Source organism: Amphiprion ocellaris, chromosome 20 (assembly GCF_022539595.1).
Source record: "Amphiprion ocellaris isolate individual 3 ecotype Okinawa chromosome 20, ASM2253959v1, whole genome shotgun sequence".
Taxonomy (NCBI): Eukaryota; Metazoa; Chordata; class Actinopteri; family Pomacentridae; genus Amphiprion; species Amphiprion ocellaris.
In genome coordinates, this window is record NC_072785.1 from 7,265,358 (window position 1) to 7,330,255 (window position 64,898).

General features: G+C 39.5%; 1 protein-coding gene across 2 annotated transcripts; it reads right to left on the reverse strand.

The window, feature by feature from the left end:
• Nucleotides 1–514: 514 nt before the first annotated feature.
• On the reverse strand, nt 515–46,466 carry plekhh1 (pleckstrin homology domain containing, family H (with MyTH4 domain) member 1). 2 transcript variants are annotated; one of them, XM_023272124.3, is made up of 30 exons: nt 46,211–46,465; nt 41,835–42,004; nt 29,183–29,245; nt 26,978–27,127; nt 26,801–26,884; nt 26,376–26,457; nt 25,329–25,508; nt 23,433–24,184; nt 22,127–22,205; nt 20,069–20,160; nt 19,787–19,934; nt 18,807–18,943; nt 18,557–18,667; nt 18,219–18,305; nt 17,718–17,876; nt 15,632–15,712; nt 14,434–14,613; nt 14,243–14,354; nt 11,488–11,600; nt 10,308–10,484; nt 9,194–9,291; nt 8,907–9,084; nt 7,293–7,448; nt 6,437–6,534; nt 6,108–6,249; nt 5,866–6,008; nt 4,824–4,953; nt 4,108–4,191; nt 3,361–3,507; nt 515–1,984 (listed from the first exon to the last, which is right to left on the reverse strand). In XM_023272124.3, the coding sequence occupies exons 2-30, from the start codon at nt 41,976–41,978 to the stop codon at nt 1,832–1,834; spliced, it is 4,260 nt and encodes a 1,419-aa protein (XP_023127892.1). In that variant the 5' UTR covers nt 41,979–42,004; nt 46,211–46,465; the 3' UTR covers nt 515–1,831. The 2 variants fall into 2 exon arrangements, with proteins under 2 accessions (XP_023127892.1, XP_054862183.1); XM_055006208.1 differs by lacking the exons at nt 4,824–4,953; nt 5,866–6,008; nt 6,108–6,249; nt 6,437–6,534 and having other exon boundaries at nt 46,211–46,466.
• Between the last annotated feature and the right edge of the window lie 18,432 nt (nt 46,467–64,898).

The following is a 64,898-nucleotide window of genomic DNA, read 5'->3' on the forward strand; positions in this document are numbered from 1 at the left end:
ATTTCAAATATCACCCGACCCCACTGACGCATTGATATCTATCTTTTAACCATTTGAGGTGAAATCAAGTATTTATAAACTACAGAGTGATTTATGTCCCTCAGTGTAGTAATTAAGTTATATATTGTTGCATCTTAACCACAAATTTCTTTGGTAAATTTACATCATAAATACTACTTTAGGGTCTTAATTTTTAAATCAACATCAGTCAGCTAAATTTGTAATCTTAACTGTCTATTATAATGGGAATTCTGTCCACATTTGTTGTATTAAGTGCAAAACGTATGACACTGACTTGACTTAATTGAACAAATTTGATTATAAAAGCAGGTGTTGTTTGCAAAAATTAAATCTGAAAAGAAACTGTAGCTGTCGGATAATTGTAGTGGAGTAAAAAATACTTTGTTTCACTACTAAATGTGGAATAGTATTTCAAATAAGCACGTTACTTGATAAATGTACGAAACAATATTCATAAAATCAGGGTTAAAAAAACAAAAATGATTAAACGGAGGATTGTACCATTTATTTTATTACCACACGCATAAAAGTGACATAAAGACACCATCTATTAAACATCTGTAACGCATTCTAATACAGCAACCAAACATACTCTGCTTTTAAATTACTCAGCTACACAAAGGAAACTGGAAGTTCTCGCACACAAACGTGACCACTGTGGAAAAAAACAACAACAATGACATTTCTTTTTTTAAGCGAAAAGCCCCAAAAATGTTAAAAAGAGAAAATAAATAACTAATATGAACACAAGCAAAAGACAGTGGTTTATCCAAAACAGTTCAAGTCATTAAAATATTTTGGTAGCTCTTTTTAAAAAAACAAAATCCTTATTTGTTAGTCTGTTGATTATTAAAACACTGAGTGGTGGAATTAGTAATATATAGCGTACTTCTTGTGGTTTTCAGAATAAAGTGTAATTAGAGGATGACAAGAAAATGGACATTTTCACAGAGGGCTTATTCACACAGTATATTTCTCTTTTAGAACCAATTTTTGCACAGTTAAGTATTTTCCTTTGACCTGCTTGCTGCTAAATGAGCTAAACTACGAAAAAAGAAACAACAAAACAAACAAACAGATCCTTAAATTTCCTAATTTTGCAAGAGCAGAAACACATATTTAATAAATCAACAGAAAATTAATCACAGACTATTTTGATGCTCATTTTAAGCAAAAATACCAAAAAGTCACGAATTCCAGCAAATTAAATATGAATGTTTACTCATTCAAATTTCTATATGAAGTTAAATTCGACATATTTGGGCTTTTATGTTGTTCGTGAATAAATTGGAATAATCTGGAAAACTGTGGCAGACATTTGCTAATATTTCCATTTAGGTTAATTTATAATGAAAATAATTGTTAGTTCCAGCCCTAAATTAGATTAATATTGGGATTATGTCGAATTAAGACACTAAAATCTACGAATGTGTCCTCTCACATGTAACATCAGCTCTTTCTACTTAGCCAGTACCTCCTTAATGAATTTAAACTCTGGTTTATTTTCATTTATGTGTGACGAGTAGCGTCCATTTCCCAGATCTTTACAATATTTCGAACGTGAGTCTGACGTCCGATTTCAACAACAAATAGAGTGACCTAAGAAGAGCAGAGTGAAAACACTTCTGTTAAATTAAATATTCTAAGAAGGCTGATCCCGACGTTTCTAAATCTAAATCTTCATCTTAAAAAAGTTGAAAAAATGATCTCAGAGTACTTGTTTGTGTGAGTAAAAACCGGGAAATGCAACCCAGTGCACTCCGGGTGGATGTGAAGTGTCTCCCTGTAGTTAAACAGTCTCTGTTGTGCTTCACAGTAGCGTCGGGCCCTTGGTGGTGTAGTTCATGGAGGGGAAGTGTCTGCTGTCGACGTCCCAGTGGCCCAGGGGCTGCTGGGAGGCCGGAGGGAGGCTGGGGTTCCAGTGGTTAATGTAGCTGGCCATGAGCAGAGTCAGCTCCAGGATCTGAAAACAGGCCAGATTAATGGATTTAACACCATGATCGCGATGTGTTTCATTGGATTCTGGGGAGCCGAGGAGGCAGAGAAAATGCAAAAACCCGAGAAGCCGTGCAATCGAGAACGACGTTAGCCAGATCAGCTTCACCTGCAGCAGTAACACGACACTGTGTAAAAGCTCCGTCGAGATTCTGCAGACGGAACAAGAGAAACGAGCTGCTTTCTTCATTATCTCGTGTAAAAACAGACAAATCAGCGGATCAGTTTCAGTTTATAGAACTTCAACACCTTAAATGCTCAGTCCCACCTGCACTTTCTGTAGGTGATACCACACAAACACCAACAACACCTCACTCAAGCTGGTTTCGTAACATGATATTATTCATGCAGTTGTTCCAGAAAGTGAATTAAATCATAAAACAGCAGAATCCAGCCTTTTTCAATTCATGTTTTTCAGTAACTTAAATGATGATTTCAACTGCTTGAATACAAAAAATGAAAAATGCAATAATTAATATTATTTTGCCTTGTCATTAATGCCACCGTAGATATGGCAGCAAGATTGATAAAATATGTTCACGTTCAAAAAAAAAAATTAAAAAGGTTAAAAGGATAGTTAGTATAGTTTTTTACATAACTGTAAACATCTGTTTAAATTTTGTGACAGTGAGCTTTACATCTGTACCTGTATTGGAAATATTTCAAGCATTTATCAGTAACTTCTAGCTTAATTTACCGTTTATCCATTTTCCTATTTGAACTGTTAATTTATCACTTCTAGCTGTCTTTATTTCATTTCATTTCTGTCCTTACATCTTGCATTTGTAATTTACTTGCAGCACAACAGCCAGACAGATAAACATATAAGAAACTATGACAAGAACATGTAACAATTCAGTTTCAGAGAAGTTTAAAGATGAAATATATACAATGAACACTTATATTAAACAAATATCAAGATCTTAGATGTTGGAAAAATGATTCAAAAGGTTCCTTCTTGACAATTTAAAAATCTGATTACGCGGTAAAAAACAGGTATTTGTAGAGATTACTCCTAATTTTTAGAGGTCTACAGACTGAAATCAGAGCAGTGAATTCTGGGTAAACTGTCTGACAGCACAGTTTGAGCTCAGAGACACAATATTTTTCTGTCAAACTTTTTTTTTTTTACTATTTTCATACACACTCTTAGGTTACAACATTTAGAGCTCTTTCGATAGAGCAACTATAACTATTTCACAATAGTTAAGCTGCTCCACAATCTTTTCATGTGATAAAATAGAGACTGCACAGGCTCCCTCTTTGGTACAAGTTGGTTTAGAATCATCTAACGAAATGGAAACTCAGACTGAATACTTGTGTCGATGTACACAGGATTCGTACCTTTGGTTTCGCCATGGCAAAGACCAGCTTCTCCACGCTCTTCTTCCCGACTCCCGGCTCCCTCTGCTGACTCGTGACCACCATGAAATCGTCACGACAGCCACCGAAGGTAATCACAGACTGGTAGGAGTACGTGACCAGCGTGTGCTGAGAAACCAAAGCGTTGCCAGTGTGAAACGTGCAGCGAAACGGATATGAACAGGGAGCATGCACATGTTTTATTGCCGATCCCAATATAGAGCATGGAATTTGGTTGTTGGTTTCAGCTTTTTTGAGGGTTAAATTGAGTGTGAAGAAGTGTGACATAATTTCCAAAAACTTCGTCTGATTTTCACTTTGTTTTTCCCTCTTACTTTCAGAAAGTGCAGCATGCCAGACCAGGACTGAAACGGATCAACGTGGGGCTGCTGAAAATTACAGAGCTCACTTTAACATAGTTTACATGTTGGAAGTGCAGTCTGTCAGGGTCAAGTATGTCAAATCAGAGGCTGGACATTTTTATTTTCCTTTGGATTTCTGGTATTTGAAACACCACAGAATAAAAATCATTCCAGACCAGTGGGTCAGGAAATCTGTGCAGCTGTGGCCAAACCAGCTGAACCCTGCAGTTGTTAAAAGCAGTCCCAGTTTTTGAGCTTAAAATATCAAAAGAACACATTTTCTGAATCGTGAAATGTTTTAATAAATCAGACTTTATTTTATTTTTTGTGTAATGGAGGTGTTTCCTCTGCACAGACTGAAACTCACCATTGTGTAATCCAGCACACACAATCCGTCCTCATTGACTGCCAGCCACACCTGGCTCTGCTCAACAGGAGAAGGGGGGACCGGCTTAGGACAGGGGCGACAAAGAAAGCTTATTTTATTCATGTAGCCATCACAGGAAACATTACAGGTTCCTCTCTGCGTCTTCAAGCCAAACAAATATACCTGTGAGCCTCAGGGGGCTTTCAGTTTTCAGGTTATTTTTACTTTTAAGCAAACTTTAGAAACAGCTAACCATACATGCTAATGAGGCTATCTAGATTTTCCCTCATTTGATGATACTGGCAGATTTTTAAGAATAGGCTTTACATTCAGGGGGGAAAAAAAAATCTTAATTCTCTTCATGATAGGAAACAATACCCAACTCCAGTCTGGAAATCTACATGGCACAAAATAGCAAGTTAGGATGAAGGTTTCATTGTGCAATGAGGCAGGTTGCTTGGTTCTTTCAGTGAATGGAGGTAAAGATCTACAAACAATGTGTTGAGAGCATTTACTGTCTAACAGGGATGTTCTTGCACCACCGGTTTGCTCACTGGTTTGAAGAAAAGTCTAATTTTTCAAGCATGTCCCACCAAAATAAGGTCCTGACAACATCATTTGCAGGAAAATGGTGATTGATATAGTAGGTAAGTCAATAAGAGAACAGGAAACATCAATGTAAAAGGATCAAGAAGTTTCTTTTTTTTTTTTTTTACCTTTGCACTGAAGAGTTTGGCTCCAAACAGGGGCCACTTCCGAGCCACAGTCAGATATATTCTCACGCACTCGGATGCACTGCACCCACGTAGCATCGACCACTTAGTGGCCAGACGCTCAGAAAGATCTCTGAAAGGAAATCAACAACAGTGGTTCATTGAAATATCATTTCTAGCTGCATTATTTAAAATAAATTCACAATAAAACCCTGTCCAGCATCTGTGTCTAATCTGGTCTTGTGTGATGACAAAGTGTGATGTTAAGTCAGTTCACAGTTATACTGTATATGATCAGCACTATGAATTAAACTAGCAAGTTTATATCTAGGATAGAGATTATGACTCAGACCAATACAATGTAACTTCTGATGTGAATTTACCAAAGTGATTTGCATATTAAGTATTAAAAATCTTTTAGAACTTTTTAAATAAAGAAAAATCCACCTTTACCTGACTAATTTAAATACTAGGCCTAAGACCCTACACTATTAATAATTACAGAGATTAACATGACTCATTTTGAACTAAAGTTGTGATCCTACAAAAATATACATGAAAACTCAACAAATACAAGAATTCTGTGGAACTTTAATGGGCAAATTTTGTTATTAATTTTATTTTACATGCATTATTTTGTGTTTAATTTATGCATGCACTCGTTTAATTTTATATTATTTTAGAATATTCTATTTAGTTATTTTTTTATTCTTTTCTTTTGTAATTTATATTTGCAACAATGAAGTTGAACAACTCCCTAAAGCAGAAACAGCTCAGTGAGAGCAGCTCATATGCTCTGACCTGTTTGGGTGAGGGTACGCAAAAGATAGCAGACAAAAACAAACAACAAACAAGAACATAAATGTGGGAACGACAGATGTGATGACATTTGTCCGTTTTTGCCTGTTGGTCTTTGCTTCTGTCGCAGCATGATACTGCAAAACACGACACAAATCTGTTTGTAGACATCAGCTTCTCAGATTGCGTATGAGAGTAATGTGGAGAGGCATATTTATTTGAACAACAGAGGTGTTTAGTTGTTTACCTGAGCTGCTCTGAGCTGCAGTCCTGTTTGTAGCGTTTGGGGTAGAAGCGTTCTAATGCTTGCAGGAGAATCAGCTGAGATTTAGGCTGAGGAGAGCCGGTGGGAGAAGAAGCTCCTGGTCGCTCCAAGTCACCATGTTCAACCTGGAGGGAAGAAATGAAAAGAAACCGGAGGATTAGAAAGAGAAAGATGGCTTTAAAGCACAATAAATCTTAATAATAATTGGCACAGCAGTTACAGACCTGTGCCATGAGTGCAGCCACCTCCAGAGCCAGCTCTTTGTTCACAGGGAAGTGGCCTTGCTGAACTTCATCATTCACCTGATATGCCAGCAGGAGGCGCTCACGCTCTGTTTCTCCTTTTACCTGAGATCTGAAACACAGCCTGCACGTGCACATGAGGAGAAAACAATGCCTTAGAATAAATTTTTCTGGACTTATCCATAATGGACTTCATTTCTCACAAATTTTAGAGGCCTCTTCTAGGGACAAATGTGAATGACAGCATGTAAAAGATGCCGCTGACCCTGCTGGAGTCTTGCAAAGCTCAGATATGAACACAGAAATCGTACCTGCTCTTGTATGTCAGTCGGACAATCCGTGTGCCTTCATTTTTCCCAGGATGTAGCTCCTTTAGCGCCTGCTCCCACTTGGAAATGACATCACAGATCTGGCAAAAGGGATGAAAGTCAGTTTCAAAGGTTTTAAAGCTTTCAGTTTTTATGCACCACATATCTGGAACAAACTCCCAGAAAGCTGCACATTATTTTAAAATCGAGGCTGAAAACTTTTAAAGCAAGTGGATTAAACCAAATCCGAGGTTTCTGAAAATGATAAACTGCAAAGTAACTTCTACTTCAACCATTTTAATTGTATTCAAATGTCATATTTATATTGCTTTATGTTTCTTTACACTTAGCCTAATGCTTTTTATGTTTTATGTAAAGCACTATGAACTACCTTGTTATTGAGATCCGCTATACAAATAAACTTTCTTTGCTTTGCCTCTAGTTAGGCTTATTCCTTATTTTTGTTTTGGCCAGCAGGTGGCAGTATCTACATTCAGAGACACTGATCTGTTCAAAAACTGCTACAAGGAGTAACAGACGTTTCTTTTGTGGGGTAAACATGACGGAACAATTTCAGTGGCCATAATGAAACTGAAGTGGAAACTTTAAACATGATTGAATGGAATTAAATTACAGAGGAAAGCTATGATGTGCTTCACTATGACTTCATCCGTAAATCAAATGTCCCAAAGTGTTTGAAGGGTCTAAATTTGTCAAAAATAGTTCCAAACTACTCACAGCTGATCTTCTAAATTATTAGGTAACATGAGTTTAATGATTCAGCTGATGCACCACAGTAAGTCGGCAGCTCCAGCGGTGTGCAGTGGAGTTTATTTTGCTCAGTGACCCTCAGTCCCACCTTGGCAGTCGACTGCAGGCAGTGCTCCAGGTCTTTGCCAGACGGATCATCAGTGAAAAGGGCAAAGCCAGTCAGCTGTGGCTTCCTCATGGCAATCCTCTGGTTCAGCGTGTTGAGGAACTCTTCAACTGTGGTGGAGCCATCGAAACCAACCACCTACAGGAGAAAACAAAAGACACATCCCATTCTTATTCGTAACAAACAAACCAGGAGAAACTCAGCCACTATGATTGGGTGGTGGAGCTGTATTATCAAATCCCATCAGCAGCTAAAAAAACAGCAGCAGCAGCTTCGAACTATAGATCTACCGTAAACTGCCACTATATGAGGAAGCTGAGACTGAAAATAACAATGAATTATCAACAGATGCTGCTTTCTTTCGTTATATCAAGTGCACATTGGAATGTGTGGAACTGGGCTGAAATACACGCAACTTAAAAGGTATTTCTGATATATTTTAATCTTGTGTACTTCCCAATAATTGTGGCATTTAAGAGTCATACTAACTTTGCTCCTCCGTTGTAGACATTCAGGGAAATGAGAAGTCATACAAAAGAAGGAAAACAGATATTTTTACATGAATTATTTTAACTTTTATTCGATTGTGATTGAAAGTAAACACAGATATCAGCCACCTGAATGGACCTTTTGCTAACTACACTGGAGATGACTGTCGTCTGACCGAATCACATGCTGGTTTGTTTACATGTGTGAGTTTCACTGACGAAATGGAAGCAGAAAGGCAAAAACATATCAAAAAACTGTTGCTGCGCTCGCGCTTCTGCTGTCAAATGAGGAGGAAAACTTTCCCTGCAAAGATCGGGAAAGACTCGGAAAATCTCCATGTGTCCATGGATGAGAGAAATCCCAGCTGTGGAACTACAACTAATGAATGTGCAGCCTGGAGGTTTGCTGTTCCAAAATCAGCTGAAAGGAAAGGCTGGCAGGATCGACCACTCAGCTCAGTAAGTAAACACTAATATGGTTAGAAAAGGGTCTGTTTCGGGAAGCTAATTTCAGTGTTTAATTTTAGTCAGACTTGAAAACAAACATTGAAATTGATTTGCATAAAAACCACAAACAATGGCTACCCATCCATCCATCCATTATCTATACACCGCTTAATCCTCATTAGGGTCATGGGGGGGGCTGGAGCCTATCCCAGCTGACTCGGGCGAAGGCAGGGGACACCCTAGACAGGTCACCAGTCTGTCGCAGGGCTACATATATAGACAAACAATCACTCTCACATTCACACCTACGGGCAATTTAGAATGATCAATTAACCTCAGCATATTTTTGGACTGTGGGAGGAAGCCGGAGTACCTGGAGAAAACCCACGCATGCACAGGGAGAACATGCAAACTCCATGCAGAAAGATCCCAGGAAAGCCGGGACGCGAACCAGGGATCTTCTCGCTGCAAGGTGAAAGTGCTAACCACTACACCACTGTGCAGCCCAACAATGGCTCCATTAATGGAAAATATGCCAGGTTGAATATATACCAGAAAGGGTATCTGTGCCTATAGGACACTAATAAGATGAAATTATCAGGTAGATGTAGCTTTTGTTTGCATTTTATGTCAAAACTGGACTTTAGTAACTCTGTGCTACCTGGTAGGTGTTGTTCATGAAGTGAACTGGGATGCTGAAAGGCAGTGAGTGGTGGTACGGGTTCCTCAGCAGGATGGAAACTATCTCCATACGTGAAGGTTTAGCCTCCCGCTCTCCGTTCTGCAGAGCTCGCTCCAGAGATCTCTGACAGTAAACCGCATACTTCCCAACCTCGCTCCTGTGTAGGGAGAAAAATAGATGTAGATATGCACTAGAAAGCCCCCTCAAAACTGGAATTTTGGAGTTTTTCTGCTATATCCTAAAGAATCAGGCTTAAGTTAGCTCACCTTGGGTCCGCATTGTGTTGCAGGTACTGTCTCAGGTACCAGAGGAAATGTTGTTGAGGAAGGAACAGAGCCACACACAGAGACAACAGCTGCCAACACTACGAAAAGAGATTTAAAAAAGGCAGAAAACATTCCATTTTAATAAAGGCAAGTTTTCTTTATAATAATAATACATTTTATTTAACAGCGCCTTTCAAAACACCCAAGGTCACTTTACAGAGGATAAAACACAATAAAATAAATAAAACAAAACAGCAGATAAAAGTAACAACAGTTAAAAGAAACAATGAAATTACAACGAATATGCGGATTTAAACAGATGAGTTTTGAGTCTTGACTTAAACTGGGTTAAAGAAACAATGTTACGGATGTCTGGTGGGAGAGAATTCCAGAGTTGGGGAGCAGAGCGGCTGAAAGCTTTATATTTAAATATTGCCAAAATTACACCATTTATCAGAGCCAGAAAGTGTAAAAACAGAAAGAATCATCAGATTTTCAAATTTGCAGCAGCCCTTGAACTACTTGTATGTGATATAAAGCGGATGTCAGAAAACTAAAACAATTCAAAGCTTAAAATCACGCTATTTCATTAAAATCGTATTATTGTACATGCCTGTTTTAAAAATTTGCCAAAAATAAACAGTTTGTAAGAACCAGACCTTACAAAAACAAAATATTCTGTGCTCCTCAGTGCATGAGTGAAGCCATGAGTCACTAAGCTGAAACAGTCCTGACAATTCAGATAGGAGACAAGAATGGAAACAAATTAAAAATGTAAGCAGTAAAATTCACATTTTTTAAATTTATAACATGTCCAGAAACTGTTTGGGGTTCAGGGAGTTAACCAACAGCAACAACAAAATTCTCCTTTTCATAGTCATGCATTTTGTTTCTGTTTAAAAGTGCAAATAAAACTGCAATATTGGATATTTTTTGCTGCCCCAGCTCTTTAAACACTTCTGTCAGGCCTTTATTGTGACAGTCCAGCTATTTTTCTTTAATTTATTCATTTTATTTTACCTACATACCTCTGTCTTGATGCACTTTACTGTTTTGCACTACAGTTTCATTGCACATGCACAATGACAAATGAAGATGTTCTGTTCTATTGTACCTGTGTGAGAGAGTAGTTGTGTGGCATCCGCCGATTGGTCTGTTTGATGAGCTGACAGTACATTTCATTCTGCAGCTCTGGGTGGGTCAGGCACACTTGCAAAGCATTCTGGGCCAGCGAGGTGTGGTAATCGACAGACGGAGACTCGACCAGGACATTGATGAAGAGCTGACAGGACTGCAGAGAAGCAAAGACATTGAAGACGTTTAGCTGCCAGCAGGTGGAGGCAAACACACACAGCAGGACTCTAAATACACTCTGGAAGCAGCAGATTCAATACAATCTAAAACTGCTAGAGAAACACAGAACCGGCTGGTGATAGTATTCATGAAAACAACAAAAATATCCAAATGGCATCAAGTCAGTAAGAGCTCCATTGTGAGGAAAGAAATACGAACTTCGTTATGTTTTGCTCTCATTCACCGCTGAAGACAAAGAGCCCATCTAACAGTTTATCAGTCTTGGCAGATTCATTAATACTTCAAAACCATGAGGCAGAGCATGGACTTGAAAGGCACGTCACCTCCATTCACTCTGTTTCATTGTGCGTGTTCAGGACAGTTTTTAAGGCTGGCTGGTCAAAGAAAGAGCCGATCCATTCAGCCTTCAGTCCTGCAGCCCTACTGTAGCTGGTGGGGCCTGTGAAGCATGAACCGGGGCAGGGAGGGGGCTTCTGGGTGGGCACACTGAGGGCTCCAGGGTTGAAAAGAGAGGAAAAGGATCTGCCATCTTCCTGCATCTGCTCTGATCCCATTTCTTACCCGCCTATTCTGCAGCTTCCATATCCATTGCTGCCACTTTGTGAAGCCCCCGACCTCCCATGTCTGCTCCTAAAAGAGGGGCTGCTTTCACACTGGCTGTAAACCACAGGAACGGTTAGCCTCAATCAGAGCAGATAATCAAGGCCATTATCTCTCTTCTACACTTTTGATGAGCCGGGCCCCTCGGCCTTGAGCCTTTGATCTGGTGTAGAGGCAGGAGGGGAAAGAAAAAAAGAGAGGGAGCGCATCCAGGAGTAAGAGGAGGAGGGTAAAAGAGGGGCTAAACTGGAGCTGGAGGATGGATGATGCCTTGAACAGACCCTCACAGTGAGAGAGGGAAACAGATAAAAGGAGAAGGAGAATCAAAAGCAAGTGGGTTGGAACTAAAGAAACGGACGGTGAGAGGTGGAGAGGCCGACCTTGAAAAGCTTGAGAGCCTCCGTCTGCAGGGCTTCAGAGGGCAGAGTGGTGAGAGGCGAGCGCAGACCCTCCTTACAGAAGCTCAAGGCCTCGCTCTTCCACAACACAGAGTCTGGGAACAGAAAAAGAGAAGGACACGCACACAGTATATATTAACCCACGCAAACACACACACACATACACACACAGACGAGCAAAGATTGAGTTTCAAAGCTGTAATGACCTAACAGCTGACAAAAATTCACACACTGTGCTCCAGTCGTAAACAGTGTCTGCAGAGTGGATTAAGGCTGTCAGACGATGAGGATCAAAATAACACGTAGCTGCTACTGTGGAAATTTATATTCCCTTATAGAGAGACGCAGCAAATTTTGCCCTTCAGTCGATGTTTGTCCAAGTGTAACACGTTTTTTCAACGTTCTCGATAAAGAATACAAAGCACTAACTCTCGGATCTGTCATTTTTTTCTACTTCTGCATATAGAAATAAGTTTGGATTACTTCTTCAAAATGAATTGCATGTGATGAGAGAACCAACACCACTTGCAGGAAACATTTTGCTACTTGAGAAAACACACTGCAACTATGCTTGGTGTTACGTGACATTTTAAAATTACACTAATGTGTTTTGCATTGATTTAACCTCAAATGTAGTAGTTATTTAATGAACTGACTGTAATATAACTAGTTACTTCCAGTTTTCTTAAATGTGCTGCATTCAAAACCACTGGATGTCAGAGACAGAGCTGCAGCATCTCAAACCAAAACAAATGGGGCACGGTGACCACATCCCCCTTCACTTTACAACCAGAAAGATTATATACACAAAGGCCAACAGATAATATCCCAGCCACAACCATTAATCCACACCAGCAATGTGAAAAAACATTTATTTTAATAGCCTCAAAAATGTTATCTTCACTTCACTTATCTGTCCATGTGTGTCTGTCTCACTGTCCATGACACCAAATTAGGTAAATAGCATAAATAAACTAGAAAAGCACTCAGAGAGCGCAGTACTCCGCCAAGGCTGTTCATTCCCCTATATGGCATTGTCAGAAACGCAGCATATTTTTGTTGAAATGCAGCATTTTTTTTATTAGTTACTGATGATTAGAAATCACAGCAACATAGAACGTGTTCATTTAATATAGATGTACCCACAAACAAAATGACGTTACGCTGAGCACAGGTGTATGTTATGCATGTGTATGTTATGTACGGATACCAAATTGCGTGATCTAAATATGTAGCGGGCTGCGGGAATTGGTGGGACTCGAGACACCACCACAATCTAATCAGTTGTTCCTTGTATCCTTGTATCATTTCCGATGGATAAGTCCCGATAAGTCTGCAGTGGTCGATTTGTTGTAGGATAACAATTCGTGATCGTCAGCAGGCAGCTGACGTAGTGTTCACTTGTTGTCATAGTTACAGTGACGCCGTGCCGCTGTCTCGTAATGAAACAGAAGTCTTTAACAAGTCTGTGGATCCAGACCATAAGCCGCATCATTGCCAAAATCTAATTACTTGGTCCTTGTGTCATTTCTGATCTTCCCTGAAAATTTCATTCAAATCTGTTATTCTGTCTTTGAGTAATGTTGTGCAAAGACAGGAGGATTCAAATACGCCGATCGTCACATAACTCTGCCGCGTTCCTTGGCAAAGTAAAAATGTAATAACTTATTTTTAAAGTCTTTGCTTCACATAACAACTACCTAAATTCTGGACTGCACTCTCACTTTTATAATGCAGTGAGGAAAGTTGGTCTTTATAAAAGCATGGTGGGCAAACTGTTTCAAAGGGAGGGACTCACATGCACGTACAGCCTGACCGGTTTTCAAAACACAGAACAGAGAAACTGGGATTACATGAGCCACGTTTCCATTTATATTCCATTAAAATTTAAAGCGAACTTTTTAAATGTTGCACAAATTTGAAAAAAAAAAGGTCGAATAATTTAAGCTTGTTTCCATTTCATTGACAAAGCTGCATGGTGTAGTCAGAAGGTGGAGGTGTACGCTCAGTTACGCATGACTTCCATGAACAGAGCAAAAGAAGCTGGACACAACACAAGTTGTTTGCCACCAACTAAAAAAACAAATAAAGAAGAAACAAATCTTTTGCCATATACGAGAGAAAAATGGAGAGAAGTCTTTTGGAACTGTTCTCAATTGACAGAGCTGTAGTCATTTTTTCATGTCAGCTGGTATCACCCATATTTCACGCTGTCCAGATACGAAGACAATGAAAGAGGTGGAAACTGCTCATCAGCTATGTGAGGTCCATGTTAAGGTGTTTCTAACTCACATTAAACACATTAACTCTTTTTCAAAAAACACTAAAACTACTTCAAGTGAGTGGAAAACCTTGTTTTTGTGAAATTGAGGACATTTATTCAAATTTCGCAGTGAAAGTTTTTCTTCAAACGGCCAATAAAAATGCATCACGGAAACACAGCTACAGAGGGAATGACACTTTATTTTCTCCACTATATCTTTACATAGCAGTTGCTTTGTCTTCACATTAACAGTTATTAACAGTTAAATTGTATAAAACCTATATTTATTTTCAGCATCTTGCATATTGCACCTTTTGGAGTAATCGGCTTTCTCCATTTTAGACAGTTTGAGGAAACTGCAAACTAAATTCAAAGTCAAATGCATCTCTACTGTCTTCTAATAAACAATTATTAAGAAACCTAATACACTGGCGTACTGCTTTAAGAAAGCTGCAACAAGTACAAGTTTCTTACCAGGGTCTCCCTCTGCATCAAGGAGTTTACCGATGAGCTGCTCGTACTCTGTGCCGACTTTAAAGATCGCACTGCTACCGGCTGCCACAGTCAGGTGATACAACCATGTATCCTATGTGAAATAAAGCATGATGTAACTTTAAGTCCAGTTGCTTTGGATGAATTAAACATTTATTAAGACATTTCACCACCTTCTCCTGCTTGGTGCCAATGAGCAAGTATGTGGGGCTCTGGTCTCTGGGTTGGACCACTAAGGTGCAGTGGGAGGAGAGGAAACCTCGACTTCCTGCCTCATAGTCTTCATCTGAATCACAGGAACGATCCACCTCCTGGACTGAAGCTTCCCTCATCTGCAGCTGACCCAGAGGCAGCTGGAACAGAAAGAAACTCGGTAAATACAGGACCAAGACACTTATCAATATACAGACTAAGTATCAAGTATATTTGGTTAAAGAAAGCTTATTAAATAGACGCAACTGCATCTTCTTTTTCTTGTGTGACCGATTGTTGCAAACACCATATTTCTAGATAGCTAGTTTACCTTTCTTTTCAGTTGTTCAGATATTTATCTTTTAAAAGCGTCTTAACTGTACAGATTAAGACAGTTGCTAAGGAGCATGTTTTTTCAAAATCTTGCTCAGATGAGTCTTAATTCTTTGAACCCCAAGTAATTTCTTGCATTTTTTTTTTTTTTTTTTTTGCTTCTGTCAGATTTTTACCCACTGCGGGCTCATTTTTCACCGGAATACAAAGTCCTGCACTTCTATGGAAACAGCTCAACCATGACTAGAAGTAAAGAGAACTCAGAAATATCTTCTACGCAGTATGACACACTTATAATGTGATATATTGCAAAAAAGAAAAAAAAAAAGTGCTACCAGTACTGGAAACACTGATAACTTTACATACTAGCAATACTTAGTTTTAATTTGTTTTAATACATGTGTCTTTTCAGCTCTGCAAAAGCACAGCCTGTAGTTCAGCTGAAATTGCCTGTAATTTTTGTCATGTCTGCTGGCTGTAGCTGAAGGAGTCATGGATTATAAGCTGCCATAACTGGTAAATGAAAACTGTTTAAAAAAAAAAATTAAACATGCAGAATAAAGTGAGCTTTAAAGAACTACCATGACTTTAAGCTTAGATTTAGTTAAGTTTTTCAAAGGAACAGCATGTCACACTTGATTAGTTCACGAACTCTTGGAAAGCAGAAAATCCAGTGATTTTCTTTCTGTTTTCACTGTTTCTAGCTCAGATAAATGGTGTAATTTTGGCTTTCAACCTGTCAGTGGGTTCGGAGGGTTACTAATGTCTAACAAAAGTCTAAATTCAGTGCAGGTAAGGGAAAAGTCAGGGCTCAGGTTGGAGTAGAGAGAGAGTTCTTTAATGAACCTTGTCCTCCTGGTTGCGATAGTAGTAGAAGACTTTTCCAACCAATGAACACCACACCAGCTTAGAGTGTCCATGTTTGACCTGAAACAGACAGACGACACCACAAACCACATGAGAAAGCCTCTCTGGCAGCAGATAAATGACATTCTATTTTTTTTTTTTTTTTTTGCATTTTCTAATATCGGATTAAGAGTTTTTTTTTTAAATAGCTTGACAAATTATGAAGAAATTTCTAGCAGACATCACACCAGTATGCAGGTTGGCATGCAAACCACTTGAGATCAAGTTTTTGTGTTGAAAACAAAGCGACATCTAATTCCTGCCAAATGTAAACAGTCCATCCACACTCTGGATCTCCTGCTGCATTCAGCTTCATTTTAACCAGAGCTGCAGCTAGAGGTGATAATTACACTTTCTGACTTCTTTCAGAGAGTTTCAGAAATCTGGATGATGTCACTGCAGGATGCATTCCAGACAAAGACAGCTGTGCATCTCTCAGCAGGGGTCACAGAGGTTAACTGCACTCTGAGAGGCCGAGCTCCCCCCTGCCTCCAGTCTGTCTGAACCACGGTCATGTTGAAACGAGAACATCAAAGCCGACTCGCAGGAAGGGATTCGGGGGGATGCTGGTGAAAGAAGGTGAGCTCCATCATCTCAGCTTGAGGCTGTCAGTCATCTGCCAGAGACTCATCACACGCAGAGATCACATGTTCAAGTGTCTGGAGTCTACCAACAGACAGGCCTCAGCAGAGGAGAGGGAAGAAGTGACTGGAAAGAAAGGGGGAAGGAGCCCTTGAACATTCCAGCAGCTCTGGTCTTGTAGCTGTGTCCAAACCTGAAAGAGGTTTTCAAGAATCTGCCAGAGAAGAGCTCCGTCTACCTTAGTGATGAACACACCTGAACCCCTAAATCTGCCTGAAAGAAGATGTCAACATACTTCTGCCATCAGGGAGAAAATCTGCCTCATCTACACCTCTCACAGCTATATGGTGGAGGGAAGTAAGGAGTTGAAAAAATAAATTATTTCAACCTGACTGACAAACCATTAAAGATGAAATAAACTATGTCAATAAAGACAAGCACGTACACACAAAATGTAGGATTTCTATATGTACATACACTATCGTTCAAAAGTTTGGGGTCACTTAGAAATGTCCTTATTGTTGAAAGAAAGGCAGCTTTGAAGATAATATTAAATGAATCAGAAATCCAGTCTAGACATTGTTAATGTGGTAAATGACTATTGTAGCTGAAAACGGCTTTTTTTAATAGAATATCTCCATAGAGGTACAGAGGAACATTTCCAGCAACCATCACTCCTGTGTTCTAATGCTACATTGTGTTAGCTAATGGTGTTGAAAGGCTCATTGATGATTAGAAAACCCTTGTGCAGTTATGTTAGCACATGAATGAAAGTGTGAGTTTTCAAGGAAAACGTGAAATTGCCTGGGTGACCCCAAATTTTTGAACGGTAGTGTATGTATAGAGAGAAACATTAACACAACATTGGTGACAAGAAAATTATCAATTTATCATTTACACAATTTTCAAGCAAAAATCTGCGAGTTCTAGCTTCTCAAATGTGAACATTGGCATATATTTCTGAGTTCTCAAAGATGCAAAATTGATTTTTAAAAAAACATTTTGACAGTTTTATTTGATTTTAAGACAGAAAAATGCATTCTGGGAAATTATATGAGCATTTTCATAATTTTTTAATAATCTGTACAATAAACACATGATTTTTGGTTGCAGCTAAGTCACTGATGGCTTCTCATTTGTGAAAAGGAGCGCCAAATTTATTTATTTATTTTTTTTTTTTTTACAGAATCTAGTTAGTGGCAACAGCATATTTTTGTGTAGAATAAATTGATTATGATGAAAATACCAAAAATTTTAAGCTCAGATTTTGTTTTCTAAGCAAATGGTGCTTCACAAACGACTAGTTCAAGGATCATCGTAAAGTTTCTTTTTCTTTTTGTAGCTCATATAAACAATAGAATTTTGTTAAATTTGTAATTTTGAAAGAAAAGATTCCTTTCAAACCTGCTGGGTAGTCTTGGGTGTTCAAATGATGACCCCTCACCTTTGTAAGCCAACCTCTCACTGTGGGCTTTGCAGCCGTCTCCACGGTAACCGGGCTGCTGGCCTGGACTTTGAGGATGTTCTGCAGAACCCTGATCCACTCCTCCAGGATGTTGGGTGAATCAGCGGTCAGATAGAAGGTCTTCTTCTCCGTAATCAACTGATTAGACGAAAAGGGGAGAAATATGGGAAAAATGCTAAGCCAGGCCTACTGAGATAGCATCGTCATGTCAGAGGAGATCAGAATCAGCTTCCGAAGAGCCAGGAAAACATTCCAGTCCAATGCTACACCTGATGTCATCTTAAGCTGCTTCTCTGGTATGCAGCAGTAAAGCTCTGCTGTGATGCGGTGCTATATCAAGCGTGCTGAATGTGTGAGTGAGGATGTCTTTTTACATTTTTCTGTTTTTTCTTCGATGCCACAATCTTCAAGCAGTGGATCTTTACCATGTTTTCTCTACTCTTAACACACAGCAGTAGGAAGTGTTACAGATGCACTCACTTGAAATGTCTGCGCTCCTTCTCCACGTACTATACAGCAGGATGAGTTCAGCTCAATCTGACCCTGAGGCTTCCTGATCACATCACTCTGAAAACACACAGAAAGTCACATTTCTGTCCAATATTTTAAAAGAATTCCAACAAAAGAGACCTTCAACAAATTCCTGTACATTCTTGTTTAGTCTGAGAAGCTCTAAAAGTCATACATGTGCATTTTTTTTGCAGCCATATTGCAACAGAAGCAAACAAAATGTAGAAATATTCTTGCAATGTTTTCTGTGCAGACTGCAAACCCTTAGAAGGAAGCAGACAGGCATGCAGGAATCGAGACACACTCACAGGAGATTTGTAGTAGAGGATCTCTCCATTCCTCAGGATGAACCAGCGACGCTTCCAGGCTTTCACCTGACTGCCCATCTTCAGCAGGTATCCAGACTTCTCCAGCATCTCCTACAGACACAGGCATGTTTTCATTTGTAGATTTACACTGATTCAAACTAGTTTGCTTTATACAGCGGTGATCTTGATTTTAGAACAACATAGCGAAGGTTACAAAGGGTTTCACTGTGTAAATTGATATTCTACTTACAGGTCCAGTGCTCTCGCAGGAGTAGGAGGAGGTCCGCTGGACTTTGTGTTCTGGTTCAGAGTAGTCGCTGTCCAGGGAGTAGGCGTCAGGAGGGATGGCGTAATCACTCTCTGAGCTAATGGAGGACATGGACACACCTAAAGCACCGAAGAGGGAAAAACAGGACAGGACACATAAGCAAAGTAATGCAAGAAAAGGTGTGATAAGAAGCAGTCTGAAGAGCCATAAGACAGCAGATGGTTCAAGACAAACTGAAATCCACACTAAAATACCCTTACACTGTTGCAATGCAGCATTTTGCAATTGCATATTTCTCTAGGCTGCAGAGCAACACATATTGTCATTTTTTCCATACTTAACTCTGTGTTTCTGGTCAATTTTACAACAAAATGACCAAAAACAACCTCAAGAAAACATCAAGTCACAATTTTCTAATAAGCTATATTATCGGTGTGCAGTGTAAAAGTGCTGGATTTTCTTTTATTTAATTTAATTTTACTTAAATTTCAGAAAACATTGCTGATGCTCATCAACAACAATGCGTCTGCATGTTGGCTTATATTTATTGCATGAATGTTTTCACTGTAATGACTACTAGAGCCTGACCAATATGTTGGTCAGTCAATATCGGTTTACCACAGATACATCAGTATCAGCATGTATGTCATCCTATTTAACTGGGTGATTTAGAAATGGTATCACCAACCAGAACACTCTCAACAAACACTGTGTGCAGCACATGTAGCAGAGCAAAAGGTGGCGCAGAGTCAAGTGGTGTCTTTATAGTAAGATAGCAACTAGTTTATAAAAAACATTCCTGCATAGTTAATAAACAATGAACCCATCATTTTCGCTTATAAATATAAATATATTCATGAAGAGCATCAGGTGATATATTGATATCCTAAAAGTCAACAGTGGACCAGTAATTCCGGTATCGGTCTAGCTCATCTGTGTACACTTTGATCCTTGGTCCTCACCTCTCTTGACCGCCCGTGGGCTTCCAGGGACGCTGCTCTTCCTGTCCGGACTCAGGATGGAGGTTCGTAAACTGGCCAGAGAGCTGCTGTCGTCCTCTGAACCGGAGTCATCGTCCGGCAGAGGCACACTGCTGATCTGAGTGGCTTTCTGTAACATACACAGTGAATAAATATGAAAGCTGAGCTCATACGGACAGTACGTACTGCATGGCACACAGTTCATCCTCACTGAAAAGCTGGAAAAATAACGCACAGATAAAGCAACGCAACAATTTCACTCACCCCTTTCAGTGTGGTATAAACTGGTACGTTGACATTCTTGTAGATCAGCTGGGTGAACGGCCCTGCCGCGGGATACTGGGGTAAGTTGGATCCTGCAATGTACACGTGCCGTTTAATGCTCTGTTAGAAGCAAATACAAACCCTGATACAAAGCACTGCATTTACGGCTTAAAGTCAGACCAGGTAACTTTTGTTAAACAGCAGCCACAGCGGCCACAAGTGGCAATTATGGAAAGATGACGTATGTTAAAAACACGGTGTAATAGTAGACTGACCAGAGAAAATCATAAACTGCAGTGTTTGTTACATAAGAATATAATCAAAGCTGGCTAACATTACAGTAACACATTATGAGCAAAGTTTTGGCCTTAATATGTCAATACACAAAAAGGGAGAACATAATACAAAATAAAATTAAACAGTTGAAAAGCTTTAGAAGTTTTCAGTTATTAATATTGATGTGATTTTTTAAAAATGAGACACTACAAGCAAAGACATTGTTTTTTCATGCAATATTTTAAGATTTTGTGATATTTTGCAACCGTAACACACCTTCTTTCAGATTTACGGAAAGAAAAAAGATTTAAAATACACATTTCACTGTTCATTTTATTATACTCTGTCTTATAATACATATCTTTAAAGGCTGTTTTCTCCATATGAGTTTTTTCTCAAACTCTGAGGCAGAAATCTCCACTTCAGTAATGCTTACAAACATTTAACTTCCTGGTTTTATTCCTGTCTATACTTTGAAGGTTTTTACAGAGATTTGCTCATATATTGTTCATCACCTGATTTGTGTGATTTTTTTTTCCAAACATCATGGCAAAAATGAATTATTTTCAGATTTATGGAGGTAGAAAAGAAATAAAAAATGAATCCAGAGCTTTAAAGATGACTTTATCCAATGTTTCTGTTGTGGAATTTGCGCTAAATGTAAATTAGGGAATTTTTTGGCTATATAATACCCAATTTATACATTTACACATACATTTTCAGAAAATCATTGCCTTCTTCTTCAACTGGGGAGGTTTTATTGTGATTTTTTTATCATATTTTAATTTCTTTAAATGCTATATTTACCTGTAGTGTCTCCCTTTACAAATTTTTCCAGTTTAAGTTCCAACATGATGCAAAATAGATAAAAAAAAATGTTGTGCTCTGTTTAAGCCCCCTCTATTAATAAGTAATGTAAGAAAATGGCTGTTTTTTAATATAGGAACAGTCATACATAATAATGAATTTATGTATATGAAAACCCTATAGGAGCCTGTATATAAGCAAAGGGGAAAAAGCTGTTTCAGTGATAAGGCAGGTGCTAAAGCAACGCCCTTAGCCACTTTTTCTTATTATAGAAAAGGAAAGGACAAAGTATATTCACCGATAAAAAAAATGTTAAATAATTCTGAGCTAAACCATAATAAAACTTTCAGAAACCACAATTCTCCAGAACACAAACATGGCAGGAAGCTGAATAATGTGAGCATGCTTGTAAGTTAATCCACAACAGTGATTTTGCATTCATGTTCATGGCGCTCAGAAAATTCAACCGTCCAGATGCTGTCAAAACTCTCTGTCTGCATTCTGACTAAAATGGGGACACTGGGACAGAAGAGATAGCAGTAATTACAGCCACACAAAGTCCTTTCATCGCAGCTGATTAAAAAGCAGCCTCTCCCTGTGCTCCTCTTCTCCTCCCCCATCCCATTATCTGCAGCAGCTCTTTAAAAAGACGGGAGGGGCCGCCTGACGAAGAGTCCACACCTGCACAGGTGTGTGGAGCCTCAGGCCAGAGGAAGTGACATCAAAAACAGCAGTGACAGATCCCAACAGACCACACTCGCTCCCCACAGCAGCTTAACTACCAGCTGAATGACAAGTCTCTTCACGGCGCTGACTCATTTCCCAAACCGCAACCACCCAGGCTCACGACACGCACACAGCAATAATGCAAAAAAATAAAAAAGATTTCTGTTGGCTTCCTCACAACAGACAATATGACTATAATTCTTTGCTGAAGCATAAATTTTAATGCCTTTTTGGCTATCGGGGACTCACCTCGTCCAGGGCCTCTGGCTCCAGGACAGGCCTCTGAGACTCTCATTCCTGATTTAGCCACAGCGTAGATCCGACTCTCCTGCAGAGACACAATCAGAAATGTTGCACTTTATTTTATTTAAACACTTTGAAGAGAGTTTTAAAAATTTTGGCACTCAGAATTTTTGCTTCTTAACCCTCTGAGCCCCAAAATCAACTGGTCTGTTTGGAATGTAAATTATCTTTTAAAAAAAAAAAAAAAACAACAAACAAACAAAAAAACCCCCGAATGGAATCAATGGATTTTCAACTTTCTGGTGGTCTTTGAGTTAATTATGATGTCTGGTTGTATTAAAACAACAAAGCTAAATTCTAGGTCAAAATCATGGTATTTCATCAAAATCATTGTATTCTACTTGCCTCATTTAGAAATTCCTCCAAAATAAACTGCTTGCACTAAACAGATTCTGCAAAAAAAATAAATAAAATTTCTGAGCTACTCGGTGCAACTGAAAACCCATGAATGACTCAGCTGGGACCAGCACTCACAGGACAAAAACTCAGGGGCTTTATGGCTAAGCTCGGCTTAACTGCAGGCTGTGTTCATAAAGAACAGCTAGGAGACGAGTATGAAAATAAATCTAAGTACCGGTAGTAAGTCATTAATAGTATATAGAATCACCTCTTTTTTTTGCAATATTGGTAAAATTGGTGGTGCTTGTGGGAAAAACCTTCAATATGTTGTTTCCTAAATTTTTCAATTTTTGTAAAATAAATAATAAAAGAAATTAAAGTTTCATTCATAACTGTTCTTTTTTCTTTTAAAGGATTTATGGCATTACAACTGTGCCATATTATACAAAAGACATTTCTGTCTGTCTACCTGTAGTGATGTTTGTGCTATTTCCATAGAGGTGCAGGGCTTTATATTGCAGGGAAAAATGAGCCAACAGTGAGTAAAAATATGACAGGGGAAAAGCATTCCCAGAAACTTGCCTGTTCAGAGGGTTAACAAACCTCTAAAGGAATAGTCTTCAAAATATTATTATTTAATTGTTGTCTAGATATAAAGCTAACATTAAAAAACTCCATCAACCTACACCTTTAAAAATCTTGTTAGTTTAATCTGTACAAATAAGTGAGCGTTATTACAATAAACAGTGGGATATTTGTCAGACTATTCTTGGCTAAAACCAGCTAGTTTTTCACTGGCTGCTTGGTAACTGGTGTAAGAAATAATCCCACATCTAACGCACTCTAAATCACTTTGGATTTTGTACAAACTACAGCTAATGCTCACAAAAAACAACCAATACTGCCTTCGTACCCATGAAGGGAAGCGATGTAAAGGTGGAGTTGGCGGCTTGAGAACTTCTGGATCCAACCGCTCCAGCTCTTCTGCGAGCCCCACAAAGGAGACCCCATCGTGGGTTAGCTCCTCTGAATCTGGACCCTCCACCACTCCGTCCATGCTGTCTGGGAGCCCATCGTCAATATCTGTCTCCTCTACGACCTGAGAGAAAGGCGAGGTGGCGGTGGCGGTGCTCTTCAGCGTGGAGTAGGTGGAGGATGGCGTCATGATGTCGATGTTAAAGTTGAGGTGGTGGAGTCGGTCCAGGCTGGGCTGCGGCTGGCTGTAGTGCTTCTTCACCAGCTGGATGCTGTCTCTGGGGGTCAGCGGAGTCCGGACCTTCGGTAGCGTCATGCTGGTGCCCGACTGAGGCTGGGGAGGGTTGGGGAACGGGTTGTTGGTGGAGGGGGAGCGAGACAGGAGCGGGCTTTTGGGCGTTATTCTCATGGACGACTCTGGGGAGCTCGGTCCGTGGGCCATCTCGTAAGCCGAGGATGAAGACGAAGAGGACGAAGACGAATGAAGGCACTGAGAGCGGAACTTGCTGTTGAGCTCGTCGGAGGAGTTGTCTCTGTCAGAGCATCCTGCCTGGACCTCTGAGCCCACTGAGAGCTCCGGTCCACCAGGGTTTGGAGCCTCCCGGCAACGACCCTGAGAGAAAACATCGTGGGCTGCGAGGTCTCCGAAGCAAATCCCTTTACTGACCTGTTCAGGAGTCCTTTTAACATCTGAGGAGACAGGATGTGGTCTGGTTACATCTGAGCAAGACAACACATAGCGGAGGAAATCAAAGTAAATCATGCTGCAGAATGAGCATGTGATGGTGCAACACAGAAGCACTGTATTAATGTTGTGGGAAAAACTTCGATGAAGTGGGTTGAAAATGTGTTGAACTAAATTGTGACAGAAAGGTGGGTAAGACCTTTAGCCTGCTGGCAAGTTTGAAAGGTATAGCTATGTTTAAAAAAAATAACAAAATTAGACCATTTATCATAACTAGAAACTATAAAAACTGAAAAAAATGTTTGGAGTTTTAAATTTCTGACAATCCTTGAACTGCTTATCTGTGACATGCTGTTCAATACTAAGACTAAAATCAGGAATATTTGATTAAAATCACTGTATTCTACATGTCTTGTTCAAAATTCACCAACATAACCCGCATTAATCATGATCTGCAAAAAATAAAATAAATAAAAAATCTGCGCTCTTCTGTGCAACATTGAAGTCGTTATTAACTCAGCTGTGACCAACAGTCACGTGGTAAAACTTGTAGGACCTTTCAGTTGAACTGCAGGATGTGTTGACAGAGCAGACATGAGACAGATATGGAAACAAATTAGGAATGTAAGTGCTAAAATATCAGTAGTATGTAGAACCTCCGGTATACAGGCACCTTTGGGCAATTGGAAAAATGTTCAATTTTTAAAATTTTTGTACAATATAAGATATTCTACTTCATTTTCTCACATTAAAAATATGACAGAAGTTAAAAATGCTCAGAAACTGACTGGGGTTTAGAAGGTTCAGTGGTAAACATTTGATATTTAAAAAGGTAGATTTTCGGCACATTCCTTTACAAAACAATTACTGAGCTTAAAAAATACAAGTAAAATGACTATAAATTAAAGTATTATTAAATATTACAAAACAAATGTGGTAGAATTTAGAAAAAGTGGCAAATAATATGGCCAACCACTAACCACAAAGGAGTAGAATGGCATTTTAGAAATCCCTACTAGATTGTTCTAAGGATTGAAATCAGCCACAAGTTTCCTCTATTGTTACTGGTCGTGTCCGGTCGTGTGATCAGCCCAGCTTGAACTGCATCCTGCTGTACAGTCCAGATAATAGAAATTAAGGGCAGCACACCTGTTGCTGGGGTCTTGATATTAGGGGCCCCACGCGGACCTGCCTGTCTCCAGCTGTCATCTTGGGCAGGTGGCGTGTCGGGGCAGCTGGGAGGAAACAGCGGACTGCTGGGCACCAGGTGGGTGTCCATTACAGGGGAAGTGGCAGGAGATCCAGGGGATGCAGGCTTCTCTAGCAGGGCTTGAAAAGAAAGACAACACCAGTAACTCAGCCTCTTTTGAAATGCTGGCTCTGGAAATAATAATAGACAAACTCTACGCTTGTGTACATGACCTGTTAAATGCCAGTGTTTCCTGCATGGAAGCAAGAAATAATGTAAATAAGGTATGTAATGTAAGATCCTAAAATGTAAGGTGAACAATTAAAGGAATAGTTTTTTGTTAGTTATATTCCACAGATCAACATCTACTTATGGAACGTCTTAAAACTTCAAATATTTAGAAGTTCTGCTGAACCATCTCTGATCTACCTTACTTAATTTTTTATATTATAAAATACAGATATTAAAGAAGACATTTATGAAATTTTAGCTTGACATATCAAATGATTTGCAAGATAAATTAGTTTTTGTAAACTGCTCATTGACCTACTTTCAGCACTTTTTTGTGCATTGAAATCTGAGTCTCTGTTTGAACCGTAACATCTCAGGAACAAATACAGATGAACCTGAAATTTTAAGTGTTATTCCTCATCATGTCATTGATTCAGAATCTGTAATATCGGACAACTAGATCAAATAGTGTCTGATTATGAGTGAGTAAAATATGAAAAAAAGTCCCATCTTTGAGCAAACATTAAATAAAAATGATAATGTGCAAAAAAAAGTGCTGTAAAATGGTGAATGGGCAATATTAAAAAAAAAATATATGTGTTTCATATATCAATGCAAAATACCACAGATATCATCTTAAATATCCATATTTTATGACAAAAAGCAAATCAGAGATGGTCGAGCAGAAGACATCTGATGAATTGGGATGGGATAACCCTTATATATGTTAAATTAGCTTCTCATCTTGTTTTCTGAACACATACAGCAGTACTCACATTGCAGTTTGTCTTGCAGCAACATTATCTGTTCTGTCTGCTTCAGGTTGGCCATTTTCAGCTGCTGGTTCTCCTGCTCCATCTGCAACCATATATGCATATATATATATAACATGAAACACAAGTCAAAGTACATGGTAGCATCTGCATACATTAGTTATTGTGAAAACTTTTAAATAATGCAGCTATGGAATACTTCTTTTTGGTCTGATGTGAGAACTAATATCAAAAATAAAAGGTTTTAATGGCCTAATTTCACTTGTCATTTACATAAAAGCAATTATATACTCCCCAATGGTTAGCGGAAAAAACTGCAGTACACAAACGGCTGTAAATAACAGGTTTTTCATCATAAACATCTCTTGTTCCCACAGGTACTATCTCTCACCAACATGAGGGTTGTATCTATACATGTCTAAGCTTACCTCTCTGAGCTTAAAGGTGACCCAGTCTTTAATCTTTGCAGCCTTTTCCTCAATAATTTTTGCCTCCTGGGCTCTGACTAAGATCTGTAGCAAGAGAAAACAGGTTTTGTGGAATTCTTCAACGTACACTTTATGAACATAAATGGACATTTCTTTATCCGGTGGCTCCGTCCGTACCTGTTTTTCCAGCTGCGTCTCTAATCTCTTTATTACAGCATCTTTTTCCTGAACCTGATTGGTCAGGTCCTGGCACTTTCTGTACAACGAGCTCTCCGACTCACTGGTTTGTATGTTTGCAGACTTCAGCTTTTCTTCCATGACATGGATCTAAAATGCACAATTAGAGGAGTGACTTCACAACCATGCTTCGTTTAGTTCCGACGGGCACCAGACAAAGCTGAGAACAAAACACTGATGACACTTTCTGCTGATGAGAAAAAGCTTTCTATAAGCCCTTAAGTATTTCTTGTTTTTAAAGAAAAGGCACCATTAAATTACCACCTTCAGAAAACACCTGGAACAGCCAGTAATGACAGCAAATTGGTGATTAAACCCGACAGCAAGAGACACAGAGTGTGTGTGATGGGTATGAGGTTTCTAATCCTCAAACCACACAGTCCTTTTGTTACATCTCATCAAAGCATGGCTCTTAGCGGTTTAGACCAGTAAAGAAAAAAGAAGAAATCCAACTGAATGTGTGTGTGGGATTTTATAGATCCCATATTTGGGATTTCCTCATACATCATTCTGTCTTGAGGATTCTTCCTGGCCCAAAGTAGCTTGACAAAAAAAAAAAATTAAAAGTCAAGGTCCTCTTTAACTGTCTTCCTTGGTGGATGGACTTTTGCTTAAATGCAACTCAGAGAAGCACAATGAGATGTTGTTAAAGCTGATAAGTGGTCCTTAAGTAATGATTTGGTTTTGTCTGATCAAATAATCAGGGTGTTTGATATAAATAAGAACAAAATAGAATGGAAAGGCACTGAACTGTTGAAGAAAAATATTACCATAACTTTTGAGGATGTGAAAAAGAAATTATCTTGGTAGGTTTTGACAATTTTTTTGTTATGATAGCATCAAATTAATTGCAGAGACACTACAGCAAAGTTCAATAGAGCATCACTGTAAACAAAACCAGCCACTTTTAAGAGGTAGAAACAAGAGCCGGCATACATGAAGCGTTGGGAATCTAGAACCGTTTGGCAAAACTGTGCAAAGACGGGGTCTGTGTGGGAATAATTGGTGCAGTAAGTCAATGTTAAATGAGAAAATCAGATTGTAGTTGTGTAACAGTGTTGGGTGTTTGCAAAGGGCAGTCTGGGTAGTAATCTTATCATCTGCCTTTATTTTCTCCTCTAAATAAAATTAGGCTAACTTGCTATTTGTAGACAGCCAGATCATCTGACTGCTGGTGTTCTTTGTTCTCTGTAATTGATGTTAGTGAGTACAATATTATGAGCACTTAAAATTCCTCTGTGGTTGTTGATTAAAACCGAAAAAAATACATCTTTGTGTATCAAAAATGACAAATTTAGAAGATTTTTACATGAAAATATCAGCTATGACGCTTCTTAGACACTGTGAAACTACTCTTTGCCACACCATTTCAAGCTGTAATATATACATTACATGCTTAAACCAGAAACATATTCTGGGTTTGTTATGTTTAAATCTGTCTTTTTGAGACTGTCATCGGAACACTGCAATTCAAAGCAGAAATGTTAAATGTACTCATGATGCATCTTTCAGCATATAAAAACACCAAATGGACATGTTAAACAAAAAAAAAACAAAACTACATTTTCACAGGAGTGGGTCTTTACGCTAAGGTAGGCTAAGCTATACTAAACTAAGCTAAGATTAGACAGGCTAAGATAAATTAAGACAAGATGAGCTAACAAACTAAGATTAGGTAAGCCAAGCTAAGCTAAGCTAAACTGTGCTATGTTAAGATAAGGCAAGATAAGCCAAGATTAGCAAAGATTAGCAAAGATAACATAAGATTAGCTAAGATAAGGTAAGATAAGATAAGATCAGATAAGCTTTAATAAACAGCTTGATGTAAATGAAGTAAGAAACAAGGCAAGACCTTAGAAATCAGGATAAGGACAATGATAAAGATATAATAAAGTCCATGTACACCTTTCACATGTAGTAATATTGCATGATGGGTAAGTGTACCTAAATTGCAGAATACACACGATTATATGAGTAACAGAGCTTCATTATGTCATTGCGTTTGAGAAGTTAGAGAGAGAAGAAACATCATTATGTTATTGCACTTGCAGAGCTACAAAGACAACGGTGTCATAATATGAGCAGAATTATCTTTAACATTTTATAATCTGTGGTTAAAAGGATGAAATGCAAAATCCTGTCTACCTGTTTCTCAGCACTCTCAGCTCGCTGGTCCGCCTCCGTCACCCTCTGCTCCAACTCCTGCATCTGGAATAGAGACAAAAGAGGTTAAAATGGTTTCCAACATGTGTCAGCCATCTCTGTATGGGACTCCTAGGGAGCGAGTAGAAGGTCAGGTGTGGTCACGGGAAAATCCTAAGCTCTCGAGTTAGAGGTGAACTCCCTACCTCTCCATAATAACTACATTTAATTCAAAGAAGAAGAAAAAAACATCCACAGCTCACGACGACAGCTTCTGTCAACACACTTCCTGTAAGCTGAAAGACAGACCACCAAGCCAGATGTCTGCCTACACAAACACACACCTACAGATGCATGCAGACACACTTAATCCTTCATAATCACTGCTGCCAATGGCAAGACATTTATAAGATTAATGTAGCAGGAAAATTTACCAGGCAAACTGTATTAGGACTACCTTTTTGAATCAATAAAAGCAAATGAGAAAGTAAAATGAAAGGAAATCAGCAAAGAGGAGGGAGGCTCAGAATAAATGAAGCACACAAAGAATAATACTCTGTAAAATCACATCATATAGAGTTTAACAAGGAGCTGCACCTTAAGCAGAAGGACATAGATGAGCTGTAGAAACAGCAGAGAGGCCCTCAGAGGACGCTGGACATCTTTCATGCTGCTACTGCTGCTCAAACAGAGTGTTAGAAGAATGCTAGTGTGTATATGCACAAGCTTGCGTCACCTTTTGTGCAAGCATGCATGCTCATGCTTTCAAAGGCAAACACTGTCCATCCTGCACACATCTACATCACTCTCTGCACCCCCCCCCCCCCCCCCCCCCCCCCCCACACACACACACACACACACACACACACACACACACACACACACACACACACACACACACACACACACACACACGAGTGTCTGCACAAAATACTCCCAAATGCTTGCACACACACAACCTCAACACAGGACGCCCTTTTCTTCTGAGTTCAGTGACCCGGTTGAAAGGAGAACAAACATGCTAATGGATTCACTCTGCTTGAGGGATGCTTTTGAATTCCTCTCATCGTTTTTGCTTCCCTTCCCTTTGTCTCCTTCTGCCTTCTCATCACCTCCACCAAAAGGCCCCCTGATTCCCAGAATCCACCACTCACAGCATCTGAATGCTTCCCCGCAGCCAGATTAACACTCACTGAAGCTGGAGTGCATCTGCAAGGGGGAGGCGTGGGAGGACACCGATGGTTAGCGGTTGGATGACTCCTCACCTCAAGGTCAAAAGACTCCATCGTGAGTCAAAGGCTACGCCGAGCAAACAGTATTTTGTCCTCCATTCGCGAAACAAGAAAAGGGATGCGTTAAACAAGCACTTCAGGTGAATGTAAAGTACTGTGCAGGTCACAGTGTGGGACAGATGTAAGAGGTTCAAATAAGAGGAAGTCATTAGGAAGCCTGAGCAGCTGCCACATCCTGTTTAGAGGACAGGTCAGAGGTCAGAAAGTAGAGTTGGATCTGGAGCTATGAACCCTGGATAGAGAGGATGTATATACGAGGAGGCAAGGACTCTGGCTGTAAATGAACTTGATTAAAGCAAAATAAAGTAACTCTGCTAAAGACACAATGACAGGTCACATTGACTGAGACGATGCAGTAATATCTGGACTCTCGAAGCTTCATTTTTACAGCACTATCTTTCAGCTGTATAAAAAGAGAATAGTGTAACACACAAACGTATAAGCGCTCCATGGCCTATTTGTAAGACGTACCCCCACAGTTTTATCAGATGAACTCAAGTACTCCCTCATCAACACCTGTCATGTTTGAACTAATTAAATGTTGCATCACTGCAAAAATTCCCTATCAAGTTTAGGGCTGAACTTAGTAGATATAGTTACGCTTAAAGCAAGGAAACTTGGTTGCCAGTTACTCGATGTTTCGAATAACGCTAAATAAGGCTGTTTGTTATTATAGAACTCAAAATTCCTAAATAAGATCAAAACCATAAACTTCAGGTAATGTAGTTAAGTTCGGCTAATGCAAAAGTAGTCTCTTGTATCTAGTTTAAAAACTGCTCAAATAAAAACAAAGATTCTTAGCAAGACAAGACTGGTGACATGTTGCTTTATGTCAAAGGATCTTGTCAGAAAGCTGTACATACACTAACAACAGAACGTACATGACCGGGATTACTACAGTTGATTGGATCTGCAGGTTTTGCATTGTTGTAAAATACACATTATGGACACTAATACTTTTTCATAAAGTTGTAGATTATTACTCCGCCAAGGAACGCAGAGTAATCGGCGTTGGTTTGTCTGTTTGTGTGCAACATTACTCAAAAACGGATTAACGGTTTTAGATGAAATTTTCAGGGAAGGTCAGAAATGACACAAGGACCAAGTGATTAGATTATGGCAGTGATGCCGCTCATAGTCTGGATCCACAGATTTGTTTTGTATCATTGTGAGATAGCGGCATGGCGTCACTATAACTACGAACACTACGTCAGCTGCCTGCTGATGATCACATGATTGCGATCTTACTACAAATCGACCGCTGCAGACTACAAATTTTTTTAAAGATTTCATCCGTTGGAAATCCTACAACAACTGAGCAGCCTTGGCGGACTACTGCACTCTCTCAGCGCTTTTCTTGTTTCAAATTGTGATGGTAAAAATCAGCTGTGAGAGCTCAGACTGATTTGATTACTCAACCGAATGCCTGAGCTGATGGGACTTCCATAACCTTAAAGCTGTCAGAGATGGATGCATACAGTATTAGCTGTCATTTAATCTCCATGTCTCTCTCTGTCTCTGCGTAGTTACTGCAGAGTCCAACTGTTAAAGTCTGAGTTGCTGAGCAGGCGTGAGACAAATATGTCGGCTATCCAGCATCTGTCGGGCCACAGTGCAACACTCCAGCTTCTGCTGCTCAGAATGCTTAAAATGGATGAGATGGGGGTCGGGTTTCGCGGCTGCATACCAGGAGTTTGAGTGGTTACCTTGTAGGATAAACAGTGATGTACTATACTTTAATTGTTTTTCAACAAATCCAACAAAATCAGCAATGAACCGATCTAACAAGTGCTGCCTGTGTAGCTAAATACTGATATAGGTTATTCCGCGGTGCAATAGATTTGCACTGTTGTCCACAAATGAATCTCGCTGATGCCGTGTTGCTTCATATAATGAACATGTGCACTAGTTTATTTGGAAGCAGTTCCTATATAAATGCCAAGTTACCATAAATACTTGACACGTACGAAATCCGTGACTGAAAATAGTCCCTAACAAATGCACCTCCTCCTGTTTAAGGAACTTTTACTAAAATCCCAGCAACCAACTGTTTAGACACCATTTAACCTCTGTTTAGTTGGTTTTAAAGAAATGCCCTGACTAGGAGCTGAGAGTCACAGACATTCCACTGAACACAGAAAGCAGTCCATGTAAAGAAAGTTTGACATTTGTTTCCTGATCACATTGCTCTAAATATGTAAAAACACTGTGAAATATGTAGTACTAAATTGTGGAGTTTGAGCATTAAACAGTTTTTTTTCATGTTTGTGTTCAGGATTTTTCAGGCAGGGCCAAAATTATGATGCACTGGAGTGATACTTAGCATGACCCCTCTCTCCAGCACTATAATGTGCTTACAACTAGAGTGAATTAGCATTAGTGGTTCTCCTGCTCGATCCGAGTTACTACACTTACTACAGCAAACAGTTTGCAAGCTAGCTATGCAAATGCATCTTCCCTGGATGCCAGAACTTGCAAAACAGCTTTGGTCTCCTTATTTAAAATTCCTAAGCATGATAAAAATAAAGAAGAGGTGGGTTGACTGTGTTAAGAGCAACACTGGGCCACAAACACCTTTCTCTGCAGTGATTGTTTTACACCAGGTAGTTTTCCAAATTTTCATAAAACTGTGATTCATGGATAATTCAGCCACCGTTGCTGGTTTATATTATCCTCCTTGGCTTTAATTAGATAATTTTAATGAGATTTGCTGGCAACAAAATTGCATATAAAAGGTGGACGTAGTAAAAAGTGAAGCACAGTAATCCCTTATGTTTGTATTCTTTCTAAAAGCCAGCAGGGGGCGACTCCTCTGTTCACAAAAAAATCAAATAGTGTAGAAAGTCTATGAGAATATTATCCTATTTCTCCTTTAATTTGTTACTTTTTTAAACACTTTCCCAATATGTTTATGGTCTCAATTGCTAGTTTCAAGACTTCTTGAATACAGCATGATGTTTGATATATAAATTATGGTCCTTTTTAGAGCAAATTAGATGATAAAGCAGAGTATTTTTAAGGTAGCATGCACATGTATCACATCACCATACTTTTATACACAATCCATGGTTGGCAAGGCTGTAACTAGATTCATCCATTAATGTGTGCTTATTAGTGGAATACATTTCAACTGAAAATGAAATATTAATGTATTGCTTTCATGTTACATATAGTTTTGCAGGTTAAGCTGTAGGGAGGCAGAGCTCTGTCCCTCTCTGTGTTAGTGTGAATTCCAGGGGAGCTGATAGTACCCAGAGAGGTGGAGATAAGATGAGACACAGCAGATCATCTGCTTCCCAGACAGCTAGCAGATCTGTCACAGTTAAATATGTTTGCTCTGACTGCCAGAAACAAGCTGACAGAGATCTGATCCCACACTCTGTATTCTAGCCTGGTGGTGTGATTATCTAGATCAGATGTGTTGTTTTGCACTTTTCCACTGTTTTTCTTTACACTCTTTATGTGATTAGGGTCTGAAAAACTGTGTCTACTATCAGCAGATAAGTTTTCTAAATGAAAAGTCATCTAAAAATTGGCATTCCACCTTCCTCTCCAAGTAACCAACACTGTCCTAATGACTGTGCCTCAGTGATTATGAACTAAAGTCATTTTAAACCATTGAATATAACTGGATATAGAGAAGGGGGATGATATTCATATAAGTGAGACTGATGATAAAACCTCACAAGAAGACTAACGCTTCTGTCATTCAGTTAAACACAAAAAAGTGATGCCGCCATGACATGAAGAACACTTCTGCAGCTGAACTAGAGAATGAAGCTGATCCAAACAAGCCTCCTCATGAAAATAAATGTTTACACACACCAATGTGAACCCAGTGACCTTTCTGCAGTCCTCCTTGCTGACTGACATCACTGGTCTGAGCCAAATAACAGTGTTTTGCTCATTGAACCACATGAGGCTTATGGAAGAGATTAATCTAATTTGCGCAGTATTTGATTAGCCAAGTAATGACAGGAAACCTTGAAGTGGGAATACCACCCAATTTAAAAATTCCTCTGGATGAGGTAGTCCTATACGCTGGCACTGGCTAGTAAATACATGTAAATGCTGGGGATTTATTTTCTTTCTCCTTCTAAATTCAGACAAAAGTGAAGTTATTGTATTTGGCCCTGAACACATGAGAAACACAGGATCCAACCTTACAGTTACTTTAGATGGCACTGCCTTCAGGATTACTGTGAGGAACCTTAGGGTTCTTTTAGACCAGAATGTGTCTACATGAAGACCTTCTCTTACTTGTCCAGTTCTGGTACAACTAGGAACATCGTATATCAGAAGTGATGCTTAAAAAACTAGTCCATACATTTCTTACTTCCAGGCTGACCTACTGCAATCCCTTATTATCAGGATGTCCCAATAATTCTCTGAAAAATCTCCAGTTGATCCAAAATGCTGCAGCAAGAGCACTGACAGGAACCAGCAAGTGAGATCATACTTCAGATCATACTTCTTCCATATTTGCTTCTCTTCATTGGCTACTAGTAAAATCCAGAACAGAATTTAAAATCCTTCCCCTTGCATATGTAGCCCTTAATCGCGAAGCTCAGTGGCATCTTAAAGACCTTATAGTACCATATTAACCCAATACAAACCATTGCTTTCAGAGTGCAAGCTTGTTTGTGGTTTCAACAGTTTCCAAAAGTAGAATAGGAGGCAGAGATTTCTGCTATCATGCTATTGGGGTTTGGGATGCAGACGACCTCTTTAGTTTTAAGACAAGGCTTAAAGCTTTTATAAAGTTTATAGTCAGGACTAGCGTTGGTGAACCCGGCCCATCCCTTAGTAAACCTGCTTTATGCCCAGGCGGCTGAAAGACTTCCCATGATGCATCAAGTCCTTCTATTCTACTCTCTATGCAATTACAGATGTGAACAAACATATGACCATTTTCACCTCAACTAGGCACTTTTGGTAGCCGTGCACAAGCTTCTGGTTGTATCTTTGACAGCTCTTCTTGACAGAATTGGTAAAGTCAAACTAAATTTGTTGGTCCTCTGACACAAACTTATTTCTTCATCACAACTCACAGGTTTTCGATGGGGTTTAAGTCAGAGGGGAGAGCAGTCTTATAACTTAATTCTAGCCTGATTTAGCCATTTCTTTACCACTTTTAACATGTTTAGGGTCAATGTTTTGTTAAAACACCCAACTGTGTCCAAAACCCAACCTTCTGGCTGAAGATTTTAGATTTTCCTGAAGAATGTGTAGGTAATCCTCATTTTTCATTCTTCCATTTACTTTGTATGAAGCAACAGTTCCATTAGCAGCAAAACAGTCACAGAGCATGATACTGCCACCACCATGCTTCATTGCATATTGAAGGTTCTTGAGGTTAAAGACCGTACTTTCTCTCCTCCAAACATGTTTGTGGTCATTGTGGCCAAAATAGCTCAGTTTTTATTTTGTCTGATGACGGGAATTTCCTCCATAAGACCTTTTATTTATTCAAGCTTTAAGGTGGCACTTGTAGAAGAAACATTTCGTTCTAGCTTCTCAACCTATGGCAATGTAAAACACGCCAAGCAATTGAAGTCGATGCATGTATATTTTTATATATTTAGATTTTGTCATATTCCAGAAGACCTCCAATAAATTTATGAAAGAAACAAAATGCATGATTGCTTTTTGTGACAAAGACACATTGCTTTCAATCCTTCCACCTTAAGAAATTAAGAGCTATAGGAGTCATTGGAACCTCAAGACTGTCCTGATACACAGGACATGGTCTTTGGTTGTGGGCTTGAGTGAATTATCTCGATGGATTACACTTATATTTAGTAACCTCATCCATGTTTGTTAACTTTGGTGATCAGAAAACTTACATTTGCGATGTCATAGAATATGGAATCTTTTAAAGAAGGACTAAACAGGAATTGCTCATTTTTAATCTCCAAATTACTGTTTTCTATTGTTGCGTTACCTTGGTTCCAAATATTGTCCCCAGTCATGTTTCAAATCTCGTCCTCGGTTGTTTGTGCATGGGGAAGTTTCAGATTTTACAGGCCAACTACTGACCACTACAGATTACACAGTAAATTCTTAAATGGAGTAATCATCCTGTTACACTCCTCACAAGGCAAATGGGGCATCTCTTCTCCCTCTCTTCTCTCTCTCACTTACAGTCAGCCTCTGGAGATAAATGCCATGTCACAGGCAACCACGTCAACTTCTCTTTTTTTTCATGTTTTTCCATACAAAAGTGGGTCAATGCATAAAACACTCCTAACTTGGCAAGAGTGGAGATGAAGAGCGTGAAGCAGTCTTTCCTAACAGCAATAACATGACAGAATAGTAGTCACTCAGCAGCCTCCCCCTTAAAGAAACTCAGCACGGGCCTCCACTTAAACCCTGTGTGTGTTTGCGTACGTCAGACTGTACAGTATGTGCAAGTTAATGAGTGAAAGAAAAAGCAAGAGATTAATCAGCCTTTTCACAATGTTTTTGGCAACATGGCCAAAAAGAACATTTAACAATAAATGTGTCTGTGTCTTCACAAGACACAGAAAGAAAAGGAGAGTAATAAGGTAATTTTTAAAAAGTTAAACTCCCCTTGCTTTCTTGGCATCATGACTGAAATGAAAATTTACTAAATAAGACATTGACTGTGCAAATTCGATGCGTTTGTACATGTGCGTGGATACATCGGGTGATTTTTAATGAGGCAAAGCAAGTTGTAACTAATGGCTTTATTAGCAGTTAAGGGAAAACACTGGCACGATTCTATCTTCATCTTGCCGTCAAAAAATACCATGAAATCAAAAATCAACAATGCGTTAACAATCAGCGCGCCTGACTTCCAATCCCTGTCAGTCTCCAGAACATTTTGTCCTAATGAAGATGTAAATCTTTCAGAAAGTAAGCTGAGCACTTGAGCTCTCAGTAGAAGGTACATAAAAATGAAAACAGGAGCAGATTTCTTGGGCTCTATTTCCAGCTGCAGATTTGATATTTGGTTTAGCTCTCCAACACAAGTATGTAAGACTTGTTCATTAGCTTTATTACATTTATTTCAGACATGTACTCCTTTCTGTTAGCCTGACAGCATCTGAACGTGCCAGCTTCATGTCTGAATGAGCACACTGGTCATTTTTTTTCCTGAAAGTCAAAAACAGCAGTCTTAGAAGGTCCAACGTAATGGCGCTTATGTATTACTTTCACCATGGCACAAATTTGAACTGTATGAACATGCATTTTTGGATAGGCATTTTACGAGCTACATGGTTTTGGTAGTTACTTCTGTGGTTTATGATGTCATGTTCAATATATAGAGACACAAACACATCCATAAGAACAATAATCAGGCTATATTCTGCTGTCAGACTGTGAAACTGAAAAATCTCATCTAAGAAACAGAAAAGAAAAAACAACTTTTGCAGGCTCATCAGACTTACAGCAGCCTAAAATAATATCCTGACAAATGTGATGGAGCTAAGGTTTCAATATGAGAACCACTGCTGTCTATCAAATAATTTAAAGAGCCCACATTATGCTTTTTAGGGTTTTTCCTTTCCTGTAGTGTGTGATAGCTTATTTGTACAAGTAAAAGTCTGCAAACTTCTAAAGTTTAAGCCAAAGGAAGGTATTCTCTCCCACAGTGCTCCTTATATTCCTGAAACGCCTTGTTTGCAATCCAAGCTTTTCTTCTGTTACTTATTTACATCATCATGGAACACATTTACATAACTCCTGCCTGGAAGCTACTCTTTCACACCCTCAAACAAAAAATGTACATCTACCTCACAGTTTCACCACTGTTTCCTAATTAGAGGCATTTATTCTAGAGCCCTGTCTCTTTGCTTCTCTACACAGAGATATGGGGTTATGGTACCTAATTGATGTTTCCTTGCTTTAGATGAGCCAGGATGAAGATACAGAAGCTAAAATGGAGTGTTTCAGAGAAACGATGAGAAGAGACGCAGCAGCATGTGAAAAATTATGTGTTTTCGGAACATTAAAGTATGTAAATATATTCTACTAGACCCCCAAAATAGAATTACAAACCTGTAAATGAGCATAATATGGGCTCTTTAAGTCAGCTCACCTGTCTGACGAGTAGAAAAGTACACAGTGCCAATGGATAAATAAATCTGCTATTAGGTTTAGTCTTTTGTTCATTAGCGGTATTTTGATTCTGAATGTATGAACCAATCTTGTAAATGTGATAAAGTTCATGTACGTAACACTGACAAATGTCTGAATAACAAAATGCCGTCACTTTAACAGATCGATGACGACAGCAGTGTTACATTGCTGAATGGGCTTCTGACTGAATTGCCCGTTTATTTTCCTTTATTCAGTCACTCCAACATCATCTACTAATTAATCAATAATGACTTTCTCCATATATTATTTTCAGTTTCACTGGCAGCAGTGACTGCATAGCGAGGGCAGTTAGCCAACAACTGTTCACAGAAGGATTTTGTTTGGTTCCTTTACAGTCTCAGCTGCTATTTGACAATTTTTGTAAGCATTTAGTCACTATTTTTGCAGAACCATTTTACAAGGAATTTAGTAAGTTCTTTATTCTTAATCTTGCCTGCAAAGGTTTGATTTATCACGTGTTTCCTAAACCTGTGCTGAGAAAAACACAGACCTATTTAGTTGATTTGCAAAACAAATCAGGGATCTGGAATGTAGCTACATATTTGTGATAAGAAAGAAACCACTGTAACGTTCTGGATCATTGATTTGAAGAGTTTTTAATAGTCGCTGAACAAGAGTGGAGGTCTATACCATGGAAGAATGAGATTGAACAAGAATGAACAAGATTTTGGCAGCATGATTGTTGCCAGTTTGATGGCAACAGTAATCAGTAATAAGCTGATGGATGTTGCCAGGTTGGTTTGTGTGTATCCTCCTATGAGATTACTGTAGAGGGCAGATCCTTTATTAATGACTTTCTCTCACTTTCTCAATGTTACTGTGTGTTTGTGCTGCATGGGAGTTGAAAGAGGAGCTGGAGGTCTGACAGAACCTGACAGAGGACACAGCAGGGAGTCATCCTGCTCTTATCAGCCGTGGGGCTGTGTTTTGACTGTAAACATCCTGCTGACCGACTGAATGAACAACTCTGCCGCACAGGAATCACACACGATACGAAAGCGAATCACTGTGACAAGAAAAAGCAGCCCTCAGCTATTTGGACCTAAAATACTACCTCTTGTAAATCAACCGAAAACAGGAGAAAAGTCAAGAAAGCAAAACAGATCCCTGCTACTAAACTCACTTGTTCCTCCAATCCAAACACTTCCACTCTTCTAGCAACAAATCTTCAGAGCCCAACTGAATCTCCTGATGACAGCTGATTACTTTCCAAAGTGTCTGGTAGTCGGGCTTTACAAGAGCCACAGTTTTACAAGCATTTGGCCGGCGGCTGGCGGTTCTTTCCCCCAACTAGAAGGGAAGCACCAGAAGTGATGAGTTAAATGTTAAATATTCCTTTTGGCTGAAACCGTAGCCAACCTCTGATGACACACGATGAGCGGACCGAGTGTTTACCAAATAAGCTGGGTAATCTCATCTGTCTCTACTCACACACATAAACATATAGTCATCCACACCTGTACTTCTAGCTGATCCGCATGCTTTAATTGTTTCCACGTGCATAAAAACACTTGAAAACAGTGCCGGATCAAAAGAGGACGACAACGAGGCAGTGGGATCTGCACAGTGTCTGTTCAGAATATCTAACGGCATGTCTTATTTTAGAAGATGAAAGTGGCGTGACAAGTTTAAACTTCCACAGCAGTATTATTGTTCAAAGAGCCACAGATCCAGATCAGCTATTTGTGTCACATTGCTGCCATATCAAAGCATCCTTTCAAACATGTGATGCATCCAGTAGCTTTAGCCTGGCAAAACAGACAGAATCACACTCAAAATCCAGCTGACTCTCATACTTGTATACCTTTAGTTAAACCCTCGGTTCTTACTAAAATTGCCCTGCAGCTTAGAACCCATTATTTAGTTTTATGCCAACCTGCCAAGTTCTCTGTCACAAACTGCTTGTTGGTATTTTATGTGTAACAGTTATGGTTAGACTATGGCAAAATACCGGTCAGTGTTTGTTCTGACTCTCAGCTGCAGACAAACTCTCAGCAAAGGACGAGATCTTAACCCTCTGAACCCCGAGCACTTTCACATTTTTACTCGCTGTGGGCTCATTTTTCTCTGAAACGTGAACATACTGCACCTCTATGGAAACAGTGAAACCAAGGCTAGATGTGGAGAAAACTCAAAAACATAATTTGTGCACATAAACAAAGTTCTAATCCTATAAATCATGAAAAACTTCAAATGAAAGCTGAATTTCTTTGAAGATTCAGTGTCCACAAGTGTCACTCATACTAGAAATAAAAGTGGATGTACACACTATAGATATTTCACTACTTACATTTCTAATTTGTTTCCATACTTAGCTCCTATCTGCTCTGTGTAAGCATTGCCTGCAGTTCAGCTGAAAAGTTCATGATTTTTTTGTCATAATTGGTTGCAGCTGAGTCATTTAACAGCTGCAATTTTTTGTTTTCAACAGAATCTGGTTCGCAGAATTCAATATTTCTGAAGAAATATAATGATTTTAAGTGTAGATTTTTATACTTTTTCCAATGAAATGACACATCATAGATGAGCAGTTCATACACCACCTAAAATACTGAAAATCTGACGATTCTTCCCATTTTTCCAGTTTCTGTCTATAAGAAAAGCTGCAATTTAAAAAAAAAAAAAAGTAACATGCCCTTCAAACCTATCGGCAGGTTTTGGAGTTCAGAGGGTTAAACAAATCTCTGGTGTTTCTTCATAGTGCCTGGCTTTAGATTTTAAAGAAGCTCAAAAACGGTTCCCATCGAATATTTCCCATCGGGTTCAGGTATGTTCAGGAATCTCCCAGGATCCTCCATGTGTGTTTCAGATTTTGGTAGTATGAAGTTTAGAATACAGTGGAACACATCTTTTACTGTGCATAATAACTAGCTGGTGTGGTGCAACCTCGTGTGTGAGTCTCCACTTAATAAAATCTTAACTAGACCAAGTTTGAACTTGTTAAAATAAAAGCCAAGGCTGCTGTCTCGTTTATCCACTCTCATTTTACTTAAGTATGCGGATCCTGAGTGTGAATTCATGCACTATATATTGCATTTCACGCTATGGAATGAAAAAAAAATGGGTTTATGGTATGTAAACTATGTTCCATGCCATTATTGTGTGACTCTACAGCTGTAAGAAATGATGAAAATTCAGAATGATGACTGATAAACGTCCAAAATCGTATTTTAAGTAAACTCGGACACAGGTTCCGTACTGCTCACTGTACTACCCATGATGCTTTTCTCTCTTACCTTTTCTGCCAGCAGCTCTCGGATTTTACCCGCCTGAAGCCTGAACCTCAGCAGCTGCATCTCCAGAGCGACGCAGCGTTTCTGCCAATCCACGCTGGCCGCCCCGACGGCTCCGGCCCCGCTGCTCTCCAACACGTCAGCCATGGCAAGGACTCAGGACTCGAACTGGACTGAAAGACAGAAAAACAGAAATCTTCTTAGAACTTCTTGTCCGTATGGTTTGAGGCAGCTTTTAAGAATGTCTTGCATTAACTTGAAAACTTCAGCAAATGACACGTTTTATCCTGAACAGGAGGAACAAATCAATTCTGTGATGGCATTTCCTCAGACAATTCTGTTTTCATTTACAGCCGAAAAAGAATAAAAAGCAATTTAACCTCTAAAAATGCTCCTTTCTGACCGCACTTCCTATGATTCACTGAAGAGATGTGAGTAACGCAAACACTAATGATGAGTGCACAATGACACGAGTTTAATGAAAGTTTCCTCTCGCTTTCTGTGGTGCAAAACCAAAGAAGAAACGCGCTTTGTAAACAGAAACAAACGTCTTAAAGAGATCACCTCAGTGTTTCTTTCCTATTCGTCTCTCCACATGCCCACACACACTGAACAAAACCCCAGCAGGGAGGCTGAGTGTCGGTGGGGGAGCTGGTTCATGCGTGCCGGCTCCCAGGCCTGCCAGCCACAAAGCAGGTCAACGCTCTGCTTTTTAGCCAAATTACCTACTAACCCAATCCCCTGCTCTCTCTCCCCACCCCACCTTCCCCATGCAATCCCTTCTTAATTACAAGGAAGGAGCGAAACGGGATCCTGCACGGCACAATAGTGTCTTTCTGCATGACAGTCCCATCACAGCTACAGAGGGGGGGCTGTCAGCTCACCTCGGCAAAAGAAAGGAGGAAAGAATGTGTGACAATGAATGGGCCGAGGGCTGAATGTGGGAAACTGGGGCGCTGAAGTTATTTTTACCTGAGGAGGACCAACTAGTGGCTATTTTTCTCCTTATTCACAAAGGTTAAAGTCCAACTGTGCGAACTCAATAAAAGTGTAATTACCTTGAGATAAAAGTAGCCTCACAACATGACAGATTGTCTTTGCAGCTCGTGGAAGCTCAGGGATGATGTTGAGATGGGAGCAATTTTTAGAGAATGCTCAAAACGAAACCAAACGAGGCTCGAGGAAGTTAGAAGCGCTTCGTGTTCAGACAGAATGACTGACAGACTCAGAGAGCAGCCAGACACCGTCAGCAGAACAGCAGACGTTTTAAGTCCAGCAACTATAACTGCACCATGGCGCTCCCTACAATTAGCATGCTCATAAATACAGGCCGAGCAAACAAATTACAGAAGTCATGCATGTGGAGGTTTCGCCAGCCAACCGCTGTACCCAGGCTGGACAGCCAAGGTCCATCCACCAACATCCCCCCCCTCTCTCTCTCTCTCTCTCTCTCTCTCTCTCTCTCTCTCTCTCTCTCTCTCTCTCTCTCTCTCTCTCTCTCTCTCTCTCTCTCTCTCTCTCTCTCTCTCTCTCTCTCTCTCTCTCTCTCTCTCTCTCTCTCTCTCTCTCTCTCTCTCTCTCTCTCTCTCTCTCTCTCTCTCTCTCTCTCTCTCTCTCAGCACTGCCATGTTAACTCTCTTTCCTTTAGCTCTCCCTGCTTGTTGGACACAGGGGGGTTGTTACGGTTCATGGCAACCTGTGCCAGGAACCCAATTTATTAATAAGCAAGTGTAAAGTTAAACTTTCTACCGAGCAGACACAGGGAGGAAGCAAACCAAAGGTTAGAGAAGGTCACAGCTCCTCTCTGCTCACTGCCTCTGGGTGAATACGGATAAAATCGAATCGAATGAGATCATTTTAACAGTGTGTGTGTGGGAGTAATACAGCAAACTAAAATGCAGCCATTTTCTCCTTTAGCATGAGTATAACCCTACACTGTGGGATGGGTAACATAAATGCAGCTTTCCACTGTTAGATGTGATCTGATAAATACCATTCTCTTCTGCAGCATCTCCTCTAGTGTGTGCCAGAGCTGGAAACATTCAGGTGGTGAGGGAAGAAGAAGAAAAAAAAAGCCAAGACAACAAAAACAAGCTTTCCAGGATCTGCATGGTAGATCCATGTTTGGTAACACTTGGGCCACCCAGAGCGGACGGGCGGGGAGGTGCCTGGGAGAATCACAGCCCAGAATGGTGAGTCCTCTCCTGGCTGCAGACAAACACTAAGTCCCTGGGAGCTTCTCTACTTCCATCTAGCTGCAAGGACTCGCACACAGGTCTGGCCAGAGCAAACAGTGGGAAAGACGACTGAATGGAAACGCCACCGCAATGAGCCCAGCAGGATCGTTTCTACGGCTGCCACTGCAGACGACGGCTTTCCACTGACAGTTATACAGCTGTACTCCTCAAGCTGAGTGAGAGTTTATACCCAGCAAGGAAGGCTTTTATTCAAAGCCTGAAAACTATCACAGATTGTAATAAAACAGCTTGGATAGGACAGCGTGTGATGTTCCTTTTAGGGTTACTGAATGCACCCTCAGACAGAAACAGGCCGAACGGTGTGTTATTGAGGATGCAGAGAGGAGATGTGCAAGTCTCCAGTCAGTCCTTGCGTTGACTAGAACCTCCTGAATCGCCGCGTATTCAAACACACACTCGGCCAGCAGTCGTAACTCTTCGGCGCTTGCTTACCAGAGCTCAGACAGACACAGATGGAGATGCACAGAGACTGGAAACAGACACGTGCATGCACACACTCTGACACACTGCTGAGCATGCAGCTGTGGTGATGTAAGTGATTAGGTGGTTCAGTGATATCATCCCCACCAGACATTTTCAAATCCCCACTGTTGTTGTCTCTCTGCTGAGGTCCAACTTGGCTTCCCCTACGTTTTGGCATCTCTTCCCCGTTGAATGAAAAAGACTCCCATCAGACAGTACAGGAGCCTGCACGTAAATCTGGGTCAGCCGCTGCCGATTCGTGTCAGTGTGGCAGATCTCTAAAAAGGTGACAAATTATCCAAGTGCACGAGGAGTCAAGTGTGGGGGTGTTAAATATTGCCTTATCTCCTCCTCCGTGGCCCCATATGTTTAACAAAGGGGGACCTCTGCCGACTCCCATCCGGTCAAGTAGGCCTCACACTTTTGTTTAAATTAGGGCCTCACTATTTTGGTCCCATTTTACGGCTACAGCTGGGACATACACCCGCAAATAAAGGGGAGAAATCTCCAGTGCAGCTTCACATTTCTTAACCTCTGACCCCACTCATATAGAGGTTTAAGCCATGGGTTGCAAACGTTTTAAACTTTATAAATAACAGCATTCGCCTTAGCTTTTGTAAGTTATCCTGCAATAATTCAGACTCAAAGGGCAATTTTAAGCTAGCAGTTACTCAAATTAGACATTTAAAAAACTGCAGAGGCCAATGGAAGTCTTCTGAGCACTTTTAAAATCAGGAATATATCTCATCTATATTCTCCCCTCCATTTATCTTCTTATCTGTCTTCCTCCTCTTCTTTCACTCACTTTCCATCATCCTACACTTCTTCCCTCTCCTCCTGCAGCGCCTTTCAAACCCTCCTCCTTCACATCCTCTCCTCCTCTAACCTTTCTGCCACCGAGCAAAGATGCAGCAGGTTAATGACAGGCCTCTGCAAACTGACCACACTCATTATCAGTCTCAGCTTTAAACACAGACCCTGACATTCCTCTGCACTGAGGTGTAAACATCTACCTCTGCAGCTCTCCTGTCCTGTGTGCAGTTTTCAGCTTTTGGCTTTCTGGTTGCACTGCAGGGCATTGGGAGAAGTGCATGAGTTACAGCAAGAGACACCTTTAAGTATACAGTTTGCTGCAGAATGTGTTCATATATCAGCCTGAGAATGTGTTAAATCACAGCTGCTGAGGAAGTCACATTGGGGATTTGTCCCCATGCGTAAAACATTGCTATTACGCACACAAAATGTTTCTTTAAAGTCATGCAAATGCAACGCAATTTGTGTTTTTTTCACCTTAATTCACGTGCATATTTCATTTTGCTTTAATAAATGTTTTTAGAGCTGCTCCAAGTGCGCGCAATGGCCAAGGTTTTAGACAAAAAGAAGGCGACAAGCAACAGGTGTGCGCACCGCTTTAGCAGGATAGCAGCAACCATAAACCGTCAGTCAGCAAAAAAAAAAAAAAAAATAGAAGTTCAGCCAGGCATCTCTCAAAATACACAGCTGCACCGGCCTCTTTTGTCCCCAAACAGCCTCCTCAGATATATTTATCCTGCGGTGCGTCCAGTTAAAACCAACGAGAAGCTGCGCAAAACAAGATAGAAATCAGAGATCAATCGCAACAGTTTGGTTCCACTCCGGAGCCCTTCACAGCTACTTTACCTTGTGACTTTGTTGTGTCTCCCCCCTCCTCCCCAGTCGGTGTTTCTCCGTTCACCTTCCTCGGTAATTCGTCGCGATCATAACTTCTCCTTCACCGCTTCGACTTTCACTTCTCCTCGCTCATTCATTTCTTTTCGTGTGTTTTCATGTCCCTGTGTTTGGCCCGTCCCTCTGCTGCTGTTGCTGCTGTCCTTCGCTTCCCTTTTGAGCGCAGACTTCAGTGAATCTCACTCACGGTTCCATTCAACAGACTCATCCCATTTTCCTTTAAAGGGCCGAATGCGGGATCAAATTTCTCGAGGAGTCAGGCCTCCCCCCACCTCCCCTCACCTCCCCTCCTTGTGCGCAGGAGCTGCTCAGGATATTGCATTAAGGGTTGCCTTGGGTTTTCCCTGCAAGATGTAAACACAGTCTGGTGAAGATTTCTTTGAACAGAAGGAAAAAGCCTGTTGCACCTTTAACTTTATGCAATAATAGACCCAATGTTTATTTTATGCACCTCAGAGATTAAAGACCCCTCCTGACATGCATTAAAGGTCCCATATTGTTTCTCTTTTCAGCAAATTAATCATAGCCTTACATGTCCCCATAATGTTTTTTCAATTTTCAGCTCAAAATACAGCTAAAACGGTTTATTTCACCACGACTGTGTTCTAAATGGGCTGTTTTGCTGTGAAAACCAATGAGCTGCTGTCAATATCCATACTTCTGTGATGTATGGTCTACCAGCAAATATTTAGCATGCTCTAATACACAGTATATAAAATTTAGTATGTCAAAAATACTGATTTATTCTATGCACCTGAGAGGTTAAAGATCCCCTCCCAACATGCTTTAAAGGTCCCACATTGTTCTTTTTTTCAGCAAAGTAATCAAAGTTGCACATATCTCTAAAGTGTGTCTTGTACTTTTTTTTTTTTTTTTAGGTCAAAATAGGACTAAAATTGTTTTTTTTTCACCAGGACTGTGTTCTCAATGGGCTGTTTGGCTCTGAAAACCAATGAGCTGCTGCTGTTTCCGCCCCATTCAGAGAGAAAACACTGTCTGGGGGTGCACTCCAATATCCATACTTCCATGCTGCATGGTCTACCAGAAAAGATTTAGCATGCCCCAAAACATACTATATAAAAATAAGTATGCCAAAAATACTGGTTTATTCTATGCACCTGAGAGATTAAAGATCCTCTCCAGATGAGCTTTAAAGGTCCCTTATTGTTTCTCTTTTCAGCAAATTAATCGCATTCTTGTATGTGACCATTTTTTAGTTTTTCAGCTCAAAATATTGAAAAAATTTTTTTGTTTTTTTTTCCGTTAAACTGCTGGTGTTTTAAATGGGCTGTTTTGCTATGAAAATCAAAGAGCCGCTACTGTTCCCGCCCCCTTCAGGAAGGCCTGTGGCTGCATTCCAATATCCATACTTCCATATTATATTGTATGTCAGAAAACGACTTAGCATGTCCCAGTAGATAGTATGTTAAATGTAGTATACCAAAAATACCAGGATGTCCTACTACATCTTGCTGAATTTAGCAGTATCCAAGCTAACATGCTTTTTCAGCCATTCAGAAAGAATTTAAGAAAATTTAAAAAATAAACCAAAAACATACAGAAGTACAAATTTTTCTATGTGGATATAGAAGGAAGATGTAGAAATTGCACATATCATGCAAGAAACAGCATGTACTTCCAGAGGGCAGCTGTAGTACATACTTCAAGAAAAAAGAAAAAGTATACGATTCAGAAAGCAGTCACAGTTGAAGCTGGACGTCTGTTGGTTAGTTAGGTGTTATACAGCATCTGGGCTGAATTCTTTCTTGCTACTTGTGGTGGTCCTCGAGGAATGGCAGAAGCAAATGTCTGTATAACTTAACAGCTTTTATTTTACACCTCTAAGTTTCTAACAACCACAAAACACAATAAAAATGGAGTTTCACCATATGGGACCTTTAGGATCGCAGATGTCAGTCTTTGGATGCGGCTACAGAAAATGTCAAGGCATCACCAAAGTTCTTAGGACACATAATCAGAGAACAGTGAATGTCTGTATAAAAGTGCATCGCAAAAAACCAAATAGTTTTCAGGAATTTTAGTCCAGACCACAGTGTTTGAAAGAGTGTTGCACTAACTACTCAAAACACAAGTGTATGGAGATGGAGTATAACTATTATGTACAGTTTTTTTAAAAGAGCTTCTATGGTGAAAATCAAAGTTTTTTTTTAGCTTGTTCATGTAGTTTCTGTAGCAGGGTACTGATGACAGTCACAAAAACACAGATTCTGACATCCAGAGGTTCAAACCTAAGAAACCAATCCTGCAAACTTGCAGGGTTAGGCTTTCTGTAACATTATTCTTCTTCAGAATGAGTTTCTGGCTCCAGCATGTATGAATAAATTACTCAAATATTACATCTTGTCACTGTGTAATGTAGAGTAGATGAGCTGGTGTGCTCGAGCCAGACTTCATATATCTACATTTCCTAGAGGAGGCAACAGTGTACAGCTATTTTAATGTAGACAGGGATTATTTTGATTAAAACAAACTTTTAAATATGCAACTTTGATACACTGAGCTGAGTTTTTAGAGGTAATATCAATGACTGCCAAGGGACTTTCCTCTACATATGTAATGTTGATACACAAAAAATGAGTTTTTAGGGGTTTAAACAACAACAACAGAGGGACACAATCATGATAATTGTCAATATCAGTACATCAGCGCCCCTGTTTCGGATCTATGTGTAATGTTAAAAGTCTAAATTATATGTGCAGATCTTAGAATTTTCCTTTTCCAGTCGATGAGTGTGAAAGCAGCCTTTTAGAACACACATTATTCTGCACAGTAAGACTCAAACATCCAAGTAAAGTAACAACTAAGTAAAGCGCATTTTACTAAAGTGGTACTTTCAGTAATTAAAAATAGTCTGTATATTACCTTTTGATTGAAAATCAAGAATTTAAAGACCACCATGTGAGCGCTAAAAAGTCCAACTTTCAGGTTTAAAGTAGCCTAATTACAGTGCATTTGTATATTGGGAAGGCTAGCATGCCGAGCTTTACTGGAATCAAAAGTTGTTAAACCACCGTGTGGAGCTTTGCAACTGTAATGAACCATTATCTGGGTGGTAAAAGAATTGTGAGGGGATAATTTGGGAAGGTCTGAGACCACACCGACAAAATACAAGTGAGTTGCATCCCCCCTCAGAGCGCCTGCCTTCGTTTCTCAAACCTCACAAGGATTCCCTCAAATGTCAGAAACAGTTCAGAGTCAGGCTGCCTTAATCAGCAGTGTAGTTTGGAAACAAATGGGTCCTAATCAGACAGGCAGACTTGTGGCCCTGGTGGGAAGATCGGTTTCCCCTCAATAGTCTTCGCACATCTCCATCTGGAACATTTTATAATGTCGGTCTGAGTATCCGAATCCTTGCATGTTACACCCAGATACACTCTCAGTATTCACACAGCATCTGATACTAAACCATGCAGCAGCAGTTCAAGAGTCTCCCAGTATAATAAAAACAAAAATGTAATTATAATATGGCCTGAAATGGAACCGTGGCATTTTATTTTTTTTTTTTTAAAGTTTGCATGTTAATGTCAGAAGCATGCAGTGGTGTGACACACCCTGTTGCGTCCGCCGCCGACTGAGGGCATGCATGAAGACATAATCAGACAGAGACAGAGAATGCACACAAATAACCACAAGAACTTCTCAGCTGCTGGTCTGTGCAAAGAGTGGACGGCGATGTGAGACGCTGCATGACATGGAAGGAAGATCATATGTTCATATAAAAGAGATTTAGTAACACAAATACTCTGTTCGACCTGCTCCATGGTGCATCAGTGTATTGCTATGTGCACAAATAGCATTTTCAATGTCACGTATTGCTAATGCCCTGCTGTATTCTGCTCCTATATACATGGATGATGAGATGTTAGGTATGGTACTCTGTTTTCCACCATGTATGGATGCTAAAGGGAGTCACATTATAGCAGCTCTGTGAGGCTGCACTTAAACATAATGCTACTTTGAAAAGATAAGATAAGATAAGAAATGAGTGCAAATGTATTGGGAACATCAGCAGAAAATACAAACAAACAAGAAATATACATTATTGCTGTTGATATTCTACAGATTCTTCCATATGAGGAAATCCAGATGTTGCAATACCGCTAGATGTGGAAAATAACAATATTGCACATATCTATATATTGAAAAACAATGATATTGCTCAGATTCTTCTATAAGTACAACTACTGTTATAAGAAATACCGATATTGCACAGATTTTATCTATATCGCACAGATTCTCGTATCTGTAGAACAAGGCTCCTCTCCAGTCATTGATTTAAGCCCTAAAAACTCGGCTCGGTGTATCAAAATTGCATATTTATACGTTTTTCTCCATGAAAATAATTGGTTTTGGATGTATAATGGCATAGATGGAACTGTACTCCCACCCCTTGCTATTTGCTGCAGCTCGAGCACACCAGCTCACCTACAACTCAGCTCAGACACTGTAAAGGTACTTCACGCTACACAATGGCAAGTTGTAATACTGACACCGATAGTAAAGAAGAAGAGTGACGCAGAAAGTTTCTGTCTGCAAGCTGACAGAATTCATTCCTTAGGTTTTTGGGGGGGGGTTTGTGTATGAAACCCCAGAAGTTTGAATCTATGATTTTGAGATCCTCATCATACACTGCAGTTTTAAGAAAGAAATGTTCAACCATGGTGCTAACTGTTTATTTCACTCATGATATCTTCCAACATATAATAAAACTCCATATGGACATGCTAACAAGTAAAAAACCTGTTGTTCAGCACATCATCCTGCTCACAATGACGTTGCTAACATGCTAATGTTAGAAACTACTCATGTTCACCATCTTAGTCTGGTGTTAGCATGCTAACGCTCTCTAAGTAGCAGTAAATGCAAGGTTAAGTTGAGGTTGGTGGGAATGTCATTTTGCAAGTTTTAGCTCATTAACTGTACCATAAATGTCTTAAACAATGCAATTACAAAATTTTACTTGCTGCCTGCTTTGAAATAAAGCCAAAAGGATCACTAATGTTACTGCACTATGAACGGGGTGCTGTGAATATCTGTTTATCTGTTCCCATCAAATAGTTCTTTGGGTGGACCAGTAGACAAGCACTGACATCCCTGGAGTCATGATGCTGGCATGAATCAAAGCTTATGTTGCTGTATGAGCGACATCTGATTCAAACTGTATTTGAAAACCTTTCATTGCAGCTGCTCAGACTTATGTGAGGTGACATTTAGTTCTGACAACATGAGGCCAAGTGGATTTAAGTGGAGATGTGTTAGTCCACCAGTATTGATACGACTCCAGATGCCTGTTCAAAATTCTAAGAAGTATTAAAGTGACTTTATTGGGTGTGGATTTCTCAAGAACACTGCGAAATTTTGAGAAACAGACTCCACTTCTGATATGATTAACTGCACTTTTCTGGGGAAAATGTTTCCAAACTCCGTCCTGGAGGGGATCGGTTTGGGACTGGGCCGGTGAGTTTACAGCAGGGCGTCATAGCTGGACCGGCTAAAGGCTCTGAATGTGTTGCACAATAAGTCAGTGCCTCAGTGCTCTCAGTCAAAACAACTGGTGTCAGGCCTACATGGTTTACATGCCTCTTCTCGGGCACAGCTGTCAGTGCAGCAGGGGGAGGCAGGACAGCAGAGAGGGGAGCTTGAGGCTAGTTTCATCAAGTTTTCACAGATTAATGTGTGTTCTTACAGCTATTTAACCTCCAGAACTATGTGATGACCCAGACAGCGACCGGGTCACTGAGCAGAGCCGGGAGATCCAAGCGACCCATCATATACGAGCATCTGAGCAGAGAGGAAGAGCGCTAATAGAAAGTCTTGTACTCATTACAGCAGGCATTAGAGAGAAGAAAGGCAGCGATGACGGCTTGATGACTGGAACTGTTCTACAGAATCGACTACATCTGGGGATATTTGATATTTTTCTAGTGAAAAAAGCTCATGAAGAGACCAAACCCAGCAAATAACTGATGCAGTAAATGTTTTCAGTGTGGCCAGCATCTGATGTAGCTTGTTTCTCTCTGTGTGTTGCACTGTTCCTTCATTTCAGGCTCTGTAGTTGATTTTGAGTCAGTCCAACGTGATCTGCTGTAAATATGTGTTAGCATGCCAACCAAGAAGAAAACATAGCCATATTAATCACACAACATTTAAACTACCTGTATGTACACCACTGTGTTGAAAAACTGTACATAATTCATCAGAAAAAAAGCTATAGTGTCACACTGTAAAAAGAAAAAAATTATTATACAGTTATGTACAGTTTTAGTCTGTCTTTATTTTAAAGTTAACGTAAATTATTACCCTTTTATATGGGATTTTACAGATTTTTATCAGTAAGTTCACAAAACAAGGAAAGTCTGTAAACTAACAGTAAATTGTTTCAAAAAACTACAGGGAGAAACTGTTAAAAAGTGCTCACTGCTCATTTTTTTACAGTGTAATATGTAAATGTATATATATTTTTTCTGTAATTTTACTACATTTTTTTTATCCCTTTCAGTACTTCTTATACATACATTTTCTTTATAAAATTTGAACAAGATTTGTAAAATGACAGCTGTTTAGGTTGCTTTAAATTCAGTAAAAAAAAAACTGCAATTTTTCTAGTCAAATGTTTTCTAGCTGATTTTAGCACAGTCATACTATTTGTGACAATACTGAATTTGGATTTTGACAGTATTTTTCTTTCCAATTCCATTATACACTGTATAATGACAATAAAGCATATTCTATTTCTATTTTTATTATTTACAGTTTTGGCCTGTTTTTCTTTTACAGTGAACATGTATATGAATACCTTTTTTCTGTGATCTTATTTTTAGTAATTATCTATCTAGTGCTTTCACAAAACATGGAAAAGCTGTAAAATAGCAGTAAATTGTTTTTTAAAAAGTTTAAAAACTTTGATTTTTTTTACAGTGCAAGTTGTTTTACCCTATAAATAAATAAATACATAAATAAAATTAAAATAGTCATTCATGACCCATTTTACCGGTTTACATGTTACGAGATGGACTATTCCAATAGCAATAGTCTTTTTCATGGGATATGACTGGTGGACATTAACAGAAATATAGCTTACTATCCGCAGCTTTGTCCTTAAATTGCTCTTTACCATTTCTTTGCATGTTATTTCACAATATATACTTAATAATTTGAAACAAGAAAGTATATTTATTATTATATTTGTAAAATCAGACCCTGTATTTGGAATAAGCCGATGGTCAGTGTCACCAGTTTCAGAAGAAGTCTTCATCACTGAGAGGACAGAGAGTTCGCCGACACAGATGTGTCCAGACAGTTTCGTTTTCAAGGTTCCATAAACCACAATAAAACACAGAAAAATCTGCTTTCAGTTTTCATTCACATCCAAATGGATCTGGCTGCAGGAAAAACTCACTGTACACTCAGTCATTCCACTCCTGTAGCTTAAAGCCATAATTTGAGCACAATTTTGAACACAAGTAGAAAGCAGTTGTTTTTATGATGACTCTGCCTGAATTTCTTTTAATAAAACCAGAGCTACTTTAGTTGAGTTTTTCTTTTTGAATGTATGCACTTTGCATTTCTTGTTTTTTGTATATTTTAGGGAGCATAATTGAGTTTAAACTGCCGTTGTAGATGAAAAGAACAACATGAATTTGAATCAGTGAGTTCAGATGGCTAACTGAGCACCGACCGTCCTCCACACAGACACTCACAGCAGTCAGAAACTTTTCTTCGGCTGTTGTTTAGCCACTTGTCTTGGCCTTCACTCCAGCACTTGAGCTCCTTTTTTTTCCTCATATGTTGACTGGCTTTTTAACTACTGGGGATTTTGTTAGGCTAACAAATAGGTCTCCTTTTCCCTCTCTGATGTCCTTTGAGCATTTTATTGCCATTTGGCCAGCCGTGCTGGAACCACAGAGGGAGTGGAGCATGATGGAAACTCCATATAAAAAGAAAATAAACCAAACTTACTTTAACAGCAACACTGTGAGAGAGAGGACAGCGCCGTGGATGAGGGATGCAAAGGATAACACGTTTGACACTGAGGGGAGGCGGCGAACATACATTATGAGTTTTTATGGCGGAAAAAACTCCTCACCATTTCATTTTTCCCCCCTCTGTGATAACAAGACCGTTAACTCCTCTCCCCTTTGCCTCTTTCTCCTGTTTCTTTTGCCTTCTCTTTGGGCTTTGGTGCGTTTCCTCTCGCTCCGTGTGTGGTCTGCTTGATGAGCAGCAGTGTGGCTTCAAGTTGACAAAGGATAGTGTTGCAGGTAAGGGGTCATCTCCCTTTTTGGCCACAGCTGTGAAAGGAAACAGCAGAAGACCCTTACACTTTTTATGCAAGGCCACGTTCCAGAGTAGATCAGTTTTGACAGTGACTGAATCAATACAGCACTGACATAATAACTGGAACAATTTTACCCATGAGTAGAAAACCATCCAAGACAAGGGCTTGTTTTGACCCAGTTTTAGGGTTTTTAGGCTTTGATTTGTCCTGAAAGGCCACACTGGACAGACAAAAGTGAGATGCAATACCTTCAACATATAAAAATAGTAATACGTGTCTTCAAACAGTCTCTTTTAGAAGACATTCCTATAGTTAAACTCGATTGCTTACGTGAAAAGTGAGGGAAATTTTTGTTCAGCATGTGAAAAAGGACAACAAAGTTCAAACTCTGGCTGATCATGACACCAAATGGGTGTGACTATGTTTCAAAAATGGCTCGATTCAGCCACTTTAATCCAAATTTAAGCAGTCTGACCATTCAGCAAGCACTTCTGATGTAGCACACTGAGCCACTTAGTGTACTTTTTAACACATAATAATGGTACAATTATGAATTTACTCTTGTACTTCTAAAACTTGCAAGTGACCAGAAGTTTCTCTTCAACTGTAGTGCAAATTTAGAATAAAATTCCAGAAAATGGGCAAAAGAAAATGCGAAATTATGCTTGTTAGGAATTAAGTGAGAGCCACTGGTGCTAAAACTCAATTAAATCTACTCTTGAATATCAAGAAACAAACAAAAAACTATGAAAAATGTGAAAATATTCTAGCATTTGTTATATATAACATACATAACAAACATATAGGATCTCTGACATAGCATTAAATAGCATTTCTGTACCAAGTCAAGGAACCTTTAAGTCTTCTTCCTACTCCACACAGATTTGATGTTTCCTCTACCAAAGTTTTCATCTCTTTAGTGGAATTAGGAGCTTCAGTGGGTGTTTAAGCCAAACGCTTTAGCTGCATCGTGATTTATTTGCAAAGCCTCCATTTCACCCTATCATATTTTGTTTGTACTTATCCCCAAAATTTCCAAAAACAGCATAATATTTTGTAATATTTTGCAATATTTTGACATTTTTAATATGCTCCTCTCTGCGTTTTGAGTGAAAAATTGAAGACACATTCTTTTTGTCTCTGATTGTCAACGATATGAGTTATAGCTACATACAGCATGTGTTTAAAGGCACTACAATTTGATGTTTTGGCCACTTTAAGGGAGCAGAAACAAGTTGTGGAAACTATTTTGACATACTATTAGTCCACAGTTGATACGGAAAACTTCTTGCCTGTTATAAAGTGCTTGTGTACACATGCAGCAGTCATGGAGCGACATTATTCTTCATTTGGAGTCGTGTTTCTGGCTTTCTAGCAAATGCAAAGTCCAACTTTGGTGCGCACACTGTGACTTAATACTTGGACATGTGCAATAGACATTAAAAGAGAGGTTTGGGCTGGAGCTGCGCATACCGTCAACATCATCAGCGCCGAGGAGCTGTTGGAAAATACGTCTGGTGAGTGAGATGTAGTGCAGTGTGCATAGTGACAGTGGCTTTGGAGGCAGACGGTGTGAGTGTGGTCAGACAGTGATCCTTAAATCACAGGTCCAGGGAGTGATGACTGTTTAGCCACTTCACAATAACACTCATTTCAGCAGGCTGCACGTGGGACTGCATGCATGTGCGTGACCCACATGTGCGAGTGCGTAAGGAACTTAAGCAAGCATACGTTCTCCATACAATGAGCATGTGTGTTTAACGCCTGTCTGCATGCAGGACGAAGCCTTGTAAAGATCTAAATTACAACGCAGGATCTCGCGGTCATGCTTTTGCAGCGATTTACCATAGGTGATCCAGCCAGAGTGTTTACAACTGGTCGGAGTGCAAATCATAGCCAAATCCACAAACCACCAGACCACAATTGTTGAATATAGTTTTCCACTCGGACTAAAGCCGTGAAACTAGCCACGTTCACATCCTGCGGTCGCAAATTCACAACTACAGTCAAGAGAGATTTCACTCTGACAAGACCCCGCTGTCATATCTGATACTTTCAGAGCTCCATCCTCTTATTGGATTATGCAATTGGGAATTTAAGAATGTGTGCACCAATGAGGAAGAGTTCAGTGGCTTTCCTGAGAGATATCTAGATGAAGGAGGGAGACTTTTAACCTAGCAGCTATGGGGTGGTCTCATTTAGCACCGGGCTTTTCCTAGAAAGACGTTGTGCAGCTGTTCTTTGCAGCATGTTTGATATTTTAGGAAATGTAAGTATTTTTATTCTGGCAGGGAGTTAAATGAGAAAATATAATCCACTCACATGCCTATAAATGCTAAATAAGATGCTATAGCTACTAGCCAAGTAGCTTAGCTTAAAGACGAAAACTGACAAGCTTTGTTAAGTCAAATAATAGCAAAATTCACCTACTAGCACTTCTAAATCTCCTCCTTTTTCCAGTTATTACACCAAACCAAGCTAACATACATTCATACAGATACAGCAGACACAAAAGTGTTACCAATCTCAAATCAAACCAGGAAAATTTGACTTTTTCAAAAGAACAAACACACATTTGAGCATCCTTTCCAACTATTCACTGAACTAAAGTAGCGCTGGCCTTCACACACACCAAACCAAACACCATTGTTTTTCTCAGACTGTCAACACAGACCAAGAGAGATTGAGCAGAAACGTCCACTTGCACACATTACAGGCATCGAAGGGATCTCAATCCAACATGGTGATTCCCACAGACAAAACAGTCAACACCGAGGACAGACAAGATCTGTTCGGGCACAATGCGCTCTCTGTTTACTCTGGGGAAACGGGGAATCAAGTGAGACAAAGATTGATGGAGTGAGAGATAGAATTAGAGCGTACTGCCAGATAGCGTGAATGTGTGTTGAGAAAATTAAGAAGAAAAAAAAACACAGTAAAGCAGGGTGGAGGCTGAAAAAATCAGGGCGTTTTGCAAACAGAGGATGAGGCAATGTCACATGATCTTTTGAAACCCTACGGATGGGGAGCTGTGAAAGCTCGAGGACAATGGAGAGTATGAGAGCATAAAATGGAGAAAACCCAGCATTGTAAACTGTGACTCTCCAAGCCTGAAATCTTTGCTCCTCTGTGGAGAGTTTGGCTGCAGTCCTGCTTCAGGCTGAGTGTCAGTGGATACAGAGTGTTTTGCGTGAAGAGATGATAAGATCCAGCTTTGATAAGCGCTTTGTTTGACACAGGCTGAGAGGATGTGAGGTTTGGGTGCCAACGCTTCATAGAAACAAGAATTCAGAGTGTGGATTATAAGGAAAGGTCATTAATTCCCTTAAAGCTTCATTTAAGTAATAGTACCATCAGCAAATACTAAACTGATACTGTTGCATCAATGTGTAAATGCTAAATGAACCGTTTACTGTTTTGGCTGCAGTTGAAGGTAGTTTATTAACTTTATCTATACAAAGGCAGTTCAGTCTGTTGGTTCCTTCTGCAAGGAATCACAAGATAAAACAGAGGGATGGTTAGATGATTAATGGGAGAGGAAAGAGCAAAGTTCTGCTAAACAAAAGTAATTTCAAGGATGAGTTTCTTCAGCTTCTTTCTGATGGACAATTAAGCCTCTTTCAGACCTGCACAGCTTTCTGTTAATCTGACAGCATCTGAACATGTCTTCACCTTTCTATAAATGTTGCAGCCACAATCCTACTAGGTCAGACTTGGTAACATTTCTGTATGACTTTCAAAATGGCAAAAGTCTGACCTGCATGCCGTCATTTTAATGGCTGGGCACTCAAAGTATGGCACATATTTGTTGGGTTGTGCGAAGTGATTTGGAAAAGGTCTTTTTCACTTTTCAGCACCAGCACTGGCCCAAAAATATCACAGTTTGCTGCCAAAGTTATAAAACGCCTTTCTCATTCACTTTGATCTAATTTCACTTCTATTTCAAACTGAAATGTCCATAAAAATACAAATTTATTGTGAAGGTCAGTTAACTAATTCTGGCACATGTGAATCGTCTGTAAACTAAACCAAATGTAAGCTTAAAATTTTGATCAAAATCACTTCATTTCTTATATTACATTATGATGTTATATTAAAAATGTCTAATTTAAAAATTAGGCATTAGAAACCACCTTCATTAAATACATTTTGTAAAAACAATCCTGGCACAACCAAGAATCCACAACTGACTCGACTGTGACCAACAGTCACAAAAATTCAGGGACTTTTACACAGATTAATAAATGAAATAAAATTATAAAAATCCAGAATTGGTAACACCTGTGGGCATTTGGAAAACTTTTGAATGTGTTGATTCCAGGTGTTTTTTTAAGTTTAAGTTTCATTTTAACAGGTCAGATTAACAATATACGCCAACAGCAAATGTGTTCCAGCTTTTGAGAAACTGGAGCAGAAGTTTAGTTTGTTGCTTCCAGCTGTTTGTAGGAGTTTGTCCTCTAACTTTATTGCATATGTGCAGCAACAGACAGCAGCAGGATGCATATGAGTGTCTCCAAAGAGGTAAAGCTGCACACATTCACGCAACTGGAACAGGAGTAAGTTCAATGATGATTTTATAATTTTAAATTATCACTGACATAGAGACGGTATTAATCGGGATCTAACAGCAGGTCACACTATGTATTATTCTTCACATCAGACAGGTGAGCTGTTAGGCATTGAGTCACAATTTATAGGTGGCAGCTAAACCATTTGCTACTTAGCATCTGTCCTCAAAATGAGTCCTGAACTCCATTTCAGCTGTAAAGATATTTCTATTTTATTGTTGGTAAAGTAGTAGTTAAAGTATTACCACACAAGGACAGAATTTTTATTATTATATACTATTATTGCATTTTTTTAGATGACAAACTCAAATGCAGCAAAGAGAATGTGTTGTCTCTTCATCTTAACTCGCCAGGAGACCCAAGCTGTGAATCCTTAAGGTGTTTGATTCCAAGAATTCCATGCTGGTCACCTTGCGATTACAGCGTGATCATTAATCATGTTGGATGACTGGTTACCGTCTGTCCACTGTTTCTGCCTGTAGATAGTGCCGAGACTTTCTTTCCCCGATTTTTCTTTGTTTGTAGGTCTCTCTTGAGAATGACACTCCATGTCTCAATGAGATTACCTGTATAAATAAAGGTTAAATTAAAAAATGAGAATTTTTAAGTAATATGTATTATACATCACTGGATGTACTGTCCACTCTGGCATGTATGACAAATAATGCATGCACCATGGCTCTCTCTGTCAATATCTGAATGAAGCCAAGAGGAACATTAATATAAAAGTGCGTTATGTTTTAATGACAGAATGCCATCACTGAACAGATTAATAAAGCTAGCAATGTCTCCGTTCGAAAATTTGGAGTCACTTAGAAATGTCCTTATTTTTGAAAGAAAAGCAGTTTTTTTCAACGAAGACAACATTAAATGAATCAGAAATCCAGTCTAGACATTGTTAATGCGGTAAATGACTATTCTAGCTGGAAACAGATGATTTTTAATGGAATATCTACATAGGGGTACAGAGGAACATTTCCAGCAACCATCACTCCTGTGTTCTAATGCTACATTGTGTTAGCTAATGGTGTTGAAAGGCTCATTGATGATTAGAAAACCCTTGTGCAGTTATGTTAGCACATGGATAAAAGTGTGAGTTTTCATGGGAAAAAAATTGTCTGGGTGACCCCAAACTTTTGAACGGTAGTGTATCTGCACTCAGTATAAGGTTATTAGCACCTGCAGTCAGTTAGCTTAGCTTAGTATAAAGACAAGATACAGGGCAGCCAGCAACTCACTCAGCAGGAAGTATCTTTAAATTGCACTTAAGCAGCACAGCATCATCACATGAGTCTGGCAAAGGAAACTTTTCTCTCATTTTTCCTAACTCTACTTCCTCCTGCTGCTCCTCTGGGGAGTTTCTACAAATGTGTGAATACATCTGTTGTTGGGGTTGGAGGTGAGCAGAGCAGAATGAGACAGCAGCTCAAAGAGAAGGTGTGAAGCCCACACAGATCTTCATACAACCTCAACCTGGTGCCTTGCTGCTGTATATTCCACCTGTGGAAAGCCTGATGTCTTTTCTCCCCCAGAAGAATATACAGAAGAGTGTGAATGCACCATAATGGGATTCACACCAACACAAAACCAAACATACCACACACACGTTAACGCCGTCGACGATTTGATCTGACGAGAAAACATCACATAGGCAAACTTATTTAGCGGAGAGCCATTAGAAACAACATTTAGAGACCATAATCGTTGCCAAACATTCCAAGATGCTGCCGACCGGTCATCATCAGTGGCTGCTGAACGTGTTGACAGAGCAGACAACAACCCAACGTGACCTCCTGAAGGGAAACCGTTAACCATATCCCCAAACCAGACATTTATGAAGCCATAAATCCCCCCGGTCAGTCAGAGCCGAGACGTGTTTGTTATCTGTGAGCCAGCTTCTGCAGCTTTGCGTAAACACATGCCAAAGTGGCTTTTGTTGTTGAAGGGACCCACTGGATGGTAAATATGGGACTTCAAGGGACGAGGAACTGGACATGGAGAGCTGTGAAGAGCCTTGTAAACCTAAAGCCACCACACACAGAGATGCTACACATCCAACAGAACACACGTATTAAACTGAGCATCCTGTGTTATCACATCACATCACATCACATTGACAAGCACTAAAGCAAACACGATCCCATGTGGGCTACTGTTGGTGGTCCATAAAAGTCAAGGAAATTTTTCTCAAGAATGTTCTGATTGAGAGAAAATAAGCAATTTTAAATTAGAAAACAACTGCACAGTCAAAATTGCTTCAAAAGTAATGTAAGGAAATGTCAAAATAAGCTACAAATTTATATTTATGTCAGCAGTTCTGTTAAGTGTATCTTAGAAACAGGGGTGCTTTCAGTTAGTTTCCTTGCTTACAAGCTGATGCAGATATAAAGTTTCTTAGTTTAACTTAGTTTGTTAGCTGAAGTGGAAAAAGTATTCAGACCCTTTATTTTATTAAAAGTTATGTATATTATATTATACTGAAGCATCCGTGTGTCGCCAGCGCGTTACTGTTGTAGCTGCTGCAGGTTTGAACTACTTCATGTAAAGTTTTACAAACAGGGCCATCAGATAACATGTGAGGGCGTCAGATGATTAATGGAAGAGGAATGAAGAACAAACAAAGTTTTGAAACACAAATCTGTTTTCAGTTTCTGAACTTTTTCTCTAGCCTTTGATATATATATTTTTTTTGGTAAAATATTTGATCATTTGATTACAGTAAGTGAAACCATGTGAGAAGTTTAGAGGGAAAAATCCTCTTTTGTTGGAGCTGTTAACAACTTATACACATCTGAAATGTGACCCTGCTTAGACAATGTTTACTGCCAGACGTCATGAGCTTAACATATTTGGAAACTGCAGATTTAATCTTTTAAAAGTAACTAAGCTGTTGAATACATGTAGTGGAGTAGAAAATACAAGATTCGCCTTTGCAGAGTAGTGAAGCAAAGGTATAAAGTAGCATAAAATTGAAATATAAGTATGTAAAGTGCCTAAAAATTGCACTTAAGTACAGCACTTGAGTAAATGTAGTTAGCTACTGTCCACCAGTGGCTAACATTTGCAAAAAGTGTCATTTGTTTTGCTGGTGTTTAGACTAAGTTTCTGAAATTTTAACCAAATCAGAATCACAACAGCTACAAATTTGCAGTTAATCCTATGGAGACCATGAATGTCTTTGCCAAACTCTATGGTAATCCATCAAGAAGCAGTTGAAATATTTCAGTTTGATCTCAAAGTGCCAAATTACAGTGTGTAATTTGGAAAAGGTTTCCTTCAAAGATCTCTAAAAGGGTCCAGATGTCTTTAAATCAGATCAGAATTCAATGTTCGCATGACAGAAATAAGATTGGACTTTAACTCTTACCACACACCATTTAATAACTCTATAAAAGTGTGAGACATAAAGCACTGCCTAACAAATTTTTTAAAAAGTAACTGTATAAATGAATAAAAAATAATGAAGTTGTGATGTGAAGTCAAGAAGAGCTGACTTAAAAACCATCCTGACAGAGTTGCATCTTCGTCTGCGGCGAAAAGCGAAGCAGAAATTTGAGAAACGTGAATTAGACCTGGTGAAAAAAGCCAAAACAAGACAAGCACACATTTTTCTTCTCCCTCCAAGCTTTTTTTTTCTTTTGCCCCGAACAGATCAAATGTCAGACGCTTTCATCTCAGTGAGTGGGGAGCTGATGTCATCCCCATGTAGTCAATGACTCTGACAGCATTCGGTCACAGAGGGGAAGGAAAAGATAGATTTGGAGGTGAAGAACGGACAAAAAAAGGGTGGAGGATGAGGAATGAGAGAGGAGAGAAAGGGTTGGTTGAGGAGAGCAACAAAAAGGGGGATAAGGAAGCAGACAAGCTGAGGAAAGAATAGAAAAAGCAGGGTTAGAGGGGGCAGAGTGATGGTTTTAACAGACTCAGGCAGAGCAGACAGCAGTATAGAGAGCAGAGGAAAAACAGCTCTACTGCACAAGTCGAGAGGCAGATCATAGTATGGTTCTGCTGCCTGTGTGGTGTTGTATGTCTATGTGCAGCTTCAGCAAAGTCGACAGTGACAGAGCAATAGATGAAATAAAAGAGAAGACATAAAGCAGGTGGAGAGAAAATCAAAATGACTGATTAAATGAAAAGAAAAAGGAGGGGAGGTGGGGGAAAAGCAAACAAGAAACTATGAAACTGGGGTATAAACTTCACTTTGTTGTCTTATTTGAGAAGCAGAATTTTCAGTCATACTGTTAATTTTAGCTACATGCTGTCCTCTGCTGGATGAATACCGAACTGTACTGTATTTCTTTATTCATTTTCACCACAAGAGACCGCCAGAGCTAGAGCCACAGGATATAAAAGCATAAAAGCCTCAGGACCAACACAAGATGACATAAATCTAGAAGAGAGTTTCATAAAGTCAAACAGTGGTTCCTGTTTTCTACTTAAAAATATTTTGTTCGCTCTGTGGTAAAACACTAATTCTGTTTAAGAGGAAGGAACAGCTGCCTCGAAAATATGTTTTTTGTTCATTTTTTTTTTAGTGTTTTGAATGTAACTGTGCCAGCACCAATACCACACTGGAAAAAAAAAATAAAGTCCTGCATTTAAATTGTTGCTTGTGAAACTCACAAAGGCACCATCAGAAAAAAACTCAAAGTGCTAAAAAAAAGGCAGAAAAATCTCCTGTGACTGGTTCACTATCATATATCATTTGAGTACTTCCTCGCCAAGGAACAGTGGAGTTATGTGATGATCGGCGTACATTTGTCAGTCTGTCTATCTGTTAGCAACATTACTCAAAAATGGACAAACAGATTTGGATGAAATTTTCAGGGAAGGTCATAAATGACACAAGGACCAAGTGATTAGGTTTTGGCAGTGATGCAGCTTATAGCTTGGATCCATGGATTTGTTGAAGATTTCTGTATAGTTGTGAGATAGCCAGATGGCATCACTGTAACCATGACAACAAGTAAACTCTATGTCAGCTGCCTGCTGACGATCACATGACTGCGATCCTTCTACAAATTGACCACTGCGGACTTATTCATTGGAAATGATACAAAGAACAGTTGACTAAATTGGTAGGGGTGTTTCCGCGCCCATCGATTCCCGCAGCCCACTACATATTTAGGTCAAGCAATTCGGTATCTGTACATAATATACACATGTATAACGTACGTCTTTGCTCACTGCAAGGTCATTTTGTTTGTGGGTACATCTATATTAAAAGGCCACATTCTATGGTGCCGTGATTCCTGCCACATATTTTTTCAAGATTTCAGCCGTGGGAAATGATATAATGACTGAGCAGCCTTGGCGGAGTACTGTGCTCTCTGAGTGCTTTTCTTGTTATTTATGAATTAATGTCTGTAAAAGTAGCATTTTATTGCTGTAGTTTGTAAAGGTGTTCATTTTGATATATTTGTTGATCACTGCAATTAATGATTGTTTTAATTACGAATCAATCTGCTGAATACTTTCTCTCTTAGTTAAAAAAAAGTTAGGTTTCTGTTAATTCTGCAAAAAAGCAGAAATGAAAGACTACAAAGCTAAATCCTCACAATGCTCGTTTCCAAACGTAACAAGAAGTCCAAACTAGGGATGCAGAGTATTATGTTTTTGCCAATGTCCAATATGCCAATATTCTCCAACTCATTTTAGCTGACTGCCAATACAGGCACATATTTTTATATCTAGATGCAGAGAACATCGAGTCTCTCCTGTAGTGGAATTATTAACTGTTTGATAGTTAAACTAATGACAAAACATCATATTT

Bases quoted from the DNA above. Each gene is read 5' to 3' on its own strand.
- plekhh1 (XM_023272124.3), bottom strand. From the start codon at position 41,978: ATGGCTGACGTGTTGGAGAGCAGCGGGGCCGGAGCCGTCGGGGCGGCC. The intron at 19,935-20,068 runs GTGAGTGAAATT...TGTATGTTACAG, and splicing joins TTTATACCACACTGAAAGGG to AAAGCCACTCAGATCAGCAG. The intron at 1,985-3,360 runs GTACGAATCCTG...GCCTGTTTTCAG, and splicing joins TTGCCATGGCGAAACCAAAG to ATCCTGGAGCTGACTCTGCT.